The sequence below is a fragment of the Nansenia antarctica genome, assembly GCF_963989245.1.
Source record: "Nansenia antarctica genome assembly, chromosome: 2".
Classification (NCBI taxonomy): domain Eukaryota; kingdom Metazoa; phylum Chordata; class Actinopteri; order Argentiniformes; family Microstomatidae; genus Nansenia; species Nansenia antarctica.
In genome coordinates this window covers 63,263,844-63,334,524 of record NC_137675.1, presented here as the reverse complement: position 1 = coordinate 63,334,524, position 70,681 = coordinate 63,263,844, and the positions used below count along the sequence as shown (strand labels likewise).

The following is a 70,681-nucleotide window of genomic DNA, read 5'->3' as shown; positions in this document are numbered from 1 at the left end:
AGATGGTGGGTATAAACAAACTCCATAGTTGCTGATTCAGAGGAGAGGCCAGGCCAGTGTTCTAACCTCCTCTGTGCCTGGCTGCCTGCATCCAAATCTGTCATTAAAGGGAGCAGCTATGGGACCCTGCTAATCTGGGTGTAGGAGATGATCCACAGTAAACACTGCCATGCCCTTTGTTTTGGACACAGCCATTACCAATGAAGGCCAAAAGCTTCCTACATACACCATGGTACCTTCTGCATTGGATGCAAATAAAAGCAGACAGTGATGATGATATATGGTGAGTGGTGTTGGTAAGTGATAGATACCTGTCAGGATATTAACCTGTCCCCCTAACAGTGTGTGTGTGTGTGTGTGTGTGTGTGTGTGTGTGTGTGTGTGTGTGTGTGTGTGTGTGTGTGTGTGTGTGTGTGTGTGTGTAGGGATTACATCTGCTTGCTGATGGCATTAGCTGGGCTCACTCCTCCCCTGCCATGTTTGGAGGAGAGACAGAGCTTAAGCCGACCCTAATGAGACCAGCTCATTATACCGCCAAGCTCTCTCTATTTCTGTCCAAACGGTTTGTGATCATCTCCAGGGAAGCCACATGTTCATGCCACTGGACACACACACACACACACTCACACACACACACACACACACACACACACACACACACACCTGGCTAGGAAGCAGTATCCTTTACGAAGGCCACCCCCTGACAGAGTACCGTAGCCTTATCACCCAATGAGCAAGAAACCCTTATATTCAACACATCAACAACACAGTAAACAACATCCAGTAGATGTCACATTAAGAAACAGAACCTCAAAACTGACCAAAATGATTACACGGATCAAATCACCTACCACAGATAGAAAGATAGAAAGATACAAATTAAGAAAAGTAGAAATGAATGTAAAGCAGCCAGAGCATAAAATGTCTACAAACTAATTTCTCTGTCTGTTATTCCAACAGACACAACATTTGAGCAGGTCACACTTCATATGACAACAAACACAGCAGAAGTGGCCCGCCAGACATGGCACCATCAATCATCTGTTGACAATATCCACATAAATAAATCCTTCTGCTACTCCTCACTCTTACCTGGGGGGGTGTCCTTCACTCTCGGACAAAGGAACGCCTGGAAACTGGACACGCACAGTTCACCGACTGTCCCCATGCTTCCAATCTTGAGAGAATCCGTGTGTGAAAGTGACTTGTTGTGAGTGTGGGCGCTGAGTGACTCTCTCCTCCGTAAGTGTGATTCAGACGGAGGTGGAGAAAGGAAAAAGTCAAGGCCAGTCTGCCTATCCACAGTGAGCCACTCCGCTCCTTGTATGTCTCAGCCTGACGTCCATAGAATAATTCCTCCTTGGGTCCTGGAGTGTGTCAATGTGCTTCAAGTAATCCCCACTCCTTTTCCCGTGCCCTCTCTCTGGTTCTTTGTTTCTATCTGTCTCTCTTTGCAGATTTCAGTTTCCACAGGCTTCTCATTACTATGTGGAACTCCTTAGCGCTCTCTCCCTCTTCCCCTTTTGTGCTCTCTCTTCCACCCCTAGTCTGTGACTGCCTCTTACTCTTTTCTCTCATCCCTCCTCTCTCTCTCTCCCTCTCTTGCACTCCCCTGTTACTTTGCACAGTAACTCTAACTGTAAGATATTCTTAGCCCAAACAGATTGCACGTACACACACACTTTCCCAGCCCAGGCTGTATGTAAGAACACAGATTAACATACCATATGAACAAATTCTGTCTCACTCTTTGCAAACTTCACTGAAATCGGTCTCACTGCATCTAAGCAGTGCTCTATGAGAGTTTGGGGTTTTGTTTTGTTTATTTTGTTTATTATTCCCCATTAGTTAATGCGATGACATCAGCTAGTATTCCTGGGGTCCGACACAAAAATCACATTTGAACAATTAGCAACAATTAGCAACATTATATACATACAGACAATTATCAACATTATATACATACAGACAATGTATACAATTATAAACATATACTGTGTATATATATATACATTACAAATATCCATAAGAAAAAAAAGAAAAGAAAAAAAGAAATACAGCAATCAGCAAACAAGATGAATCTGTTGTTTTATAAATTTTTTCACAGCTTTGGTGTAATGCATTTACTGTGTGTACCAATCAAGATTTCATAGTTGCTTGGCAACAGGTTGGCGAAATGATTTGTTCCTGGGTGAGAGTCTGTGAATCATTTGTTTAGGTTATTGTCTTCTTCTCCTCTCCTATATTACAGCTATACTGTACACAATCACACACTTGGGGCTGTGTTTCATAGTGCTAACCCAGCACACGAACATGCACACACACACGCACACACACACACACACACACACACACACACACACACACACACACACACACACACACACACACACACACACGTAACAGGATGTTAACGACATCGCCATTAAGATTTTGTTTTGGTATTTATATATTTAATGTTTTAATATTTAATTTTCATTTCCCCTTGCGGCCCGAAGAAAAACAAAATTTCCACGCCATTTCAGCAATCAATACTAAACTGTCACTCTGGCTCCTCCATCTATCAATCACACGCCCAGTGTCCATCACTCTTTATCTGCAGCACCCATTACTGTGTCAATCATTCCACATGAGTCCCTCCCTCTCTGCCAATCAAGCAGTAAGGACAGCAGTGTGACTGGGCACAGCAACAATTAGTGATGCCATTCCGGTAGGTGTGGGGGTGGAGGGTAGCATCCTTCACCACAGTGATGCCCAGTGCTGCGCCAAGGAGGGGGGGCTGGCCCCAAGCACAAGCTGCATAGTCAGGCCTCCAGAGCCCAAACTGCTGCAGCTGCATGTCACGCAGCGGAACAAGCCCGTCACGAGAGGGACAGTCTAACTCTGTCAGGTCAGCAGAAATGCTCAGCAGCTTCTGCTTCTGCTTTGTTTTTTAATATGCACTTATTTTGGGGGGTTTGTTTAATATTGCATCTCTGAATGAAAATGCACAGTCCACAAATCACGGTGCAACTGCAAGGCAACGCGCGTGCCAGCATGGTTACAATGTAAGTATCATGCAGGTTCGTCAGGGACGGACAGCTGTTCTTACTTTTGCTGATCATGTCACATGTTCATGGGACAAGCTAGAAGAGCCGGTTCATGTTAGTTCACTATAGTTTGGGCAGTCGCACGCTGCCCATTTGTTTCCCATCACCACCCCAGCTTCCACCTACAGGGAGCTTGAATTTCATGTTTCTCCCTGCTTTTGTTCAGTTCAGTTATTTGTTCTCAATGTAGTCTTGCATAGTCATAGTGATATCTAAATCACCTTGTTCTCTCGCCTCCTTTGGGGGTCTGGAGAAGTTTAGATGGAGCGAATGTGTTCCTATGATATTACATACCTGGGCTCCATCTTAGAGGCAAATCTTTCCGGAGATAAAATGGCAGCAAAAGTAATCAAAAAAGTGAACCATAGAACTAGATTCTTGTACAGGATATCCTCACTTGTCAGTAAAAACACACTGAGGACCCTATCAGGAGCTCTCATTCAATGTCACTTCGACTATGCCGTAACATCATGGTACTATAGAACCACAAAGGCCCATAAAACAAGACTCCAGACAGCCCAAAATAAACTGGTTAGGCTTCTGCTAGGCCTCAACCCTAGGACACATCTAACCGCTGCTCATTTTTTGAGCCTTGATTGGCTACGAGTAGTTGACAGAGTGCAGCAGCTTGCACTGGGCCTGGTCTTCAAGATACGCTACACCACAAAGACACCCAAGTACCTGTCAACATACTTCCAAAAAGTGAACAACGTCCACACATACAACACCAGAGGAAGCTCCACGAACCACGTTCAACCGCGTTGCACCACAAACAAGGGGTTAAACTCGTTTGCAAACTATGCAGTAAAAATGTGGAACGCCCTTCCTATAATCTTAAAGGAGTGCAAAACACTGCCCACCTTCAAAACCACTCTCAAAAAACATTTACAGGAGGCTGCAATCCGTAACTGGACCCTCTAAATCAAAAATCAGATTAAAAGACCCGAACTACCCACTGTACATACTTTGTGTTTTGTCCCCCGCCCCCACCTGTGGTGTATGTCCCCACCTGTCCTACCCGCTGTACATACCTTATGTTTTGTTGTATTGTTCTTCCCATGATGGATGTATTTTTATCTTGTAGATAGTAATAGTTATTTGTCTGTATTATCTTGTAGATAGTACTAGTTTGTTTTGTCTGTCTTACATGTAACAATGAATTGAGAATCAAGGACCCCAATTGAAATAAGCCAGTGGCTTTCTTGGGTTTTTATCCTGTTAGTTGACCTTGTATGTAATATGTACTTGCATGTACCTACTTCTGCAAATCTTCTAATAAAGTTTTCAATCAATCAATCAATCAATTCGCAATTTCATTGGAAGTAACATCTCAAGAAACCTTCCCCCACATGCCCGTAGAATGGTTGCCTGTTTTTATGTGCGTTATCTTTTCCGACCAGGTAGGACTATTTTGCAGAGAGTTGTTGCCTATGCTAGCTTGCAACATTGTAGAGAATGGAAAAACTGAATTCTGTTTTTTTGTAGCTCTGGCCAAGCAAGATATTTTATTGGTTTCACGAAAGGTGTTTGATTGGTTTGTTCAAAGCGTCACTCATTTCATAGGTTTCCATTCCAATCCAGGTTGGATTTCCCTGGCTTTCCAAAATAAGAAAACCTGGTCTCAACAAGGCATTGGAACATTAATGACCCATTGATGGCTATAAGTGGACTGTCTTGGAGCAGTGAGGAATGTACCACAACATTACAAAAATGTACAAACAACCCCATTATTCAAATGGTTATCTTGTCTGGGTATTTTTAGTAATGATAACACTATCAAGGACCAACACTCATGGTTCATTTGGAACTAGAAAATCTATTAATTCCCACATGTCAAAGTGATGAATGGAGGAGAGCAGAGCACAGTGAGCACAAAGTTGATTGATTATAATAATACAGCTGATTGTCTGATAAGACAAAACCTCCATCACACATCTAAGTCTTATGTATTGTGTATTGTGAGTGGATTCTTTCGTCCACACACATCTTTATCCACCACACAATCTACAGTGCATGTAGCAGACAGAGTGTTAAAGAAATGGAACCCTGCTCCATGGGACCTGGGGGTAAGAACTGAGCACTGCTCACAATATTCTCACATTATACTCCAAATGCAGCCTCGTTCATGCTCTTACAAAATAGAGTTGGAAATAGGGAAGAGCCAACTGCATCTGTAGCTTAGGCCAATACCAAAAACATGGGACTCTTCTTGCTAGAGAGAATAGTTTATAAGCTTATAACTTCCATAGTTGAATAACACTGTCTCTATTCAGATATTTCTCAATCTAACAAAGTAACTACTGTCTGAATGTTATGTACGATGTAACAATGCAGTATTTTTCTCATCTTTAATGGGAATGTATTGATGTGCAAAATATGGCACAAGTCTGCCACCTCATGGACATGACAAGCAACAAGTTCCCATTTGTTTATCTAACGCAGCCTCTCCATTACAGGACTTTTCCCTCCATGAGGGGGCTGGGGCCTTTATGTGCACGCTGGATTCATTCACACAGATTATTCCAGAATGACAAGTCTGACGTCCGACGTGTTTAGGTACCATCAGGTCAATGAAATGCTCAGTCAAATATGACAGCAGCTTGCACTGGGCCTGGTCTTCAAGATACGCTACACCACAAAGACACCCAAGTACCTGTCAACATACTTCCAAAAAGTGAACAACGTCCACACATACAACACCAGAGGAAGCTCCACGAACCACGTTCAACCGCGTTGCACCACAAACAAGGGGTTAAACTCGTTTGCAAACTATGCAGTAAAAATGTGGAACGCCCTTCCTATAATCTTAAAGGAGTGAAAAACACTGCCCACCTTCAAAACCACTCTCAAAAAACATTTACAGGAGGCTGCAATCCGTAACTGGACCCTCTAAATCAAAAATCAGATTAAAAGACCCGAACTACCCACTGTACATACTTTGTGTTTTGTCCCCCGCCCCCACCTGTGGTGTATGTCCCCACCTGTCCTACCACCTGTGGTGTATGTCCCCACCTGTCCTACCCGCTGTACATACCTTATGTTTTGTTGTATTGTTCTTCCCATGATGGATGTGTGTTTATCTTGTAGATAGTAATAGTTATTTGTCTGTATTATCTTGTAGATAGTACTAGCTTTTTTGTCTGTCTTACATGTAACGATGAATTGAGAATCAAGGACCCCAATTGAAATAAGCCAGTGGCTTTCTTGGGTTTTTATCCTGTTAGTTGACCTTGTATGTAATATGTACTTTCATGTACCTACTTCTGCAAATCTTCTAATAAAGTTTTCAATCAATCAATCAATTTTCAAAACAGACACTGATTGAGACCGCACCAAAGCCCCATGCATTCTCCAATCAGATATCATCATCTTCTACAGAACCTTTAAAACATACCAGCATATATATATATATATATATATATATGTGTGTCTGAACTGCATACATTCAAACATTAGATGTAAAGTGAGTGATTCTACAGGATGATTTCCCTCAGCTGGATTGATGGCGTACAGTGTACCTTGCTCTGTGTTGGTGGGACTCCCACACATCAGCCTGCTGTAGCATCCCCCCCCCCCTCCCTCCCTCCCATGACTAACCACAGTTGCAGTGAGAGATCTCTGTACTGATATTCTGAGCACCAGCAGAGGCTTGCTAGATGGAGGAGAATAGGCTACCTTAGAATAACTATGGAACTGAATGTCAGGGAGGGCAGCAAGTAGAACAGTTTATGCCTGATCTTGTCTCTTATGGCTCAGAGATCAGTTTAGTTAACATAGTTGATGGCGAGATGTGTCTTAGGGAGAAGTGGAAAGAAAAGAAGACAAGGTTTTGTTCACATCCGTTCAGATGCTAAACATTGTTTTCTTCTCTCTCTCATTTTCAGCTTTTTTTGATCTCTCAGGTCGCTCAGACTGTGTGTCTTAACCACACTATGTGGCGAGGCGTTCTGCAGGGATTTATTGGTGGCTGGTTTCAAGATTTTTTGTCTCAGTGTGTTTTGCATGCAAAGGAAGCAGAGCTCAAACAGTGCTAGCTAGAAAGGCTTGTCTTATCAGACGTTTACAGAGTAAGCTCACACAGCCTGAGTTGAGAGAACAACCACATGTCGATCACTCCGTCTATCAGGAGGAGCCATCTGTCAGGAGACCAGGCCAAGGACAGACACAGGCCTGCCGCCGTGCTGCTATAACCACGTCAACCACACTGACACACACCTGTAATCACAACTGTCAATCCAACCACCGTATTTCCCCAGAGCTTGCACTTTCAGAACAGAGCATTGAGAGGTTTTTAATTTAACATATTTCCATTGCTTTTCACATGAAATTTAGACGAGACATTGGTATTAACTTTACATTACATTACATTACATTTTAGGCATTTAGCAGACACCTTTATCCAAAGCAACAAATGCATTTCAATCATCTATCCATCAGTCATAGCAAGACATCTATGCTAGGGCCAGGGGCCATTGGCAGTCATAATGCTACAAGAACGAAACATCTAAAGATTTTATTTTATTTTATTATTATTTAGTATTTTTTTTATTTACAGTAGAGAAACTGTACAGGGAAAGGATGAAGAGATCTTAGGAGGGACAGTTAAGGTGTAGCCTGAAGAGATGTCAGTCTACGGCAGGTAGGTAGTGTCTCTGGAGTCCTGACAGCAGAGGGAAGCTCGTTCCACCAGTGGGGCGCCAAGACAGTGAAAAGCTGTGACTGAGTAGCGGTTATAGTTAACTCAATAAAACTACACAGCTAAAGAAATTGTAACACTCCAATCCATAAAAAAGTTAGGTGCAACAAAGGGGAATGACACAGGAAAGAAGTATTGAACACGCTAATTGAAATGTATTTAATACTTGGTGGAGAAGCCTTTGTTTCCAATGACAGCTTCCTGTACAAAAAAACTAATCTCTCACAGTGATCAGGTGGGATTTTGGCCCATTCTTCAACACAGTCTTTAAATCTTGAAGATTCCAAGGGGCCCGCTGATTAATCTTGATCTTCAGTTCCTTCCACAAATGTTCTATTGGATGTAAGTCTGGTGATTGACTAGGCCAGTCCAACACCTTTATTTTCTTCCTCTTGAACCAATTGAGTCTCCTTTTCTTCCGGGGTGATCGCGAATGGAGACCGTGGCGGTGGAGGGCATTGCCTATTGTTTGTTTTCTTTGTGACAACTGTACCCGCTGCTTCCGGGTCTGTCTGGAGATCTGCTTGAGTGCTCCTTGACTCTTGGGCTACTCTTCTGACTAACTTTCTGAATGCCCGGTCATGAATCTTGCGAGGAGCTCCTGTGTGTGGTCGGTTGATGGTCGAGTGATGTTCCTTCCACTTCTTTAGTTGTTTAGTTTTCTTGACTTAATACTAATGGAGGGGTTTAAATTTCATGAGAATAGCTGCCAACATTGTTGATGTGTTGAATACCTATTTCCCCCACTGTAAAACAAAGGGTGCTCACTCTGCAGTTACACATTAAAGGTAACACAAGGTTGTCTGGAAATGAAGGCTAGATTAAGCAACCAAAGCATGCCAAAGAGAGTGAGCTAGCTATGGGTGATAGTGGTACCTAGCAACATCTCCACTGTAGAGTATGGAGATACAGGCCAGGGGTAGAGTCTCAGAGGGCCAACTGGCCAAGCAGACTGAAAAATATTATCTGATAAAAATCCTGGCTCATATCTACATTGACTAATAACATAAAACAAAACTGGGAGGTCTGTGACAGTCAGCAGAATGTCCTTTCTCTCTCTCTCTCTCTCTCTCTCTCTCTCTCTCTCTCTCTCTCTCTCTCTCTCTCTCTCTCTCTCTCTCTCTCTCTCTCTCTCTCTCTCTCTCTCTCTCTCTCTCTCTCACACACACACACACACACCACACAAGGACATGCATAAGGGGGGGGGTGAAAGGTGGTAAAAACCATGCCCTCCTGGATGTTTGTTCCCCTCCACGTTGTGCCCTTTGGGAAAAAGGACCTGCCCTTCATCCTTCATTAAGTCTGTGCACATCCTTGCACACACACACAAAGAACAAACACACACACACACACACACACACACACACACACACACACACACACACACTATTCTCGAAAGTGGACAGATTAATTTGATCCTCTCTCGAGGTTTAAATGATGCCTTGCACACAGGGAGAGGATGGTATGACTTCTTGTAACTCGTATCCATGACCCAGACCAAGGTTTTATTGGAGGAATGTCAGATCATCATTAAGTTCCTCTCTCTGTTTCATCACACATCAGCTTATTACATAAGATAATAGGTTCCACAAAAAACCATGCTGCCACAGAACTTAAACTCAAACTGTGAAATATTGACTATGTCTTGTTAGCAGACCATCTCAACTTCTCTAACCCCCTTATGTATGATGTGACCATCTTGTAGACATGCATGACTTCCATGAAACAGAACAGCAGATAATATCTGGCAATGAGGCCATTTCTGCCGGGTCTATTTTGAGATGCATTAGGCACTCAGCAAGCTAAGTGATAAATAATTGATATATAAAACCTCCATAATAATCAGGAGCAGTTGGGCTAGGGCCTATATAATGTCATTATTAAGGATGATGACTATCTAGTAATGCCATATAGACGTTCCTGTAGGCTATAAGTCAAAGCATGTAGGGCCTCTTTCTTTATAGTATCTGGTGCCTGCAATATCTGAGTCTGACTGGCTTGAAAAGCTATAAACAATAGATAGTTACTGAAGAATCTCATTCGAAGACCACAAAGAGCATATGTTTATATGATATAAACATGCTCTTTGTGGTCTTCGAATGAGATTCTTCGAAGACCACAGCAGAGTCTTCGATGAGATTCTTCAGTAAATATCTATTGCTTTGGGAAAACATGGTAATGCATGGTTCGTGCATTACTCTGCTATGTAAAATGGTGAGATTTCCTCATTCCTGGCACTGTGGGGGTCTGGCACATGTTCAATTATTCAGCATGTAGTTATTTCCATAGGCTATCCCATGAATTCCTCTGAGACTACCTGTTAATCAGGTAAGAACATAACTTCCGCCAATGCATCTTCACATAGCCCAACTTCACACATCACAAATTGTTAAGACACCATGCAATACCGAAGCTTCACTATGGAGTCTTGAGGCGCAATATTCATTTAAAATGTCATTTTTTTTAAAATGACTGTTTAAAACAGTATAACAAGCCCTTGTAGATATATGTTATGTTATGCATTTCGAGTTAACCCTTTGATGTAAAAATGACCCACCGTAATTCTCCCCATCCATGTTAGTGATGCTGCTGCAGGCTTTCCTCTCCGAAGCTCCCGCTGCTGCACCCGGGTATCTTCTGCTCCACGTCCACCCACGCCTGGCCGGGATGGATGCCTGGATGGATTACTCTACTCTGTATCTCCCCAACTATGCTCTCTCTTCTCCTACCACTGAAACAAAGGTTGTCCAGTCGTAAGCTATTCGGGCTGGGCTTTTTGAACACATCCAGTCCATTCACTCTGTGACAGCGAGGTTCATCGTGGCCCCTCCTTTCAGAGGTGATGTCACGCGCTATAACTTCATTTTTTGTCAGCTCGTTCGTGCGCTACATTATAATTTATTTAACTGTTCCCACGAATCGGGCAAGTCGTTAGATACATTTGTATTCTCGTTGCATGATGTTTGTTAATGTTAGTAACTGAATGCCTTATTTCAAAATGGTAAAAGGAGATTTCCGTGACTTCCAAAAAAGCTGTGCTATTGAAAAACCTATGACACGACTGCTTCATAAAATAAAACCAGTAATAGAAAAACCAAGTGTACGACAATGTATGTAACAAAATAAATCAGTCAAAAATACTTTATACTCTATTCAAGAAATACAAGGGCCAATAAGGCAACACCAAGACAAATGTATTTTCACAAAAGTCACAACTTTATTGCACCTGTATAGCTAATTATGTCATCTTTTTGTCATCAACATTGGTCAGAAAAGGCGGTGCAAAATATAGAACCATCAATTCAAATATGATGTGGATCATTCACACAAATTCTGGTGTCAGCTTCCTTGAGAACAGAACATGTCCTAAGTTAATTTAATTGAGAACAGAACATGTCCTAAGTTAATTTCACAGTCAACATCAACACATTCTATGAAACTTGGAACTGTTGACCCCTTTCTTATACTGTATGACACTACAGTAACAGAGCAAAGGTATCACATGAAAGACAACATTTCTCTCATACACACATGAACGAACAAACATCTATCTGCAGATAAATTCTTAAGTTACAATCCACCAACTCTTAAACAACAGATTTCATATCTGTATTAATAGCACATTAAAGATTTGTGAAGATTCTTTAAATGATAACGTTATCAATTATTACCTATACTTTTTAAGCCGAATCAAGGCAACATCTCTAGAATGGAAGTAAATGGCTGGATAGTTTGTTACAAGGATGATGGGGAGCACAGGAAGCACAAGGTGGACTGTACAATATTCTACACAGGGAAAGCATTTTGTTTAAGGACTAACATTTGTATACATCATCTGTGCCCTGGTAAGTGTCCCCCCCCTCCCCCCCAATATACTTTTATAAAACTGTTTCTTAGTGATAGAAATGTATGTGGCGCGTGAAGTGGAATTGAGTATATGGATAGTTGGGACATGAGCTGGGAGTTGAGATATAGGAATAGGTTGTTACAGAGGTTGGGTTGGAAGATGACTGGTTTCCTGAGGCACACCCCAGATCTAGGTGACCAGTTTGACTGTCAGAGAATTGCATAGAGTTCAGATTGGGACAAAGATCAAGTACTAGCATATACCGTCATCCTCATTAACGCAATGCCTCTGGTATGTAACCCTTTATCTGGGCAAAATGAACACATGAAGAACAATGTAAATGTAAATGTAAGAACAGAACTGTTCCTATTAAGGCCTGCAATTCATCAAGACCAGAACTAACACGAAGAACAGCAACAGGAAAAACTCCACAGTGGCATTGCTGAACATATATGATATGACTGATCAAGACTAGGGACCAAGGATGTGAGCTTATGAATAACAAGCAGATGAGAAGTGAGATGAGTGGTAGATGTGTAGCTGCACTAGAGGCCGACTGTAGTTGTCCAAGATAAAGATTCTCTGACTTTAAAATGTTTACATTTAAACACCCCCACACTTACTGGCACTCGATCATAATACTCTTAGCTAACAGAATATAACTATTTAGCAGGAGTGGGTAAGAATAAGTGGATTAGAAGGCAGGTGAAACAATGATTGTGTCCAATGCATTTCTCCACTCGACACAAAAATGGCATAGGGAGAGGTTGTCTTGTATAGCTGGCTGATGTTGAGCTGTTTACAATTAATAATCTGACATTGATGTGGTTGAGTAACAATGCATTTGTAATCTTTAAAACATTATCCTCATTCTAAACTTCAATTACATTAAAAAAAAAAAAATCCTTATATAAAACAACCAATTAGAACATAAAATTGAAATAACTTTGTACTTAGATGTCAACTGTGTACTTAGCCATGCATGCAATTATGGTCAATTTGGGAAAGGTCAATAGTGTCTTTCATGCTTAAAAGGAAATTAAAAACAGTGTGAATGTGTCAGCAGGTGATATGGGTCTTGAGTTTTGCAAAAACTTAAAATCAAAAAATTATAAAATCAAACCTAACGTAAAAACGGAGGTGTAGAAAGTAGAGTCTTGTGATGTCTGGTACAGTATGTTTAAGTCTTTGTGGCATGTTAACGACTAAGCGTGAGATGTTCACAACTAAGTCCTCAGGCCCTCTGAGTCATCGCCTCACTCTCCAGCAGAGCAGCACAGTATATAGGAGCTCTCCCTAAAGGTTTCTATACATTAAGATGGGCACGGGGGTATACATTATAGAAAATCTCACCTCACCCTTTCACACAGATATATGCTATGGTGCACATCATATCATTTGATACAAGCTCAAATCCCAGAACCATCACCTAGAGTAATCATGTAAAATGTTCAAACATAAGAATTCATAACACACGGTGTCATGACATACCATAAATGGAAGCGCATCCTCACAGTAGTTGGATAATATGCAGTGAGCAGCCTGAGCCATTTTACCGTGGTGATATTCTCATACCAATCTCAAGAGACTGAAAACGATCAACTTTCCCCACCTTCTCATGAAAAGAACATTTCATGGTGGGCTGTTCAAAGAACTGCAAGAACTGACTTGAGTAGCTAATTCAACCGTGAAGAGACGAGCACATATCAGAGAATAATTCACACTGAGATAAGTTTGCCCTCTGGTCATGTCTCTCCTATTTCCATTAGGGTATGAATTGAACACAACAACAAAAAAAGGGTAACAAATTCAAGTTGTGTGCGTATCTCGACTCTCAAGCTCCGTCAGATTGTGGACCCACCCTGGCCCTCAGTGGCGGTATCCAAAATTCTTCTTTCCCCCTGGGGTGACAGACCACATGCTCCGCCTGTCCTGGATCTTCTGGAAGATATTGCCACTCTTTCGCTTCTCTCTTTTGTACTTTTTCATTTTTTTCACCTGTTTAACAAATCATACACACAGGGAGGCAATGGTAAGAATTTGTCAATTGCTGATGGCGTTCGGAAAATGTATTGCTACTGTTACGATATCCTTTTAATAATATGACACCAGCCCGTGGATGTACAAGTTAATAGTCACCTTTCCACTGTCAAAGTCCTCGTCCCACTCATCGATCACGGTGTCATATTTGGCACAACGAGCGTCCTCAATGGCATCTCTACTGATGGCAGAGGCCTCTCCCTCCCAGCTAAGGACTGGACACAAACAAGCACAATCGTTACACCCAGTGGTGTAGTCTAGTTTTTTCTAGTGGGTATACTGTGATTTTGCCCTGCCAGTCAGAGCGACACCTGTCCCGTAGCGACACCCCATAAGCACCACCACACTCACTTATGCATACAGTATGCATCTACACCGGTGTTTGCTGCCTTGGGGGGGGGGTGGCATGGACTGTACTTGTACATCAAGCTGCCTCACGCTACAGAAACAGGAGATAGGCTCCTGCCCCCTAAGGGCCGTTAGGTTCTCAAGGCTACTTATGTGGTCTTGACCACATGTCCACCTTCTCACCTGGTTCTTGCTGTCTCTCTGGTGTGCCGAGACCATCCTGCCGAGACCATCCTGCTCTCTCTCATTCTCTCTCTCTCTATCCTCCTCTCTCCCTTTTTTGGTTGCTGTCAACCAAAAGGCAAATCAACAACCAGAGTATTTATAATTGAATAAGAGTATACAATATATACATACATTGAATTGAATATATATATACATTGAATTCATATCAAATCATAACATCATTCTAATTGAATATTGGGTTGCTGTGGGCAACTGTGCTGTGCTGTGCTGTGCTGTGCTGTGCTGTGCAGTGCTGTGGGCACTGTCTTTACTTACTCTCACCTGTAAGAAAATTTTTGTTTGTCCAACAAATGATATGTCCTACAAAAAACAGACATTTCCAATGAGTGAGGGTTTGTTCCAATGCTTCAATCCACTGTCCATGTACTGTAAATATACCATTATGGTATTACCATAAAGCCCAATTCTAGCAGAATAAGAAAGATTGTATATCTAAAATAATAAAGTGCATCCAGTTAGCTCTTTAGCTGGCATGTGTGCAGCAGACTAGCTCATCTAATCACCTCTGAGCTAGCCAGCTAGCTAGCGTACTAGTTCTTTGACACTATTATTCAGTTTAGTTTATTATATCGAGGACAATCCAAATACATGAACCATATAAAATACAGTAAAAAAGGCAGCCTAGTCGGCTAATTTTCAGCTGAAGTCCCCGGCCAGTTGCAACATGGCATCCTGAAAAGTAATTAGTCATTAGTAAGTCATTAGTTAAAATAAAACATTTAAATATTCTAAGAATTCACACCATGAAACTATAATCAGACACTTTCTAGTCACAATAATAACGACTAATTTGAACCAACTTTCTCTGTCAGAACACAGTAATTATATTTGCTAACGTTTCAACTTGCTTACTTTCTTCTGCAGAGCTTTCACCTAGCAAAAACTCTCGCGTCGCACGCGCACAAAACAAAACCAAAACCATTCTCCAGCGCGGCACGAAGCGAAGTGTGGAGGTAGGTCTGGCCCGCCCACACTAATCACCTCTGAGCTAGCCAGCTAGCTAGCGTACTAGTTCTTTGACACTATTATTCAGTTTAGTTTATTATATCGAGGACAATCCAAATACATGAACCATATAAAATACAGTAAAAAAGGCAGCCTAGTCGGCTAATTTTCAGCTGAAGTCCCCGGCCAGTTGCAACATGGCATCCTGAAAAGTAATTAGTCATTAGTAAGTCATTAGTTAAAATAAAACATTTAAATATTCTAAGAATTCACACCATGAAACTATAATCAGACACTTTCTAGTCACAATAATAACGACTAATTTGAACCAACTTTCTCTGTCAGAACACAGTAATTATATTTGCTAACGTTTCAACTTGCTTACTTTCTTCTGCAGAGCTTTCACCCAGCAAAAACTCTCTCGCGTCACACGCGCACAAAACAAAACCAAAACCATTCTCCAGCGCGGCACGAAGCGAAGTGTGGAGGTAGGTCTGGCCCGCCCACCCCAAGGCAATTGTAGGGGAAATACTGAGAGCATTCTGAACGACTGGTTATGCGATAACAAACATGTCAGAAAGTTCGAAGTAAGTGCTTCGTAACACAGACGGGGTGAATTTTATGAATAAAAGTGTGAAAGTTCTGTCACAAAACGCTGTTACGTATCCTCGCGCATTTTTAAGTGGGTATACGCAAATCCTTGGCCTTTCCTAGTGGTTATACGGCGTAGTCCTGCGTATCACGTAGACTACACCACTGGTTACACCAAATAACACAGCTGGAGATGGGGAGAGTACAACTAGACCTAGGTTTTTCGCTCACAGAATTAGCATACCGTAAATCCTCTAATCTTTTTTGAGCCACAGAGAGCACCAGGCCTTTGTTGAAGGCAGGCTTATATTAGAGGGAGGCCTTTATTTCTTAAAATTAAACTCTCATGGACAATCCCTTAATTTCCTGACTTTCATTGCAAAACATGACCCGGCCTGTATTTGTTTGTGTTGACCATGCCCAGCCATAAGAGACCGGCCTTTAATGGAATAGAGGTCACTATTAGAGGATTTACGGTACGGTACCCTCAAGCAATATTGACCAGGTCAGAATATCAACGTTTACGTTTTACAAGGTTCTATATTTGACCTCTGTTCTCACCATGGGTTCCATAGGCCTTGTCTGCAGAGTTCTTCAGGAGCTCCTCGACTACATCCGCACTCCACTTGCCATCCCATGCCATTGGCGCAAGGCGGGGAGCATCTCCAGACCCATCCTCTACAGCTGCAGGGGCCTGACACCGCTTGTAACCATCCTTAACTTGACTGTCCCATACAATCACAGTAGCTGGAGTGGGGGGAGAGTTAGGTGCAATGATACTAGTGCAGACACACAGAAGCAAAACATGGAACACAATTATTAATAAAAAAAAAGGTTAGAGCCTAATTAATTGACATTGCCCACAGGCAATTGCGAGTTCTGACACCACCTTGGGTAGAAGTTTATGAAAGTTTTGACAAATAGTTCTGCAAAAAAAATTTGGATGAGACTGCAGATTCTGTGTTGGCATGGCAACAGACCTCACTGCAGCGTTTCCCTCCGTTGTTTTGGGGGGAGTGGGTGAGGACTGAGGAGGGTGTGTAAGTACCTGTGCTGTCTCTGTCCGCCTTGTCTGTTTCCACAATGCCCTTTTTAGGGAATGGCTCAGACGCTCCAGTGTCGATGTTCTTGTTGTCTGGGCAACGCCTGCTCTCTTCCCACAGTTTCACCTCTTCTTTTCGCCTCCTTTTTTCCTTCTTTGACTTAGCAAAAACTGACAATTCCCTATTGTCGTTTTCCACAGCTGTGTCCTTCATCCCAGAACCGCTGTGTGAGAAAGGCATTTATGATTAGTCACTTTATTTTGTACACTTTATCACTAGTACACTTTATCAAATCTCACAATTTGTTTTTATTAGTCGACAGACAAAAGGGTCAGGGTTTTTTGCTGAGGTCTTAAGAATAACACAAATGCAATGAAAGCAACAGAATCAGACAGAAAATGGAAGAGGAAAGAATCGTACACAGAACGAGCTACATTTCAGCTAACCTTTCGAAAACAGACCATGTTGACGTTGCTTCTTCCAGTCCCCCCTCAAGTTTCCTTTTTTCCCTCTTCTTCCTCTTCTTCTTCTTCATCACAGTGTCTGTAACCTGCTCTCCCTGACTCGAGGCAGACTGGCACTGCGTTGGCACCACCTGATGCTTCTCTGGCAGCAGCACAGATTGAGATGTTGCATGTACTGGCACGGGCTCGGGCCACGCTGTGGGCACTGTCAGGGGCTGCTGTTGTTTTGGCTGCTCCAGGGCTGCCTTGGCAGGGGGGGTTAGACTCCAGGTTCCTCCTTGACACCAATCCTCCTCCTGGGGTGGGGACTCCAGGTGAGACTGTACACTCTCCCTCCTGTTCTCTGACACAATTCCATCCTCCCTCTTTCTCTTTTTTTTCTTCCTCTTCTTCTCGCTGGCAGGTTCAACTTGTTTTGGCTCAGCGGGGATGTCAGCGATGACGGTCGGCTCTGGCTCCCTTTCCATCTCAGAATGACGGCGCTTTTTCTTCTTCTTTCTCTTCAGGGAAGTGGTTGTATCCTCCGGGGTCTGGGCCGAGGTGGGGGTCTTGTTAGGTCTTGGGGTCTTTGGAGAGTGGGTCTGATGCCCATTGACTTGTAGAGAGAGGGCAAAATTTGGTTTCTGCAAAATGGAGAGAGGGGACTGTTTCTGGGGACTCTGTTTAGATGGGGTGCCTGAGTGGACATGGGCTGCAGGTGGTGATTGCAGTTTAGGCGAATGGAATGGACCAGCCCTGAGAGGAGAGCAGCAGGAAATAGTTAACACAAGAGACGACATTCAATTCTAGTAAAAAAACATGAGCACGGTGTGTGTGAAAGTCTGCCTTTCAAGGTGTGGGGCAGGGCCTGCTAGTCATACCTGTGACTGTGGGTGAGTGAGGCAGAGGTGAGAGGGTGAAGTCGAGCTGGATAAGTGTGGTCACTGGACGGATGGCGTGGCAGGGGGCACGAAACATCAGTGCTGCTCGGAATCCGGCTGCGACTGGCCTGCAGTTATTGACATAAATAAAAACTTGGTGGTCTAAAAAAAATTGCCATGACCATGACAAAAAGGAGGGATCAAATAAGGAGGGAATCATTGAAAGACAGATGGAGAAAAAATGAAGGGAAGAGAACAAAGGAGGAGAGGGTATGGCAGAGAAGAATTAGAAATGGTTAGAAGGAAAGAATTGAAACTGAAACAAAAGAAAGACAAAGAAACTCTAAAGGACACTAATGTGGTTGGTTAGAAAGGAGCACAGGGACAAAGGCACAATGTGCTTAGAAGCTCTAACTGTGCCGTCTCAAACAATAGACTATGACGCCTACTTGACAACTCTTCTATCAACGGCTATCAAATGGTACTTTTTCAGACTTCGGGGCAGGAGTGAAGGGAAGGCAGCAGGCAATCAGAAAACACTTCTAACACCAAGACAGGTTGAAGCAGCTTTATTACTGCTGGAGACTAGCCTATGAGTGAGGCTCCCATGACCGCTCCTCCGTAGTTGGCTCACCTTCTTGGCCGACAGGGCCAGTTTCTTAGCGGGTGGGGGTGACATGGTGCTGGTGGGCTCAGTCGTGATGTTGTTGAGGGCCGGGGGTTTTAGTTTGACCGTCTTCTGCTCCTCTGTGCCCACGCGCTCCACACTCTTGGCTGGGGAGGCCATCCCATTGGAACCATTCCTGGGGGGCGTGGGAACCTCTCCAACAGGTGCACTTTTAGGACCAATGGAATCCTGCGTGACATACGTTTTTTCATAAATCACATGATCTACAGAATGAATGAATGAATGGTCTTTATTGTCATTGATATAGTACAGGTACCAAACAACGAAATTTGGGAGGGGGGGCTCCCCTGGTGCTAGAAAAAAAAAAAAACTAAAAACAAGAAGGGAAAAGAGCTGGTTTACATAAATAAAGGCTATGTACACTATCCACTATACTATACTATACAAATAAAACACTGTGCTGTACTCTATGCTATGCTATACCTATTCTAACATTTCCTATTCTCTGAACCTTATGTACCAACTAGGGTTGTCATATTGCACATACAGAGGTGAGAGGGTGTTGAGCTGGATAATTGTGGTCACCGGACGGATGGCGTGGCAGGGGGCACGAAGCATCAGTGCTGCTCGGACTCCGGCTGCGACTGGCCTGCAGTTATTGACATAAATAAAAACTTGGTGGTCTAATGACTCCAGTTTAAGAGGATCGCTTATTAGATTAGATTGTGGCACTGTGAAGGATTAACCTTCAAAAGGGGAACAAGTAGGTTTTGAATGAGGAATACCAACATCTTGAAGAAAGATGAAGGGTGTTGAGTGTGGGAGAGAGTGTGGGTCAGCGGTTTCTGACCAGCCAGTACCTTGGAGTCCGAGGTGTCGGCTGAGGACAAGTCTGACAGGGACTTGAGTGAGGTAGATGCTGCCAGGCCCCTGCCCTCGTTCCCATACCTCTTGTCTCCCTCTGACCTGGCCATGCTGTTGGAGGGGGCCGGTGTGCTGCTGCGTGCCTGGGTCTGGGGAGACGGCTTCTTCAGCTTCTTAAAGGGCTCCTCGATCAGTGTGGGCCCGCCTGGCAGCTTAGGAGGGCCGTGAGTGGACGAGGTCCCGTTAGACAGCTTGGGCTGCTGGCTACTGAATCCATTCCTTGACACGGGCACGCCTAAGCCGCCGTCCATAGACTGGATCTTACGCAGCTGAGATGCGTCTAGCTTCTGCACAAAGAGGACACAAAGCCAAGATGAGAACATCATTAGGTGATCGAGGTTTCAGTAAAAGGCAGAACTGCATACATTCAGTGTTTCCTCTATATGCATTTATTCGTGGCGGGCCGCCACCAAAGAATTTCCTCCGCCACCATTGCCACAATGTTGCAATTAACCTCGTCGTTTGTGTTCGCACTGCAATCGAGACTGAATCTCTCAACAGGCGCGCGGCGCGAGGCGACGCGCTTTCAAAACTGGCTGCGTTCGTAAATTCACTCAGGAAATCCGATCAGCACTCGTGGAATGCCTCTCGTCCAATCAAATGACTCGGTTTCTCTATGACGTCGGGCCCAGTGTGCGCTCCAGCGCTCTCAGAGCGACTTTACGAACTCAACCTTACACTCATCTAGCTAGTTAGCTTAGCAGTCGTAGCTCAATGGAGTGAGAAGCAGAGTTGTTGCCTTGTTGAAAACATATTCAGACTCCCCAGCTGTTCTACACGAGTTTGACATGCAGCTGTATCATGCGGTGGTAGTACTAAACCCTCGTTGTGTATTGTTTGTTTTGCCGTGGAAATGAAACATTTATGTGTCTTACAACAACTCATGTGCGTGTAAAAAGCCGGTAAACAGATTTCTCTCTTCGCCCGTCGCCGGTGCCTTTAATCCCGTATCCTAATCGAAAATGCAACATCATCAGCGACGACTGTGGGTTATTGCATTTACTGCTGTTCTCTGGTTCATGTTCTTATACCAGTGCTCAGTATAGAGTATTTTAAATGAACATTCGTAATGTAGTCTAGTCTCTGATGTTCATGGTCAACTAAATCAGGCTATTTTGTGAAACAAATAATGTTCCCGAGCAGCCTCGCATCTAACGCTAGCTTCGAACTATTGATAGCATAAACATTGGTAAATGTCACAAACGACACAGTATTGGCAGGGGGAAAGAAGGGGAGTCGAATTTTTATTGACAACGGATTTCCATGCTGGAAAAACATGCAGCTAAAATTCAGGGAACATTTGGACAATAAGACACAACGGAGCTGTGGTCGCGTGGTCTAATTACAGGGCAATATGCTCGGTGCAAAAATAATCTATTGCCTCTCAAATCATCACGAACAGAACGGCGGAGGTACGGGTAAGCAGGTCTAATGTTGGTGTCATCAAAGGTAAGAGTTGGTTTTCTTTAACTCAACTGATAGCATTACCTTGCTGTTGGTTGTTTACCGAATGCTCCATCTGACTGTCACACTGTGATTTTACTTGTGTAAACAGTTAATAAGTAACGTTAGCCGGTTTTGTGCGTGTACTCTCATGTAGGCCTACTTCAGTGGTGTAGTCTAGTGTTTTCTAGTGGGTATACTGTGATTTTTCCCTCCCAGCCTCATATCGTTCATAAAAATACATCTGCGCTCCCTGTCTAACGTTATATCTAACATTACATGTTATAAGGTTATAAGGCTGATCTGTGCATGACAGTGCTGCATTTTGACATATTTCATGTCGCATCTCCCCCCGTTTGATGGTATATGATGCTATAGTCAGTCCCAATGGTCCAGAAGTCAAGTGCTTCGTAACACAGACGGGGTGAATTTTATGAATGAAAGTGAAAGTTCTGTCACAAAACGCCGTTACGTATCCTCACACATGTTTAAGTGGGTATTGCGTGGGTAAAGTGAAATTACGTCTTTGTTTTGAGCGCGCGTGCGCGTTTTATGAGGACACCGCCCGCCCGCCATGTGAAAAATCCTGGAGGAAACACTGATACATTGCAAGGCAACGTTTGTTTCCAAGTCATACCGTATGTTTCCAAACATTCTGTTAAGTTTGCACCTCACACGATGGATCTTTCCGCCATCATGTCCCATACCTTGGTGACCTGCGGGGAGGAGAGGGGCCCATTCAGATTGGTCTTCCTCAGCAGCTCAGTCCCGTTGTTCTTCCCAGAATGCATCTGCTTGGTGATTTGCCCATCCGTGTTCTTCTTGGTCTCAGGGATCCTAACAGACAAAGAGTTGGATGGTTAATATGGACGCCAGGCATCAAAAACATCAAATCATCACTGGGACCTACAGTGCATATTTCTTACCTCAGGTAGAAAAGGACATAGGCTTGCTGATTGAGGACGACTTTGATGTTACTGCAATGGGCCATCGAGTCGTTCATCTGGTACCACTGCCCGTTACTGGCCTATTGAGACAAAGGAAACAAAAATAGCTTTTCAAAATAAAGTTCAAGGCCATACTGCATCACAGAATGTAGAAAAACCTTCTGACTCTCAAAGGAAAAATCCCCATTTTTCCCATCTGGAGTTTTTCAAATGGCTAATAATTGTTTATTGATGTTCAAATCACTAAATGGCCTAGCGCCTGAATATATGCTTTTAAAGTATGCTCCCTCTAGATCCCTAAGGTCCTCTGGCACTGGTCTCTTAGTTGTTCCCTGGGTGAGGACTTGCCTCTGGAACAGCCTGCCAGAGCTGAGGGCGTCACAATCTGTAAACACCTTTAAAAGATCTTAAAACATACCTTTTTAGCTTAGCATTCTTTTAGTTATTTTTTATTGTATTGATATAATTGTAATGGTTGTTTACTTTCACTGTATTGTGTATTATAATTGTATTGTCGTATTTCCATTTTACTGTTAAGCACCTTGTATTACATGTTTGCTCGAAAGACGCTATATAAATAAAGTATGATGTGGCCTGGGGTGGTCCAGTGGTCTAGCACCGCGGTCTACAGTGCACACATATGCCCATGTCGGCATGGGTTCGAATCCGACCCATGCCCTGCTGACATACCCTCTCTCCCTTCTTCTCCTTACTTACCTGTCTGTCTCCACTACATCTGTCCAATAATATGAAAAAAATATGAGTGGGACTGCCCCACTCAGAAAAAAATACTTTATAAAAATATAAAGTACGATGAAGAGACAAAATAATTGAGAAACATTTACCAGAGGGCTGTTCCACGTACGTTGATTAGTATATTCGCGATTAAAAGGAAAGCCTCGTTCAGGCAACTCTCGATTGGGATTCAAGCCTCAAGTGATTCCTCGAATGAGAATCAGGCTTGTGTCATCGATGTTCACACAAGTCCGGTTTGGAAATTCTCGATTTGGGCGCGCGCCCGCAGGTAGAAGGAGCCCAAAGCAAATGTTATCCTAAACTCAGTTTCAAGTGAAGCAAATGTTTTACTGAGAACACCCCCTAAGATGTAAAAAAGTGCAATACTACCGCAATTAACAAGGGGAGGGAAATGGTTTGGCAAGAAATTGCTAACAGATTAAATGCGTAGGTCACACTAGCTACTTATTGTTTTATGTTCATTTTGTAATAAATGAACATTCACTACTGTGGTGATCTCAGCAGCAGGCTGTAAATTATCAGATCACTAGGATGGCAGAGTGGTATCAGCCGCTGCCATCAGTGCATAGTCTTATTTTTAATACACTTTTTACTGCAGTTCGTTGTCTGATGCTTGTACTCTGCAATAAATTGAATCTAAGCTAAAAAAAACTATGTTTAAAATGATGGTGTAGGTTAATTTATTAGAGAACTGACAATGGTGTTTTAAGCCTTTCTGACTACCGTAGTAAATGATGTTCTTCTAGCATTGTAACTGGACCCTGGATTTGGCATAGATTATTATTTCTTATGATTGCTGATGGATAGATGATTCACTTACTTAGACAGATGTATTTATTGTAAATCGATTTGCATGAAGGCGTCTGTTAAATGTCAAGAAAATAAACATTAAATTAAAATCAACCCCTCTCACCTGAGGCAAGGATCGAACCTTCTGATTGCAAGCTGGCTGCCTTAACCCCTCTGCCAAACAGACTGCCCTGCTATTTCAGATGCAAGCTGATACCTATCTTTTTACACCATTTTATATATCTCTCTCACTATGAAGCTATCTATCAAAGTATCAAATTATCTACAGTATCTCGTAAAAGGTGGGAACTAATATTTCCAAAAAGACACTTGACGGGAACTGTCGTTCGGGATTTAGTTTCCGCCTGTGAGACATTTTTGACACACTTCTTACTTAAACCAGGCCGTAAACCTGGTCGCTACCAGGTTTGTTCTGACGGATTGCAGCGAATTATATGTGCCACATTCATGGAACGGAACTCAAGCTGCAATTATCGCAAATTATCAAAACTAGTCTAGCTTAGCTCTAATCGCGCTTCGAGGAACAGGCCCCAGAACCAAATTCTAGTTAATCAGAAAACAAAACATAGAAGAAACTGTACACCTACACTACTCTTATATTAACTATTTAAAAATCCTGATGTGGAACATTTATGGGGATTGGACGAGAAGTAAGTTCAAACTATATTTTGACAAAACCACTTCATCTCTCTAAATCAAAATCTTTACCTTAACATAGCAGTAGTAATGGCCAGCGTGACAGCTATAGCCAGTATGCACCAGAACAGCATAGAGGCCATACATGACAGGGTCTCCTGTGTTTTGAGACATGTAGGGGCGAATGTTCAGGAACTCTGGATAACCAACATCCTGAAAAATAACACAGAAATAGAGATAAGTTGGAGTGACACAACAGTGTTTTGAAACAACAATGGTGTTACGTTCTGAATGATTTACCTTGGTTATTTTCCCTCCACTGAAGTTGGCAAACCTCTTGAGAGACACAGTCAGCACATTTGATGGCCGATGAACTGTGAACCGCTTGGTTGCCGGCACTTTTTTCTTACACCTGATAAAAATAAATAAATAAATAAAGAGGGTATGGACGATTTATAATGCAATTTCTTCCACTGAGGGGGTCCAAAGATACATCAACATTTGTGTAGATTAGAAAAGAAAATACTACCATAACACTAATTAGCAGCTCATTAATTTGCTTGCATTCTTATGTGTTGGTGTGTGTTTAACTATCAATATGCAGCACTTACTTGGCACACATGTAAGCATTCTCTCCACTCAAAACATCAGGTTTCACAAACAGTTCCAGAGCACGGACGATGTTTGCGGCTTGCTGAGGGACACAGACAGGAGGCAACTCAGCATGTGTGGAATCAAACAAATCAATCAGTTCAATCATATGAGAAAATGTGCAGAAGACCCATTCATTTTTTACATAGAAAAATAAGAGATTCTCTCCCATTCATTGACTTACTCGAATCTCAACAGCAATGTCCAGGTATGGGTCATATGTGTCTGACACAGTTTTGCAAATAGAACACTTGACTGAAAGAGATGAAGAGTACATTATAAATCCAACCTAAAGGCAATATATACATTTGATATGTGGAATAGTTCATGTAGCAGAATGTACCTCGTGACCTGAGGTAACCTCCAAAGATCTGGTGGACTAGTGTGGTGGCCTGTGTCTGTCTGTCTAACCTAAAAGCAAAAGAAATATAGAGAATGAGGACACATTTAGACACATTCAGAACATGTCTGAAGCTTTCCAACACCTACACTCATTGAAATCCATAGAAGCTTACTTGGGGTAACCATTTAGACAGGCTTTCTGCATGGCATCAATGGTGTAGCGCAAAAATTCATGGGCATCCTCCTGGCTCCCAAAACGAAAATGCCTGGCAATTTCTGCAAGAGCAAAAAGATGGTTCCACATTACATCATGGCCAGTATCGGATAAAACCCAAATGATACCCAACCCTAATGATCAATGAGAGGGTCAAAGAGTCTGCATGGACAAGAGAAACTATGAAAACAGAAAAGGGAGAAAGTGTATCGCATAGTTAGCGCTTCAAGGTAGAAGCTTTAAAGTAGAAGCAACCATCTGTGTATTGTGGACTGTATGAATTGTTCACGTTTCTGTGGTTTTGTGCTAATGCTGCTACTCCGAGCCCGCAGTCACAAGGAGACTAGAGGGCATTGGAGAGGAAGGGAGGGATGGCTAGAGAGGGGGAGGGGAAGACATAAGGGGGAAGAGGGTATTGCAGCAATACATAAAGGAGGAGGGAGAGAGGTGAGGAGAGGGAGAGGTGGACACAACCAAAAGAGGGGGAAGGAGTGTTGCTCTCGTGAGGCTAGAGCGCAGTGCCTCTGTGACTCAGGGTGAGCTCACACCAACATCACTGCAGCCTTGCAGGTTCACTAATACACTGCAGTCTCAAGCTGCTGTCCCTGTGACACTTCCGATCAGTGTTACGCCATCACCAATCTGACATCACAACTCCAGAAGACTCCAGCACAATGAACTATGAAGCCAATTTACTTATCGTAGTGCCAGTAAATAGCAAGCAAAGAAAGTGCATGATAGCCAATTTCATCAACTTAGGAGCACCGCTAACATTGTATGCTGGAAACTGAAAACAAGATACAGTTATTTGGTCATCATGGTCTCACCATGCCAATGTATCATGAACGTTTGAGGCCAACAAAGTTGTAGCAAACATTGTTGGAGGTGAAAAATACACTTGGCATGCAAGGCAACATAATATTCTGTTCTTACTTTTCAGGTCTCTGATGAAGGAGACGGGCTTGATGGCATTGCCTGTGTTAGCAAAGGCTTGGATGATATGGTTCTGCATTATACAAATCATACAGAAACCTGACTGGTGACCTGAAACAGAGACAAAACGGAGCAAGATATGTTAACATATCGCAAGGGAGGTCAAAAGCCCGGAAATCAAAAAGGCTGTAATACTGTCAATATGTCATTAAAAAAGCAAGGTAAGTGTGAAGCACACTACTCACAGGCACGGCTGTGCTCCTTTGAGAGTAGGTAGTTGGCCAGTGGTGGAGTGTAGGTGAGACACTGCACCGTGGAGTTGAGGAAGCAGGTGTTGCCCAGGTTGTGGAGGCCGGCTCCCACCCTGTACACGCGATCCCATCTCATGGAGAGCCTGTTCCCAGGAAATAGCATCTTCTGTGGGGCAGGAATCCCATCACTCTGGCCCACACCCACATTTTCAGAGACTGTAGGAGGATTGGTCAATTAGAGAAATTGCATTGATAAGTCATTATTGTTAATTGAGGTCAAGCACAACCGGATCATTCAGCCCAGTAACAAAATACAGAAAAACATAACACTGAATATTTATAAAACGTAAAAATGTTAAGGTTTAGGAAATAAGTCAATCACTCTTTATAATACAGGATTTTGTACGAGTACATTCTCAGGTCAAGTGCCATACCTTGCCTCTTGATCTGGGCGGGCTCTATAGCCCTCTGTCCTGAGGCCCCCTCTGACCGGGGGTTGAGGATCACATACTTGGTCTTGAGGCTCTCTAGCTGGTAAGAGAAGCCCTTGCTGGCAGGCTCAAATTCTATCTTCTGCAGTAGGACCTTCTTGGCGGAGGAGGCTAGCAGTTTATTGAGGTCTCCCTCGTCACCGGCGTCCTTACGGCCAGGCTTCAGGGCCTCCTTGAGCTTGTCCACTATTGGCATTGTTTGATCATCACTATGGATAGGGCACAGGGGATCATGTCAGTTTGATTGCTGTAATATACTTCTCATGGTTAAATCATAATGTGCACGCCATAAAACAAACCTTTGCCGCCTATTTTTTTTACCTAGTAGGGGCCTGCCTATCAATAAAGGTCAGGGTTAGAATTTCCATAACAGCTTGAACATTAGGGAGCACTGCTTTGTTTTCAAGTTTTATTGTTACATCATATTACACAAGTGTAAGAGTAAAACTCTTACGCTTCGGTTCCTAACATTGCAGCACAAGACAATAAGGCAAGATAAGTCAAGATAAAATAGAGTGACAATAATACAAGACATAAGTGAGACTTTTGGACAGATGACAAGTTGTGATCCTCTGTTGAAGTTGCCAACCATGATGAGCGGCCTCTGGGTGCTTGTTTTCCATGTTGCTAACTGTAACTGTTGGTTCCCGTCTTATCTCTGTGCGTCCACTACAGTGCAGCTTGGGAGCTCCATCAGTGCCAAGCAGTGAATTGAATTGAATGCCAGTGAGTCCTGAACCTGCTACCCTGTCAACAACACCTCTGTGCTTTGGAGAGACTTGAAGTGAGCATATCGTAAGAGGACTGAGTGCATCAAAAGAGCTAGGTTGGGACTTGGCAGCTGTCCCTGCAGTTATGTAAGACAGTGTAGGCAGCAGGCAGGCATAATGTGCAAGTGTGTGTAGACCCATGTGTGTGTGTGTGTGTGTGTGTGCACAGAGCGCGAGGCGTGGACACAGCTGCTGTATCTAGCAGGTCAGATTTTCATGTTCCATCTTTGACTGCAACAATCTTGTCGCCTCCATAGCATGCCATTGTGACAACCAATGAAGCTCTGTCACAGTCATGTTGGTTCATGTCCTCAAAAAGCCCTTTGTTCACTACTAGCCTTGTATTCTACTGTTTGGTTCGTTAAGTGCACTGTATAAATTATACAATTCAAGTAAAGTCAATTGACTTAATTTGGCCTGTAAAACGATTCTCAAAAAAAAAAAAATGGGTGATGGTGCATATTATCATTCTTTGTATGTAGAATACTGCCCCTTTAACTACAGCCCCTTCAATAAAAAGGCCATCTCTGAGCAGATAACAGAGTGCACGTTTCTACAACCACCGTCTGCATGTGTCAGCCGTTTGGGGAGTGAATGGCTTCTGACGTGTCATTTCCGGTGCAAGTGCAATGTGTTGGCAGACAGTGTTCAATGAGAAATGATGACTGTGGTTTGAGTAATCATTCAATGTTTCTCTATCTACTTCTATTTCAATGCTATGGAGCAAATCATTTAAAAGGATGCAGACAGACATATGATTACATTTGACTTTAATACAATTCTCTCTATTGTGCAGTGTACAATATAATAATGTTGGATTTATAAACTCCAAATAAACAGAAAGCCTCTGAAGTTGAAACAGATACAAACTTGCGAAGCAATATTATGGTCCTGTCAAACACTGATCATTGTTAATCATCCTTATCATACTCCCAGAGGGGAGAAGGGATGAAAACCTAAAGACCACAACCAACAAGATGGCACCAATTAGGACTGCAACAATAATTTGAAACTATGAAAATGTATCAATTAGGCCTAGGAATTTTCATAATTTACTCTTCACTTTTAGCATGCGTTACCATGATCAGTCATAGGATAATCTCTGCGTTTTAGGATAAAGAATATCATGTCCCAACACCCAAAATGTAAGCTAGTATGTGACACCCAATCTATGTAAGTATTACAGGGATACTGAGAAGAACAAACATATTGCTTAGGGCATATTTATAGATATGAAACATAATCTCAATGTAGCCTAGTATTTATCATTATAATGGGTATTCCAATCAACTGAGCCACTTAAGTGCGATTCTGTAAAATCTTTCAACATTTGTAACTAGCCTTTTTGTGAAAGTCAGGATTCTATAGAATGTTAAATATTTTTTTCCCCAGAATACTCGCCAACAATTACAAATAAGGCTAGTTGCAACTCTAGTTCCAATTAATCTCTGACAGTGTGCATACACAAACATTTTGGATTGAGAGCGGGAGCATCGGAGTCTTAATCATCAGAGCGGGCAGTGATGTAGTGAAGGGGGGGGGGGGGCACATGCATCGCATGCACAAGGACAGAGTAACCTTCATGTGCTGATACTGATACAATTAAGACCGGCACAGCCTCTAGGGAGATGGCACAGCTGACAATGCAATGATGTAACCAGTGGACCAGGTAGGGATATCAGTTCATTCACCAGTGCATGAGAGTCCAATAGGGGTGCTGTTTTATCAAGCTAAAAGCTTCAACCATACAGGCGTAACCTACATTCCACATATTGTAGTGTAGGGGTTCAATGTGCACCTAAAAAAAAGAGCTCTTTTGATACCTCGTTTTCAAAAGCCATCAACACAAAACAGATCTGCATTTTGTAGGCATGTCAGATTTTTGTCATAAAACTACAATCACAAAACAAATACCTGGCTGTTAATTAGGCAAAATGCATTATGGACACTTAACCAATAGAATTGCAAGTAAACATTTAAAAAGTACTTGCCAAGGAAAATTTAGGATTGTACGGTTGTATCTAAGCAGGGGCATTACCACTACAGCAACTAGCCTATCCGCTTGTTAAGTCGTGACGTGTTTCCGGGTCCCAACGTTGGCTGAGGCGCTGTCTTCGAAATGCCGAAATAATAATAATAATTAATTATATTTATATAGCGCTTTTCCGAGGCTCAAATACCCTGACAATATGGAGAAAACGGGAAAGTATTGTGTCCCTTGTTGAATGAATAGATCCGAGTCTAAAAAACGATTAAACTGTCATTCTACCGCTGTAGTTCAGAGGTACTCTGGTGCGGAGAATTTCCGGTTAGGATCCAGAAATGGCTAAACGTCACTTGTGACGTCAGACTTAACAAACGGATAACAGGGCTGATACATAAGGTGAATGAAAGAATTAGCTATGTATCCTAGGCCATTATTCCAGGACACACCTGCACAGCAGTAGGACTAAAGTTGATTCAGTGCGAGTATCAATAAAGAGAAAATAAAGCATGTCCCCTAGGGGTAAATGTTAACTACGTAACCATATAGCTTACCAGTAAACTACACACAATTCCCACCTGGCGTGCTTGTCTTGACTAAAAGGTAACATTTTATTTGACTGACTGTGGCTACCAGTTACAAGACCTCGCCTTTATAGGAGGAATCTATACGCATTAATTAGCTTTCCTGCACTAGACTAGAAAAGGGACATAAGTCGGATCCCTCAACATGGCACTTATGCCCCAAAGTGAGACGGTCTGCCATACAGTCATGCATCAAGGTTTAGGAGAACATTTTCATTACGGATTTTTTTTTTTACCTCAGGCTTGCTAGCTAGCAGAAACCAAATGGTAGGAATAAGTGCGCCAAATGTTAGTAATAAGTGCGCCAAATGTTAGGAATAAGTGTGGCTAAAGCTAGTGGTTATATTCTAGTACCGTAGTAGTAATTCATGAAAAGCACTGGCTGTGAGGCGGTCTTCAGTGTTTACCTCAAGTAATAATTCCTTTTTGTATAACTATTTGTAGACGTGTAGAGAAACAACAAAAACTGAATACGTATAGCGAATCTATCATTTTGTGATATCACACGATAATAGCTAAGGAAAATGTCACAACACAATGTGTAAATGGATGCTAAATAGTGTACGGTATATTGAAATATTGAGTATCGATAGCCGGCTAACATTACCTCAGCTAACTAGGCAATAGTGTCAAGACTCCGTACAGAGAGACAACTTTACAAAGAAGTGTAGCAAGCAAGGCAATATTATAACTAGCTGACAAGCCGAATGTTCTCGGGCTATCTAGTTAAAACCTTAACATTGCAGGCTGTCTGTCCCACGCGGTGAAAGCAGTCGAGAGGCTGCATGCGTGACACTCGAGTTACCTCAGGCTTGCTAGCTAGCAGAAACCAAATGTTAGGAATAAGTGCGCCAAATGTTAGGAATAAGTGTGGCGCTCTATAAATCATTATTCCCGCTCTATTCTTTACAATTTCGTTGTCAACGCGTGGCAACATAACTATATCCACTTCGTTAAAAGTATAGCTTATCGTTGACATATTTACCCAGCTAGCTAACGTGCTAGCTAACGTGCTAGCTAACGTGCTAGCTAACGTGGCGAAAGCGAACCATCTGAGTACTGCAATGTGGTTAGCTAGCTAGCTACTTTTTTTTTTACCAACTCCACCCTGAAAATGTGGCAGACTTCGTTTCTTTACTATAAAACAGAGACATGGCTCGATGGGCCAAGCATTCTCATATACTTAGCTAGTCTTTTCAGACACTCACCTTTCGTTCAATCATCCAAAAACGGGACCTATTTGCGATATAGACACCTTCTGCATGGCTACCGTTCCTTCATCTTCTTACATTCTTTCGTTCCCCCATGCTGCATTATGAGAGGGCGTGGTCAAAGACGACTGACAGAGCAGAAAAGCCAATCAAAACGCACGTTAGTAGGAGACGAGTCATTCACTACATCACGCAGAGCCAATCAGTAGCCAAACTAGTGTACTGCTGCCAGGGGGTGATGTTGACTATTTGTATGATTGTAATATCAAGAGCTTTAAATTCGCCTGGGTGTTTTTGAAGCTCAAAATGATTTGCACTGGCTAGCGCAGTGATCACATTATGACTATATCTGCAATAATAATAATAATAATAATAATAATAATAATAACAATAATAATAATAATATACATCGCATCGTTGCATCGTCGTAGAAAGCAAGGCGTGACTTCGTAAATTAAAACATTTCAACACATTTACAGTTTATGGATTAGGCTACTATGAATTGTAGCTCGAAATAGAATCATACCAAGTTAAATGGAAATCAATGTGCATGTGACAGCTTTTTTATATGCGATCGGTAGCCGCATTTAATGTCCAATGCTACTCCATAGGAGGGCGCTCTGTAATCAAATACGGTCTGCTCAGGAAGTTATTCCATCAACGTCGCTTAAAGGAAAATCCAGGCTTATTTTGGATTGATCTCGCGAGATTTATAAAACACCCAGCCATATTTTGATAAATCTCGCGGGATTTAGCAAAAATAAGCCTGGATTTTCCTTTAGCAACGTTGATGGAATACCCCCCTGAGCTGCCCCATATTGCCTGCCAACAAGAAAGAGTACTATCACACATAGCTTTTGGCAATTGGAAGGGGAATTCAGGAATAGATAAACAACTGTCAACATATGTCAAAAACCTTCTGCTGCACATTGGACAAGTAAACAACAACATTTGAAGTATTTCTAAACTTTTATTTGTTATTACTCAATTATTTGTCCATTCATGTTCTGAATGTATGCCTATCAAACAATTTGAATGATACAAGGAATCATTATGCATGCACAAATCTTGTTTCTTTACACAAAAGTCTCATGTGGATCCAGCACGAGACATTTACTCAATCTTGTTCTACTTTTCCACTAATATAACATATAAACAGAATGAATAGGCTCTTAGGCCTACAGGAGAATTAACCTTTTAACATGGATCAAGTTATATGATATGTATTACTGTCTTGTAGGCAACAAAATAATGCTTGCAATTATAGTAGCACTACAAATATTTTGCTTAGCTTGAAGGTCTACTGGAGTCATGCTACAGTTGCCTAATTGTAGGTCTTGTATGTACTGTATAGGATAGTCCATAAAGTAGGCCACACATAACAAACAAAAGTCCTCAGTGTGTCCTTCATTTACAGTAGAAAAGGACAACGTCCCTTGAGCTGTAGTAAAGGGAACAACAATATCAATTGAAATCAGAAATTATATATTTTTAATATAAATTAAACAAAATTGCATGTAGTCTAGGCAAAATAACTGGTAGATATGTATTTCACTTTTAAATAGTTTTCTACAGAGGTTTTACCATTGGAGGCTAATCATCAATTGAGTTACATCAAATGTGATTATGGTGTTGCCTACATTGTTTTTGAGTGTGTGTAGCAAGTGAGTGGAAAACTGCCAAAACATTCCCTACCTCCTAACTAATTGATAACATTCTGATGATGGCATTACATAATGAACATCTTTGCCATTTATAAAATAGTGAAAAGAAAATGTTCTTACACTGAGGCTATACAAATAAAGAATACAACACAATCAAAGCACAAATTATACTTACATCACAACTAAAATGGTACAAAAAAACATACAAAACAAAAATGGGGGATTCAATCCCCCTGTTTGACATTCGTCAATATAGAAAAATGTGTCTGCTGCAGCAACTGTGTTCAAAGTGCATAACTACATCTATCCAAGATAATGAGTTAAAAGCTATTATGAATACATGACTAAAGAAACATACAAAATGTATAACAAAAGCATATGAGAGGGACTGTACAGTGTGGCTTTTGCAGTGTAGTCATATGAACATAGCACTGTGTGGACCATAACAGTCAGGTTTGCCATCTCTGTTGCAGAATGGGTTTCAAAGGGTTTGGTTCATTGTAAAACAACAGATAAGCCTGTAAATATCATCATACGTGAGATGAAGCAGATATAGTAAATACGACACAGTGACTTTGGCCAGTGTGGCACTTTTTGCAATACCACTCCTGCCTAGCTAGTACATTAAAATATTAATCCCATCAAAGAACGTACACCAAAAATAATATTAGCAGATGCATAAAGCAATCAAGAAAAATTCTATTTTTTTTAATTTGGTTGTTGACATTACAACATTGAAGCACTGGTTTCAAAACGAAACGAGAGGCTTTAGGATGTCATTTAGCAGGAATATTCATCTATTTGGAACACAACCACATTACATAACAACACTTTATATCACCCTTTTGGGTTTAAACAACACCTTTGGTTCATGTTAAAACACTAGTGAAAAATCAATGGCACAAGAGAAATACTTGAAGAGCTAAATTTGATTTGTATTTTCTTTTTATTTCACTTGTACAAGAAGTGACCAGTAAGCGCTATTGGGGAGGTCAGAAAGTGCAGTTTTCATAGGGATTGTTGCTCTTACACTGACTATTTCCTGCAACAAGTCACTTCTCCATGTTACATCATAACTTGAACAGTCAATACGTGGCCTTATGGCCTTGGTGTTATGAATTAACATGTATAGATTAATTAATCATACTTTTTGGATTTGTAGCTTTGTTTATTTCATTCAATTGCAGGCATCTTTAGTCACGCTGAACAGTAGATGGCTTGTAGAGTTAGGGATCTTCGATATCCAGAAACTCCTTCTTGGGTGGTGCAGCCCCCCTGTACCATGCACAGGAACTATCACTTCTCTTGATGCAGGCAAAGTGCTTGGCCTGGGGTCCACTGATGCTCTTTTCAATCACCCAGTCTGTCCACAGACACTCTTGCGGGGTACTGATCGTACATGGGATGGAGGTGCAGCGAATGATCTGTGGGTTGGAGCAGCGAGAGAGACCAAGATCACAGACTTACCCTATTACTTCTGTAGGTTCATGTGTTTGCTAAGCCTACAAGATCATTCTACTCTCTTAAATCAAGCATGGTGTGTGTGTACATAATGTGACGGCAGCTGGTGGAAGGGTGAACAAGTCGGCAACCGACCAAACATTCAGACTTTTATTCTGAAAAATGTAAATAAATGTCAACGTTGTTGAAAATCAATGACATACTTGCTAGTCAACTAAGACAGCTTGTTTTGTGAGCCTGCTAATAATGTAAAGTAGTGTTATAGTTAACTAGGTAGTAGTGGGTATTACTCACCGAATCCATTGCAATATAGCGAATGTACCAGTAACTAGCGAATGTGTAATTGATTCTCAACAACGTTGACATTTATTGACATTTTTCAGAATAAAAGTCCAAACAATATTATTGGTTGACGACTTGTTCCCCCTTTCATCAGCTGCCATCACAGACAGTATGTTGAATACAATCGCTCCCTTACCTTGCAACCACAGCCCATCTCGTAGCGCTGAGTCAAGCTCTTTTTCTGCGTGAGACTCATGGCCTCCCATGAATCGATGAAGTCACAAAGTGTTACATGCATTGTTCCATCACTCTCCAGTTTGCCTGCGGTGAGAGGGGAGGTATTTGGGTCAATTTGTCACAAAGAAAACATGCAAGGGGCACTGAAACGTATGAATTACTTTACACATATGAGGATTTCCTGTACATGCCTAGCCAATAACTGTGCAAGCATTTCTCAGCTGTGCAATTTAAACAGTGCTGCCAATGGGATTCTTGGATAATGTAGTCAGAACCGCACCTGTGAAGAGATACTCCTTCTTGCCATTGGTCTCCAAAGTCACTCCACAAACAGCTGAAGAGGGTGCAGTGAAGATGGCATCAATATCCCGGTCAGGACCTTTGAACATCTAGAAAAAGAAGGAGAGAAAGACAAAGATCTATCAAGCATACATATCCACATACTGTTTTAAACCTCACTGACCACCACACTCAGAAATCAACATCAGATGGTTCACAGACTAGAATATTTCAGTGTCAGAACAACCACTTGATAAAAATCTGTGACACCGTACCTTAACCTGTTTGATGTCGTACTTGATCCGCTTGATTGGGTTACCATAGATGTCATTGCCAGAGATTACCTCTTTCCCTGCAACCACTTTAGCCCTGATCACTAGAAGAGAAAACAAAAGACATGGATTACTGCACTGCAATAACCTAGTACAAAGGACCCATAGTAACAGTGTACTGATTTGTGAGCCATACTAAACTGTAGGTAAGATATGTAGGATCAGTCAATAATAATTGCAGTGTAAAATCCCTCTAATTTAAGACTGAAGTCAAAATGATGTTATGGGCTATATTTTCTCCAAAACAGAGCTATTTTGTTTTCTCTTGATCTTAGCTTTGGTGTGTCTGCATCAACCTCTGGGCCCTGCCTACGTTTAACACGCCTGGTTTAGCTGTGGCGTCCTGGGTCTGCAGATTTTGCAGGTGCCAGGTGCTAGGAAGACACATCAGTGTTTCATCAGCTGCGATCAGAGAGAGGAATGTGCGCCGCCTGCTCCAAGGCTTCAGAGCCAACACGGGAGGAAGCCAGTCAGCAAGTCAGCAGTCTTTGAAAAACTGAACCAGAATGCCCCCTCGGCCCCAGGCTCCTCCGCCTGAGCCCTCCGCCCTCCGTCTGCCTGTCTGGGTAGAGGTGCTGACATGAACACCAACCTCTCACTCTCTCCCCCTATTCTTTTCTCCTCACTTTCTGCTTCAGTCTGATTCAGGATATTTGAGAGGGTTTGGATGAAACGCATGAAAAAATTGGAGTGGAAAAATACTATCATTGCCAAACAGATGAGCTTCCTCCATAATGATGTTACTGTAAGTACTGCCTACCCAGCCACAATCTATTATCATTAGGACTCATACTGTACACCACAGACAGCAGTAGTACTGTTGCTTGAGATTGCCTACATTGTGCATATTTGACACCCTCATCTAAATAAACTACATTATCATAGAGTTGTACACATACCTGTTACAATCTACCTTTTAATATTCATCTTTCAAAACATTATTGCACCATTATCTAGAAACAGAAAGTGCATTCAAGCCCTAATTTCAAACAGATGTTTACTTTTAGTTTCAGTCCTCCAATTTCCCACGGTGGCAAATGCCGAGTCTTATAGCTGCTAATTCATCAAATAAGTCTTTTGAGGCATTTTATTTTGACTAAGGCATGAAGCTGTGAACCATATGCGCTCTAATTCGATTACAATACAGGCCGAGAACATCTCCTTTTAAGGTTTTAAAAAGTCAACCGATGTCAGAGGGAGGAACAAAAAAAAAGAGTGAAAAAGAAAGAGGGAGAGAGAGAGTGTGTATGGTGGGAATGGTGAGGGTGATGGAGTGATATAGAATAGTGATGTACAATATCTGCATTCTGCAGGCAGGGAAACTGAGTTAAGGAGTGACAGGAATAGCAATCATGCTGCAGTAGTGGCACCATTTCATGTGTTTAGAAGGAGATGGGCCAGCAAAGCAATACCATCTGCTAGCACAAACATACTGAGAGAGAGGAGAGAGAGAGAGAGAGAGAGAGAGAGAGAGAGAGAGAGAGAGAGAGAGAGAGAGAGAGCGAAAGAGAGAGAGGGAGAACTAGGATTGGCTTCATGGCCAGGAAAAAGTGCTAAACTCTCTTAAAGCGCCTGCCCCAACCAGGCTGCATGCTTTTCCGTGTGCATCAGAGCCTCCATACAGACGCTCCCCAGACTGGAGCACAGAGCACCTTTTCTCTAGGCCACACACCCTGGACGCCAAAGATACCCTGGGGATCCTAGACTGCACTGAGTGATCCTTTACAATAATCAAGTAACACACACAAACACAGTCTTTTCCACACACTGTGCCACTCTGAGACACACAGAGCTTGTGTTTACTTTAAGGCTCCAGGTATGAACAGGGAAAGGGTGAAATGAAGGGAAGCCCTCCAACTCCTCCAGTTACAGGGGGATTGGTGGTAATCCTGCTTCCCTGAGTGTGCAGAATCAGAATCATCGCAGGGCAGGAACCAGGCACACACCACGTCTCCCCTTCTATAGTAAAGTAGGTCAGGTGAAATGTTCCACATGCAAGAGGATATGGACTCCTGCTGCGTCACATGGAATGCTGGACAGTGCTTTCGATCTGGGGTGATGGCTAACGCTATTCTTGAAAACAAGGGTTGGGGGTCCATGTCATTTTGCTGCCTCCAAGTCATATTTCCAATTTGGTATTACTCAAACTCAACACAAATCAAACCAACCAAGAATGAACAACAGAACTTTACACTTTTCCACTAAGGATCCCCCTCAGCAGGAGAAATACAATTTCACCTCATGTTTTATCTGTAACTATCAATCATATTCATTCCACTAGAGCTGCTGGGACAGTAGAGCTGCTATTGCAGGTTTTGCAGTAAAGGCTGGTGTAATGGGTCCCATGGGGCCTGTTGAGGCTGTATGGGGTTGACATACTCCAGTGTAATTGGATCGGAGATGTGATGCATGTTCCACGCTCTGCTCACATTGGCATTGTGCCACAGGACTGCTCACAGGGGCGTCAACAACACCACTCTCTGGAATCAATGTAAGGTCAATGATCATAAGATGACCTCATAGTGCCAAGGCTTCTAAAAATGTGTTTTTTTTCTTTATGCAACAGATAAGTGTTGTTCTTTAATCCCTCTGGAAAATCAGATGGATGTATTTAATTTTTTCTATTATAAAAAATCAGCGTGTGTGTTATAGAGTAAAACAGTGGTTCCAAGGCTTCTTTCCAGGGAAAGCTAAATGACTCATCCTATGACTTTCCCAGACTATACAGTAACAACTTAAACTGAATGATCAACTGAATGATTATGACTAACTTAAAACGTGTGTGTGTGTGTGTGTGTGTGTGTGTGTGTGTGTGTGTGTGTGTGTGTGTGTGTGTGTGTGTGTGTGTGTGTGTGTGTGTGTGCGTGTGCGTGTGTGTCCTTAACCCCACTGACTTCATGAAAGCGAGTTAAACTTGAATGAGGAACTTACACTCTGTCCCAAGATAAAATCATCATAGGAAATGATGAAATGTTTACTGGAAACAGTTGACCAAAGGCTATGAAATAGACTTGTTTCTATTAAGGCTGGATTGGCTGGTAGGCTGGAACAAGATCAGGAATGGTCTGGGAACTGCATGAACATTATAATTTTCCAGTTCCACAAACAATAAACAGACTAGTTTGGCTAGCTTGCTTGCGAGAATACCTTTGAGACAATACGCAGATGGGAAAAATGCATATGCATATCATGTAATTGCAGGGGACTAGGAGCTCTTTCCACACAGCACAGGACCCTCTGCCTTAACTAGACCTGGTCTGCCCAGAGGGTCAAAAGCTGGAAATGTAATCCTGTGCAGTAGAATAACTATAAGTCAACCAGTCCACGCAATAAATAGACATCAGATTCAAGCCAGAGTTCAAGGGAGCTGTTGTCAAAGCCGGTGCCAGTTCCGTTTGGGCCAAAAAGGATGATCTGGTTTGAATGTCTCATGTGTTTACACAGCTTGCAGGGCTGTCTTGAGACCGGAAACCAGGGTTTAGTCAACCTACTTCCGAGCTCCCTAAAGGTTTACATTCCTTTTCCAAAGCTCTCCAGGTACACACCCCTCCAACTAAGCATTACGAAGCAAACGGCGAATGCATGACGAGCATAACATATGACCGGCATACCAGAGTGGCCACCAGAGTGCCTGAGGGAGGGTTTTCAATTTATGAGGAAATAATGACAGACGTATGTATGTACGTAATAATACAGATGTATTTGCTTCTGTGCAATCCCTTCTCCCCAAAAAATATTCTAGATATGATTGACATAATATGCCAAGTGACAGTGTGTGTGACTCTAACACCTGGAACTGACTGCACACGCCTGTGTCCATCTGCTCCCCACAGATTGGACCACATCGATAATAGGCAGCAGGTTCAGAGTGTGTCATTCAAGTCACCTTGGGCCAGAAGGTTCCAGATAGCATCTCAAGAGTTTTGAAATGGGACAGGAGGAGAAAAGGGAACAGCACCAGACTATAAATCGAATGAGGTCACCTCGAAAACAGGCCACAGATTTACAGGACGTGTATGTTTATATGTACAAGAAGAAAACCTACCCATTGAGCCTGTTAATAGCATTGAGGAAAATAGGCCTGGATGAATACATTGTGCTTAAATCATTCCAGAGGCTATCAGTTTACGCAATTTAATTAGAAAATCTGCTGTTTATGCCAAGGAGTTTCAAAAGGGATGGGTTTCAAATGCTAAGTCACGCCATTTGACATGATTGCAGTGCCAACTAGTCTCAAAGGCATTGTTGTGCAATATAAATCTTAACTGTCCACATACTAAAACCTGTTCTGACAAAGGATAATTCAATCCGCCGCAGATCAGTGAGGGGTGTGAAAATAAAAGGAAATCAACTAAATGAAATTAGAAAAATATTGTGGACCTTTTCAGACTTTGTCAATGAAATAGTAAAAGTACATGAAGAACTGTTGAGTTGTGCTTTTAAACGTAATACCTCTACAGATATCTCTGAAACAGGATGGTGTGGTTTCTTCAAGCTCTGGTGCCATGGAAACATATGCCAGAGAAGAACTTCAGAATAAGTAAACTGCTGTATATACCACAAGCTCAGCCAACTTACAACTGGGAAATAGTCCCTCAACAAACCCCTATTTAGCAACACAAGCCAGTCACTGTTGAGATTCTCGTTAGCATAAGTTTGCATGTGAAGACAAGAAACAGGCAGTGGTCTTTAGGTCCACTAGTCCTAGGTCCTAGTCCAATAAGAGGAAAAACATATTCACAAGGTCATAGAAAAGAGACAATTTGAATCATTGCTTCTTAAATCAGCCCTCAAAACCCATCTGCTCACCAAGGCCTTTGGCCCCTAGTCACTGTTTCTGTTTTGTTTTGTCTGTTTTCTGTTTTGTCTGTCTGACCATTTCCTGGAGAATTGTAAAGCGTCCTTGGGTTTTATGAAAGGCGCTATATAAATTTTATAGTTATTATTAATAATTATAATTACAAGTTATTGTTATTATTATTATTATTATTATTAACTGCCAGAATTCCCTGTTTATTTTAAGTAAACATATTGTCATTAGTGACCTGTCCTGACTGGATCTTTGACAGTACTGACCTCACCCCTAAAGACAAATGTTTCCTAGATGGGTTGAGGCCTGAACAGCACCATCAGGATGACCCATTGAGTGTTTGTCAAGATAGCATTCTGGTTCTCATGAGAGCAATTTACCCAAAAGGCCAATAAGTTACTTTTCAATATGTGCATAAATTCAGATTGACATCAGGATTAACTAAACTGAGGGCATATATTGGTCCAAAACCACCATGAAACTTCGATACATAGGCCAGTTCCTCATAGTGTACTTAACACAACTATGCTGAGTAGATTTTACACAGATGTGATGGCAACATACCAACATTTCAACAGCATTCGTAATTATGTGCATTTGAGCATATGGCTCTTCATGCAATGCAATCGCCTTTAATTAATGATAATAATAAAAAGTAATAAAATAATAAAAAGTGAAAGAAAATGTGTCTGTGAGCTTGTAGGTCATAAAGGATCAGGCACAGGAAATAGAAAAAGTAAAACAGGATGTAGAGTTTGACTGATGGGTGGAGAAGGGAGAGAGAGAGAGAGAGAGAGAGAGAGAGAGAGAGAGAGAGAGAGAGAGAGAGAGAGAGAGGGGGGGAGAGAGAGAGAGAGAGAGGGGGGGGGAGAGAGAGAGAGAGAGAGAGAGAAAGATTATGTTACAGAACAGTGGCAGAAAGGTGAGACACTGGCCCTATGCAGTAATTTGATGATTGTTTTCTATCAAGGTTTGAGCATGAATGGAATTTGTAGCACTGAATAATTCATAAACAATTATTCATTTTGATAGGATTGGAAATGACAGAGAGAGAGAGAGACATAGGAGAGAAATCCCATATTTGTTCAAAGTCAGTCTCAAATCCTCCCTTCACCCTTCTCAATAACGCTCTTTTGGAAATAAAGTAGGATAGCCATCTATAAATAACTATAGCCTACAAGATCAGTGTTTGTAATGTTTGCTTTATGAGTTGAATACTGTACCACAACGTTATAACAACGTTACAGAGTTATGTGAAAACATAAACTTTTCAATTCGGTATCAATGGACTACTATGACAGCTTTTATGATTATTACCTGTAGCCTATTCACCTGTGGGCCAAAATATGAAATAATCACATGACATGTTTATGTAAATGTCTGGACGTGTAAACATAATTACGTTTCCAGCCGAATCACACATATATATTAATAACGTTTTGCGTTTTTCTAACAGCATGTGTAGGAAAGATGAGAAGTCATAATGTGATCTAATGCAGACTTACCGACGTCTGCATTGCAAAAAGCCTGTTGAGGATGCGCAGGGGAACAACTGCAAGCTTCTGCTATTTCTTCGACCCGCCAAAGGAACAGAAAGACCAGAGTGATGAAGCAACTGCTAACCGTCCAAGTCATTTTTGAACAGAATTATTCTATTGTCGGCTGTGTGGGGGGAGAAAATCGATCACCAATGTGGTGAAACGTGGATGACAAAATGTTGAGTCCACGACAGGCTGAAAACAGAAACACAAGAGATGTCTTCAGTCCCAATGTTTTCAGAATCCTGCAGAAGAGTCGAATGGGTCAGTGAATGTGAAGAAGACCACGGTTAGGTAAGAAATGCCAACTACATCAGAGCATGCCCATATCCCTCCGAGACTGTTCCCAGACAGACACCTCCTTGAAATCTGTTTCCCCTTCGATGTGAACAGCCGCGTTTTATTGCTGGATGTTCGAGCTCCTCCCCCTAGCCTCGGCTAGTGCATTGTAGGTGGTGAACCTCTAGTGACAGTGAAGTTTATTTCCATCATACTGTATAGGTTACAACATTAATTTTGTCTAGAGAAACATAATGGCACTGAGTCACCACTACTTCCTCAGAATATATGGTATCATATTTCCTGGCAACATACCTTGAAATTGCCCTTGTGAAATATGTCAGTAATACTTTACATAGAGGATACTCTCGTATAGTGTTCATAGGGCATAAGGCTTGTTATGAGAATGTATGACTGCACTGTGATGTCTTGTATCTTCTCATAATGATCCTGAGCTTCTTTTTTATTTTATTTTATTGTCAGTAGACAGACATAACATTATGATAATACTATGTACTACATTATTAAGGCATTTCTCAGTCAGAGCATTTTGGACCAACCCTGGTTCACTGATCTCTGTACTGTACTTTACATTATTTTAAAATACTTTGTATCCTTCAACATCTCATGGTAGGACAGTTAGGTTTAGTAAGTGCAGTTTTGGCCTATGCCAGCACAATTGCAGTAGCTAATAGGAAAATAGTAAAAACAGAGACAAGACACCACAGCACACATGGATTGCATGAAATATGAGGGGAGAGAGAGAGAGAGAGAGAGAGAGAGAGAAAGAAAGAGAGAGAGAGAGAGTGAGAAAGAGAGAGAGTGAGTGAGAAAGAGAGAAAGAAATGGAGGCATAGTGGGAGGAGGGGTGACATCATCCCATTAAACTTAATAGATTCAATCTGGTCGCAATTCCCCTAACGTAAGCTACCCAAACCCTGCTCCCTTCAGAGCTCCCGTCCTGCTGAAAGAAACATTATGCTATAGTCAGATTCTTCCGACATTTCTCATCCCCAACCCAGGCACAAAAACTGACGGTTCCTTTGTTGGAAACTTTACCACTGCAACACCACCTCAGGAAGCTGAGGAACTTGCAGTTTGGTTTTGTGGCCTCCAGTGTTGTTTCTGGCTTAGGGGGAGAGATCACTGAGAGTGCATGGTGTGGGTAATGAAGGGTAATAGTGAATAATGAAGAAGACAGTGTAGAATGAATCGTATCTGCTGTGGTCGAGCCCGCTCACATCTCTGACATCATGTTTGGCTGCTGTCCGCAGGTCCTCTGGGTTCTCCAGTAAATATTTCCACTCTTTTCCACAGTTTAGCATTTTTGCTTGGTTGCTTTTCCACAGGTCTGTTCTACCCAATGTCCATATAAAAAGAGAGGGAGAAGGGGACATGGAGGGAGAGGGAGAGAAGGGACAGCTTCCTCTCCCTAACTCATATCATAGCAGTCACCATAGCAGTCACCATAGCTTCATTGTAAGAAATTAACATTGCGCTTCGGTCATTCAGAGCAATGTTTAACAAAGGATTTCTGCTTTAACCACTAATACGTCAATTTTGTTTACAGAAGTTTCCAAATGTACAGACAAACCATCATGATTCATACAAACCCTGTTGGTTTTTGATGTTTATCACAGTGATTCACTTAAATAAAGGTCATCTAATGTTTGTGGATGGCTTATTATCTGAAAAATAAATGGGAAGCTTGACTGGAATCATGGGCATTGAGAATACTAGTACCCAGGGAGTAGGGGGGACTACTGTTTAGACTCTGGGCTTAGGGGGAGAGTGGCAACTGAAGACATGAAAGGAAGTGACACATCCGAGATCAAATGGGTAGAAATATGCTTTCGTCTCCATTCCACTGTGGTGCCAAAGCCACCGGGGAACAGCAGACGTCTCTATTTCTGGGCAAAGCCTACCGCCCCCTGTCAAAACAGCCAGCTTCCTTAGCACTGTGATGCTTACTGATGTGGTAGGACCAGATCAGAGCAGAGCTTGGTCCTGGGTGGTGGGTCGTATCCAGCTCCTGGCTACTGCATCCTCTAGTTTGGCTCCAGGACTTTGATATTTAATTGAGTGGAGATTTTATGCTAAATATTTCTCACCTCTTATGGGAAAGAATTTCAGGAATCCTGTAGAAGATTGGTAGTCTTTACTTGCAAGGTTATAGAATACAGTAGTTGAGAGCAAATAAACAAGCAAACAAACAAACAAAACCACACAATATGAGATGGCCACATGTTCTCCTCTCTCTACTACTAGTCCCATATTGTTAATACTGAGGCTCCTTTTCACAGTACCAAATGTGTCTTCTGCAATGAGCCAATTTGTAGCTAGTGAATCAATTAACCTGGAGGCCTTGATGAAGAAATGCTAAACCTTGCTGTGGTTCACAGTACAGAAGATCCATATGTAGCTTCACTTGTTGCTCTGCATACTGCAAGTCTCCCCTGACTCCAACAGGCGTTTATTCACCATTTTAGGTTTGTCTGCATTGTTGTATTAACATACGGTTTTCATTTGTCCAATGAGAATTTGTCAAAGTGCAATGTAAGCAGCCCCCTGTGGACACAGCACACTGCAAACATCCAGGGGCTGGGGAATGGTCGAACCTCCCTAGCCCAAATTACAGACTTGCATGGACAGGAATACTCTCAAAGGAAGTGCCCAGCGAGACAGAAAAAGAGGGTCTCATTGTGGGAACTGGTGGGTGCCATGGCAGTGACCAACATCCTCTGTTCCCCCACTAGCATATGGGGGGAATGGGCTCAGTGGTGACCTGACCACCACCCCGACCTCCACCTTTCACTCCCCCCTGGCCTCTCACTCCTTCACAGAGCTCTTGTGTAATCCTCCTTTAATTTGATCCCAGCCGCAGCCCACTGGACAATTCCCATGGTCTTCCATTCATCAGCAAAGCTATTCATATCTTACTGGTGATACCCTGAAACAGTGGATCTGTGTTAGTGGTTTCCTGTTCGGGGACAACAAGGAGGAGTGAAACATCTGTGGTAAGGTATGAATATCTTTCGCATGTCTTTAAAACATACTATTGTGGCCTGAAAAAGCCCCATCTCATCCCATCGGAGATGTGCGTCAAGTGGACCACACTGCCTACACTGTGGCTGAATGTTCATGAGTCATCATCTACAGTAGTTAATGGAGACTGTTGCATTGGTAATGTCGTAGGTGTGATTTAACAACATATCGACTCATAGGTACACTGAGCTTACTCACCCAGTGTAACTTTTACTTTTACGAAATGGAACTTTACTCCCAGACGTATTTCAACACAGTCATTTCCCCTGCCGACCCAGGATATGACAAAGAAAAGTATTTTCAGGAAGAACTAATTCTTTCAAGAGAGGAAAACTACTTGAAATTACAGAAAATGAGAGAGTGATGTTGTGCAAGTGTGAGCATGATGCACTGTCTCATCAGTGAGAATTTCAAAGGTATGTGGCCTCACAAATCAGACAATGGATGGTACACCACACGGCTGTGAACCTTTGTCAGAGAGACAAAATGTGTGACATTGCTCATAGAAAATATAGCGCAACTGTGAAGGACTTTGCATGTCCTGACCAAACAACAACGTACAGTACTGTATGTCAGATGTTGGTATACTCATGTTATAATGATAATCCCTTCTCTATTCCCACATACCATTAATTCACCCTTCCTAGACTAAACAATCACATTGAACCTGTGTTAAGGATAAGTTGGGTTTAGATAAGTAATAATTAAGAGTATCTCTTAACTCATCTTCTTGTATATACAGTACACCCCCAGACAAACCCACCACTCAAGAGTATGACTCACCCTGAATTGTACATGGATATACTATTGAGCAAGACATGAAGACGTGCTAGATTGCCAAATAAAGACAATGACATAAAGGAAAAACGTATGCAGATACAGTGACTGATTGCAACTGGAAGATTCCTGTTTTTTTTTTGTCTGATAATTCTGTCCTCCCAGAGCTCAAGGTCTTAGAGAGGTCAGTGGATTGACGGAAAAATACTGAATTCCTCTTTCACACTCCAAACTGTGTTCGTGCCATTCTAAGGTAGGACCCCCTCTTGTGGTGGAATAACACACCGAGAGAGACAGAGTAAAGAGCTAGCCCAGCCCGGAGACAGTACACCATAAGAGACAAGATGAGACACATGCATTGTGATGGCTGTGAATAGCATGTCATAGGCTCTCTGACCAAATGTAGCATAAATAAATAAGACTGTCTAGGATTTTTTTTTTATTGCGCATTCCAGTATATCAATACCTTTATTTGAGTGCAAGCATGTATTTTAATCATTTTCTAAGAACAGTGATCATTCTATTTATGGTTTATAAGCAAGTCAATCACACATATCCAAAACTACATTACTATACATTCAAACTATTATCTAATACAAATGTAAGCTATTGATAGAAATGCAGGATTATTTGATTGGGGAAGCATGTTGGCAGCCTCATGGCATCTTGGACAGCATAACTACTGTAGATCAGATGTACTCTGGACGAACGACAAAGAGGTAGCTCTGTGATCCAGGGCAAGGGTAGGCCACCTGGCTGGTGTTAGTAGTAGGAACTTCAGCTAGGTTGTCCTTGAAGTCCAGGATGTGAAATACGTACTTGCCCTCACATGTTAGGAGCAGCCGGTTGCTAAAACGAATACTAGCATTTTGGTACTGGGCTAAACTGGTTACCGGGGAAAGCCTGGCAGCAGGGATAGAATTACACCTGAGGCCGTAGTTGGAACAATCTTGTTGGTTCAGAAACACATTTGCTGACCAGGAGATCCTGTTGGTCTGGAAGACCACAGTATTGTGGGCAGGTGTGTTGAATGTTACTGACGGGCTCCTCCTTTGGGAGTAGCCACGCTGACGCCTATTGTAATCATAAATGTCCTGGTTGTAATGGCTTGCTTGGGATGGCATGTTGGTTGAGTTGATGGTGAAGCTCCATGGTTCAGTTGTGTAGATCCTGGGTTGGTAATCATACCCTTCACCCTCGCTGCGTGTATGCATTTTCAGAGTGCCAAAGGGCAAGGCATTAAACTGGAAGCCCCGCAGCATGTTGATGCGGTACAACTCCTCATGGCTCGAGTAGAGCTCAGAGGTGAATTGCAGCTCATAGAGTTTTTCAGCAGAGATCATTGGGAAGCGGATGTGGCCTAGTAGGGCAGCCTGGCTCTCTAAGCTGATGTTGCCCCTCTCTGTGATCAAGCTCTCCAGTGCCTGCAGGAGGAAGGCCTCATCAGGAACCACCAGGTCCGAGCGTGGCAGGAGGGCCATCAGGGTGTCCAGGGGGAGGTTACTCCAGGCAGGGGAGCTCGTCAGAGCCTCACAGTTCCAGGCCAGGTACTGGAGACAGTTTTCCTGGAGGAGCAGGTCCTTGGTGTCGACAGAGTATTGGTACATGGAGACCTGGGTGTTGAAGGTGCTGTCCTCTGGGAGAAGCACTGTGAAGAGCCTGCCTGTGTCCTGCATCAGCTGCCTCACCCCAAACTCAGAGGCCAGCTGGTGGAGGCACTGGGCAGAGGAGATGGTCACATCGGCCTTGCGTGTGTAGAGGTACCTAGAGAGCCAGAGCAACAAAGCATTACAGGTGAGGTTGTTTCCCTTATGGGCTTTTCAAACTGCAACGATATTTGTTATCATGAGAGAGAAGTGAGTAAGAAATGGTTATGATGGCAGTATTGGACAAAAGAGCACTAGTGAGGGTCACAGTACCTGATGAAGTTGGTGACATAGGATTGGCAGCTCTGCTTCACTTCTATAGACAGACTGCTGGAGCTGTTGCTGATATTGAAAAGTGGAAAGAGGGTGAGGACCAGTCTGTGTGTGCAGATGGTGCTTTCCTCCATCTCCAGCTGCCCATCCTTGTTTTTGTTACCCGTGGAGCTCCTGACCAGGATGTTGAAGTCACAGCTTTCACCACTGTCAAACAGTTCCCCCAGTTCCTCAGACAGGCCTAGACTGTGGTCCAGGGAATGTGCTATATCACTGCTCACATCTGTACCCACATCTGCAGGGAGATGACACGGGATAAGGAGTGCACATGAGTCATAGCACAAGGATGCAGGGGTGAGAAAGAGCAGTGACGTGGACATCATTGTAAAATGATCATGAAAGTTTTACTGTAACTCCACTACAAGCACAGCTGGGACCATGCTTAGTGTTATTGTATACGGTCTAGTCTGAAAATGAGGTCAAGTTAAAGTCTAGTTTAGGATGTGTGGTACAAAGAGTCCTTAGACAGGGTCTCCAGATACAAAGTGAACTGTTACCTGTCTCACAAACAACTCCTGCATCCTCCTTGTGAGAACAGTCGGTTAAGGCCCAGTCTTTAAAGGAACATCTAGAAAGGGACTTCTCGGTTCCCATGCAATCCATGTCGTCCAGCCAGATTGGTCCAGATCCTTGAACACAAAATTAGGACAACTGCATGATACAACTATTGGCAGTAAAGTTAGTGCCTCATATTTAAGTGTTAATCAAAGTGATGGAATAGAATAACAGTAACCATGATTAGGTGTTTCTACTATTCCTGATAGCATCAAATCATTGAAAAAAAAAAAAAAAAAAAACTGTCTGTTTCTACTGCCACCTGGTGGCTGACTCAAGTAGGATGAGGTCATGTGACATAAGTATAGCTACTCACCATCTCCATAAGTCCCTCCTAGTGTTGCAGATTTTGCGCCAGGGAACTGCAGCTGACGACACACCACCTGAGCCTCTGTCAGGTCCCAGCCATCATCGCAGATTGTCCCCCATTTTCCGTCATGGTAGACCTCCACACGCCCCTCTGAGACCAGCCGGCCCCCCACCAGTCTCACCGCCCCCTCCTGAGGCCCCTCATCTAGAACCCTTTCTATGAACCCAGAGAGGGTGAACCTTTTGACCTGTTAACATTTGAACCTTGCTAAAACAAACAAAGTAGTTGAGAGAATAGCTACACAGCATGAATGTTTACTTCAGTTAATGTTTGGACATTATTTAATAATGCCTGATTCATATGAAAACCGACTCTAAGAACATACAGCAAAAATCATGTCATTGTCCTTCTAACCTTGTCATAAAAAAAACCGAATGTTTATCTCTTGAAGTTGAAAGTGTGCTATACGATCAAGGGAATAATACAGTAGATCAACTGTTCTGTGCCATTGTGTGACTCACTGAATAGATCCCATCTGATTCCAATGGATCCATGGACATGGAGGAGCAGCAGCAGCCACAGAGAGGAAGTGATTCCACACATCAGCATTTCCACTAGTCAGCTTGTCACACTGACAGACACACAATGGAAAAAAGGGGAACTGAAATAGGATATTTTCACCATACCTACATTTAAACCCAAATATTGTTTTTAGTCTGTAACAGTATTCACAGTTATCAACATTTATTTTAATTCATCCAGCTCATTTTCAACAATTTGGAAGAGAACAAATAGGGAACGATGGATTCTCATGTATTTCCCAACAAACTGAACATGTATAACAATGCCTGAAGAAGGTCTATGACCAGCACTCGAAATAAAAACAGTCAAAATCATCCCCCTTCTACAACTGCCATCCCCCCTTTCCATCCCTTATGTCATTTTATCAATGATCGTGGTATTACCGCTATTTCAACATTTCGTTTTGCGCATGCAAATACCACGATCAATACTACTGTGGGCGAGGGGGCACTGTTTTTACCAAGTCACTGACACCTGATTTATTTTTACAACTTGAGTACTGTCTATGACCGAAAGCTCGCCCAATAAACTACGTTTTTTTGCACACATTTGACTGTGCGGATAGTTTTTTTGCATTCTATTACAGGATATAATCAGATAAAAAGTGGCATAATTTCACATATTCTACACATGTCGTCTTACAGCAGTGATAACAATGATAGTAGGCTAATTGAAATAAAGTAATAAAAAAAAAACTATTAATGTCAAATGTATGCATCCGATTGATAGCCTACTCTCAATACTCTCCTATCGCTATTTGCAGCACGTTCCTCAAAACTATAGTTAATATGTCATCATCCTTTCGTAGAATACATATTTTGTGACCCTATTCTGATTCTCAAAGGTCTTACCTCTTGGGGTCTTGATGTCTGTATGTGTGCGTGTGTGTGTTGTCGTTCTATTAAAGCTGCGGAAAAAACCGCCAAGGACAAAACGAAAGTGAAAAGTGGATTGGCTCATTTCTCTCTGGCCTAATACTACACCGTAGGTTTCGTTTTGCAAAAAATAAAACAAAGAAAAGAGACACAACTTCACCAAGAAAGACTTTACTCAAAAACAACCAGTAAAACAAAACCATAGTTATGAGGTAACATGAGAATCAGATGTTGTTTTGTATTCCTTTAAATAATGTAGTTTGGAGAAAAGCCAAGTATTTCATGATTTCACATAAATAAAAGGAAAGAAAACGGTGTCATTGAACAAAACAACATTTCTGGATTGTACAGTATGTGCATATAAGTAAACACAATTTTAAAAATCACAGTCTGATTAGTTCATTACTTTTACATTCATTATTACAAAGTCAACAGTACTTTGAAGACCAATATTGGCCTGGGTAGAAAGAAAGGCATGTTATATATGTTCTGGGTAGTGTAGTCAGCTCCCATTTACTGTTCAAGGATTAATTGTCTCAGCCCTACTGTAAGTCCTTCTGATCTCCAAGTCACAGCAAAGAGACTGATGGCCTGGGATCCACTGATGAGCTGCATTTTGTCATCAAAGAGTCAGTAAACAAGCAGCTAGCCACTGTATACTGTCCATATTGCTGAGTCCCCGAGAGCATTTTTGCTTTATCAGAGTATATCCTCCACTGTTTCTTCTAAGCCTAAATGAATTCCAGCCCCTCATACTTTACGTCCCCTATCTTGGTTTCGGGTAAGAGGAATCGGCCGTCCAGTGTGAAGGCCATGATGTACGTGGCGACCTTTCCAGCATCCTCCTCCGACTTGAGCGCCAGGATGATTTGGTCATCTGTATTAGGGACAAACTTGAAGGAGGAGAAGCCGTGGGTGGGGTCATGCGGACCCACCCGGCTCACGGTGATGTCCTTAAAGTCAGACGAGGAGCTGAGTACCAGGTTGCTAGCACGGCGCTCATCTGCCGTCTCTTCGTAGCGTTCTGAGCTAGCGCGGCGTGGGAGAAAGAACCAGCGCTGCAGGGTCTCGCTCCATGCGGCAGACTCATGGATAAGGTAACCTAAGGACAGAGGGGAGGGAAACAGGTTTGGAGAGGCATAAATAGCAGGTAACATGTGGAGGAAGGAAGAAAAAAGATATACCGTAGGGTGAGCAATCTTCCATGTGAAATACATACAGCAGTGAACATGGCAAAAGAGTTAGACTCATGTCCTGTCTGTGCAGCCCTGCATCCCTCACCTGGAGGTTGGATCCCAGCTGCAGACCTCAGGAAGTTGTACTTGGGGACCCAGTTCTGGTGCTGCACATCCCCCTGGTGGCCCACCACTTTCACCCACTCTGGGTTGTTGTTGACAAACTCCCCTGCAGTGGTGGTCCACTCCTTCCCCAGGCCTCCCACGTAGAGATGCTCATCCTTCACAGCTAGCCACTCTGCCTTGAACCCTGAGAGTGGAAGAGAACGAACGGCCACAGTCACTGTTTAGAACAACTGTAGCTATAGTCATCACTCGAGTATCACAACTGTTTAAATCTCCAAATCTACCTGGTCTTACAGTGACAGGATGAACATGCTTCACTGACCTTTGGAGACAGAGCCATCTCCGTCAGGCAGGATGACCCAGGGCACCGCTTTGCTACCATCGATGTGGTAGACCACCCCTGTGCGGTCATCCACGCTGTAGAGTTTTCCGTTGAACACCACCAGCTCCGAGAGCTCCATGCCCCGGCCCTTTTCTGCCAGGTGGCTCTCCAGCAGCACCCTGTCCTGGTCCCACTCCACCGACACCTTGTCCCCGCTCCCAGACACCAGGAGGTGGCCCCGCCGCATGTAGCTGAACCACGTCAGCTTCTTCTCGCTGCGAGATGCCGTGTCCAGGTCGGCGATGACCCCGATGCGGTAACGCATGCCCTGTGGCGTGCTCTCGGGGGCACTGAGGGGGTATGTGTAGTTGTAACGGCTCCCCTCACCCACTCCGCTGTAGCTGGTCTTCCGGCCACGGGGGCTGTTGTACTGGGAGTGCAGGCCTGGGTTAAGGCGCAGGTAAAGCAAGAGGACTAGAGTCAGGGCCACTGCCATTGCCACAATGGCCTTCCACTTGAGGCGGAAACGGGGATCGGTGGGGTTGGTCATGAAGGCCCACATTGGGACTTCTCCGACAGAGCTACGCATAGGGTTCATAGGATCATTCTGGTCCAGATGGGTGTAGCCTGGGGTAGCAGGCATGGGGGAGGAAGTATTGGACGGACCTGGGAAGTAAGAGAGAGAGGGATATCTGATAATGGGGGATAGGTTTAGCACCTTAGCAATATAGGCTACAAAATATCAATTTTGAAACACATAACACTACATGCAATCACATGTAATATAACATTCAGATCACACCATACCATGACACATTTATGAATGGATTATTATACACTAATTCACGAGTTAGATAACAATATAGTACCTACAAAGATTTCATAGATCACAACTATACATATACCTACAATGCTTGTCCATGAGTATTTAAATATCAATGCAAATGATTTTACAATTGTGCATGGCCAACCTGTTCAACCACCTCACCCTGTTTTCCCTACAGGAGACTTAGGGCCGGTTTCACATACCATGCTGGACTAAATCACACTTTCAATATAAAATCTCCATTGAAGATGCTTTTTAGTCTAAATTAGGTTTAAGCCTTGTCTGTGAAATCAGCCCTTAGTCTAGCAGGTCCAACTCTCTTATCTGTGTAGCCTAATATTTCACATCAGACTAAAGTATGAACACACCAGCTTAATTCTGACATTTCTAGCATGACAATATATAGGATGTATGAGCCCACATATTCTCCTAAAGACGTTTCTCTTAAGTCACCTCTCTGTCCAGATAGCAGACCACAGAAAACAGATCTCAGATCCTGAAGAGAGCATCTGTGCGAGGCTGCAAGCATATGCCCGATTCAATTCTCTATGAAGCAAGAATACGTCTAAGGTGAGCCCAACAGTTGGCCACAGGTGTGCAGTGTTGACGTGGAGGCTGGGAGTGGCCCTTTCATGGACGTAGAAAGGGGAAGTGTACAATATGAACAGGCAGAGCAGGAAAGGTAGCAGGCACAGAATATGTGCCTCAGCAAACCTATAGAGTCTATAGGGTCTTTCAGACAGCCTAGCTTTATAACTAAGCCCTAATTCAAAATAATGTTGCTTAACTAAAATTATGTAAACAGGCAAATCAGAAACTAGATAAGAAATATCAGTGGTAGTAGGCCATGTACAGTATTCAGAAAGTATGAATATTCAGACCTCTTAACTTTTTCGATATTTTGTTGTGTTATAGATTCAATTTAAAATGGATTAAATTAATTTTCTGACATCAATCCACACACAATACCCCATAATGACAAAATGAAAACATGTTTTAGAATGTTTGCAAATTTATTAAAATGTAAATACAGAAATACCTTGTGTACAAGTATTCAAACCCTTTATTATGACACTCTTAAATGGGGTATTGTGTGTAGACTTTTCTTCTTCTTCTTCTTCTTCTTCTTATTATTATTATTATTATTATTATTATCAATTTTAAATTGAGTCTATAACACAACAAAATGTGGGAAAATGTAGCCTAAGTGTTCTGAATACTTTCCGAAGCCACTGTATGTTTGAAAAAGGTAGGTCTATACCATTTACATATCATGCGCACACTCAACAAAATGTTGGTGACATCTTAGTCTGTTTCCACAAGGCCTAATTTCTCTAAAATGAGCAGCCCCCATCTGCTGAAAGCCTCTTTCATAACAGGGGCCCCCTAGTGAAACAGGCCTCCATTATGGCACCATAGGGCCGCTCTGTAGTTGACTGAACTCTCTAAAAGACAACAGCTGTGCAAACTACATAACAAAAACACATTGTAATCTGTGCACTCATACAAGGTCAGTGCCTGAACAGTCCAATGCTGTAGCCTCAAACACACTGCATCAACATAGGAGTAATGCAGCCTAACAGTAAAGGAACACTACACTACATTGGAACTAAAAAGATAGCATGCCACGCCATCTACCAGTTCTTCTCCCAATCGTATCTCACAAGAGAAACCTACTGTACAATAAAGATGATCTACAGGATCTAGGTTCTGCAGTCACTGAAACAAAGGAACTGTGCATATTGAATTACCCTTTCGCCTCTTCCTGCTCGAGCGCTGATCGACTGCCATCCCAGTTCACACTCAGTTTACACTCCTTTTCTCTGAGCACTGACTTAAGTTCTGAGCTGTGAACTCCTTTCCAGTTGAAAGATTTGCCATGCAACAGTGACTAAGGGCTATAACAAGCGGTGAACTTTACCTACACTTGGAGGATTACATTGTTTAACCATTGCAAGCAAGTGCAAAAGGGCGGACTTTCAAATCTATACAATACGGCTATCTACCTTTCACTCATATAGGCCCCTCCGAAATAACTCCCACTTACCATGACTAAACAGAGATATGCTTATGTTGACTTTACCTAACATGCACAGACGTGAAATGTCAAAGGTAGCTGCAATACGAACAAGTCTGCAGTAAACTTGTTGTCCCACAAGGACAATAAGTGTAATCAGTCTCTATAGCAAGACATCATTCACCCAAGTTGTCAAAATTGTCCCAGTGGTGTCTGTGATATCTTGTGTGACATACAAACATAGGAATGGACGGAGACCATTTCATAGTCCCCTGAGTCCCCTCCCAGAATTCTTTGTGGGGGACGACAATCCCATTTCACTATGGCAACTCCAAACCCAAGCACAAATACAGTAGGTAGGTGTGTCTATGACGCTATTGCTGTCAACCTGTTCACATATCTGCTAGTAAGTGGAGGAGGAGCACTGAGGTTGCATGAATAGGAAGGAGACATGCTTATTACTGTAAGCATAATGTATGGTCTTATAGTAGAGAGAAAGTTACCAATTTCCCAGGGCATTTCATACATCCAAACATTAATTTCTCTATAATAACGTTGACAGCTGGAATGCAATAATCCAGCACTACAATCTATTACAAAAAAATGGTCTAATCAGTTTCAATGATTCAATGTATTCTAAATCAGTTGGATCAACCTGACGTGGATAGAGAGAAATGGTTAACCATCGGGTCATTCCTCGAAGTCTGTTGGCACATGTTTGCACAAAACAGCACCTGGAGAAATGGTCTTCAAAGACTAATAACGGACTACACTGCCATTAAGGTACAGGCAAACAGAGCAGTTTACTGATCGCTAGAGGGCAGGGAGCAGCAAAAGCATGGGAATTTTGACAACTTGAGTCTGCGTCTAGGGCCTAGATCTAGATGTCAGATAGGCATATCGTTTACTGCCATAGGCCTATGATTCACAATGCAGACACTAGTTCTCCCCCAAACAGACTGATAAGATAATTGACACTAACACACAGCTCGCCTCGTGACACTTACTGATAGGGCCCATACATACTGATGCAACTTGGTCATCCTCCTTAAGACTTTTTTTTTTTTTTTGCAGTGTGAGCTCTGATGATGTTCGCAGAAAACTATATCTAAAATCTGACTGACAGTTACAACATTTGACAGGTAGAACGTTTGAGCAACAACACTCGTTAGCAAACCAAATGGAGCCCATATTGAATCTCGAATGCACAGAGTCAACTCAAGTAGCAAAGATGATGATGATGATGATGATGATGATGGGTGATGAACATGAAATCATGCACACCTCCCTATAGATACTAGACCACATCACTTGAAGGCACAGCTCATTTTCCCGGTGGTCAAGACATAATGTAGGCTACTAGCGGTATACTCACAAGCGATGGGACAATAAATGACAATCCGGTTGTTTTATTGGAGAGGACATCGCTACAATGTTGCCACTTCTCCCATCAGAGAAACGGAGAAACCATACTTCCTCGATGACGAAGGAGTCCCGCCCAGTCAGCGCACACTACGTCGGACGATGACTTTTCAAAATAAGAGCCCCGGCGTTATATTTCTTGTACAGAATAGATGTATGAATGAATGAATGGTCTTTATTGTCATTGCTATAGTACAGGTACCAAACAACGACATTTGGGAGGGGGGGCTCCCCTGGTGCTAGGAAAAAAAACGAAAAACAAGAAGGGAAAAGATCTGGTTTACATAAATAAAGGCTATGTACACTATCCACTATACTATACTATACAAATAAAACACTGTGCTGTACTCTATGCTATGCTATACCTATTCTAACATTTCCTATCTCTGAACCTTATGTACCCGAGGGTTGTCATACTGCAATATTATCATATTGTATAGATATTCCACTAAGAAATAAATAGTAAATAGTAGGCTACCAAATGTATTATTCAGCCATAGCTCCATACTAAATCCAGCTTTAATGTCTAAACAATAAATGTCTCAATGTTACCGGGTGAAATCACATCTCTAGAATATAACCAAATAAGACTTTGATATAAAGTACATTGACCTACAACACAAATCGTTTTTTTCATAAAGAGACACTTAATCCTATTTCTCGGTCTAAACAGTCAACGTTTTTCTAAATGAAACCAGTGTGGAAATCGTATCCTTGAGAATGTCTACTAACAGAATCTGAAGTCATTGACCGTGTTTCATTTGAAACGCCAAACATAACAGGCAGTGCGGTGCATCTGTGCAGTCTCAAATTGGACAATTCTGACAGCACGTCTTGAACCTATGGCAGTGACAAGTTGACAACAGTAGTATATAAACATCTGATACGTTATCAGATAGAACGTCCAATTCCATTTGAATAACCACCACATAAAAAAAACCATCAACTGAACATAATGTGCATTTAAAGTGCATTGCACGATGAAAGCACTTGATGCTTCATGCAGTCGGTGAAGAGCAGCTGCGGCCGGTATCGAAAGGCAGATCAGCAACTGCTCCAAACCGATGTTCACAAACACTCTCTTTCCTATCAGAAAAGCTTCACAGCAATAGCAGCTGATTGGGGGTCAAAGGTGATGTGGGGTAGTGCATTGGCCTAAAAAAGTGAATGTTGTCTCATCATACTGTATATCAAGGAACTACAGGCGGGCAAGGGCCGAATTTCCCCATTGATATGATGATTGATCATATTTTCTGAAACTCAACTGGCCATGAAAGCTAATCATGTGAATTTGTCATTACATTTACTGCTCTGAGGTAGCCTACACAGTCTTTACACAGTCAATTAATTGCTATACTGTACATTCTCTAAACTTCCTATAGAAGGCCTAGGGTACCGTAAGTTCAGAATTCATAGATTTAAGTGTTAAATATGAGATCAGACCACCGGATGTGTGACAATGTGAACAAAAGAGAGATACATATAATCACTATTACCATAATAACAATGTATTGCCTTATTAAACAGTAGGCTAAATAATTTAACATCATTCCCACTGGCAAAGTATGTATTCAAAGACAAGATATTATGATTCAGAGAAATTTAACTTTAAAGACAACTTCAAAATCCTTATAAGGCTCAAGTGCACTGCCTTATTCAATATTGCACAGCATTTTCAATAACCATGACAGATTCCCAAAGTGACTGACATTATATCTGTCCATACATTTTGCTAATCTGTTGTTTGTTGTACACACAAGCACCTTTCTGTGCAATCACTGTTCAAATATTTGCCATAGGAACACTCCCTAAGGAAAATGTGCATGCAGTTGAGGATTCAGAAATAAATTGAAATTCAATTCAAAAACAGAAAAAGTCTTTATTTGGCAAAGATCTGGTGGTATGATAAAGCACTTTGTGCAACAAATTACAAAACTGCCAATATAAACTCCAGACTAAGAGATTGAGTATGAAAGTGATATGATATAACTTCTACAGAGAGGATGTGCATAACATGGCAAAGTTCTAAAAGACCACCTCTACAGCTGCACTATCGATCTTGTAGTTTTTGTGTGTTATGAAAGTGATTGTCATGTTTGCAGGACTGACAATTTTGCATATGATATGATAATTCTGTATGAGATTTACAAATCAGCAACCTTTTAATGCAAATGATCTGTATGATCATATTTCTAATTGTTCACAATACACGTGTATGGCCAGTGAGAATTACAGATGTTTGGAATAGATTGTCAGAGGTAGGAGAAAGACAGAATAAGGGAGAGGGCTATTCTAGTACAAAACAAATACGCACCCTCATTTACCAAATATATACACTCATTTGCAATTGAAAAAACATTAACATTCTGAACTGTCTCAACAATCTTAAATTATGGTATTTGGAATTATGGAAGCATGTACAGTATTGCATAAATACAATCTGGTGCCTAACAGACATAAGCATGTGTCATCCAGTGCACAAAAAGCATGTTTCAGTGGTTGTTTTTAAGGTATTAATTTACAGTAGTTGTCTGGGTATAATTTCTACCCAATATTGATCCAAATAAAGTATGGCTCTACAGAAGAAAAAAAATCCCATATAATCAATTAGGCTATTTAGCAAAAAAACATTTCGGTTTGAGGAAATGGCAATAAGTTCAGAATGACTGTCGATAACATCATTCTTCAAGTAATCAAAAGGTATTTCATATGCACTGAAAAGCATACCAATTAGTGAAGTACAATTCAAAAATACAGTTTGACCATTTTAACCTCTCAATATAAACAGTAACTAATGTGAAGTCATCCTGAACAAACTTCTCTGCTGTGAACATGACAAAGTTATCTTTAAAGTATTCTCAACACTGAGCTGTATGTCACCCCAAATTATCGGCAACGCAAAGCATTTTCCCTAGCAACAGAATATGTGCCCTAACCAAAACTTGTTATTAGTTCTTTAAAGTGAACATGTGTTTTAGTATGACTGTATTCAATGTGGATCAATAATAACTTTACAAGAAATAGAATAATAACATGTAGCAAATTGATAGCACTGAGATTCATCTCTTTCCAGGTGAATGTCAATGCTTTGCAAAAATAGATATTCTGAGTTTACCAGATGCTGCAAATCCATTCACAACCAAACTAGAATATTAATTCAGATTCACTGCATAAAGTAACAGAACCCCTTTCAATATGCAAGCGCAACACAAGCTATAACTTAAATAGTTACAAGAAATAAAGAAAGAGTGGAGTGCAGAGACCAGTCCAAATAGCTGAGGCACCATTGGCAACTTTTAAAAATATTTCCCCCAATCTGCTTCATGTGTGAGGATCCCTGTCCCTCAGTAGTTAGGGGGTTGATATTCTCCTGGACGCTCTTGATTGGAAGTGAAAGGGGACTGCTGGTAGCCCTCAGGGCCACTATTAGGGTAAGGGGGATAGGTGGGTGGGTAAGGAGAGCTGTGGTCATTGGCTGGGTCTGTGTAACCCTGGTCAAAGTCACTCACTCCTTGGCGGTATCTTCTATAAGCAAACTGAGTCAGTAGAGCCTGTGAGAGAGGAGGAATACACGTTCAGATAACATTAAAGTGAGTGAACAGGTTAGATTAGATTCAACGTTATTGTCATTGCAGAGTACAAGCATTAGACAATGAAATGCAGTGAATTTCAGCCTATAGTTCTAAAGTAGAGCTCATGAACATGTCTTGTAGTCTTTGTGTCTGTGCGGAGACCAAGCACTGGTGTGGTGCGTGGTGTGATGGTGCATTCGAAAATGTATTTTTATAGTTCCTCTCGTTAGTTGTTCTTTAATTGATATACAGTACGTGTACTTTCCTAAGTTCAATGCTTACCAATTCTATAGCAGTCTACCTTTGGTTGTCATTAGTGTATTCAAATCAGATCCCTAAGTGACGCTGTCTGGGGTGGGCAAAATCACATCCATGCAAAACAAGCTGTAGCCTAATTTGAGGCACACTTTTCAAACTGCTGTCATACGAAGGGACGGTCACCATACTCTTCACACAATTTCACAGTGTTACTTCAACCTAACCTTCAACCCAAATACCATGTAAAATACTGGAACTCAGGGTGTAGACTACATGGACAGACAGACAGTCACAAAGATCCCATTGTATCTCTTTGACAAAAAACCTTTAGAAACTCTAAGTTAAGGTATTTCAATTGAGTGCGAATGTACAGTCAAACCTCTTCACTATTTTTGTCCAATATGATGCTACATATGAGAGAGAGAGAGACTCACCCAGGTGATTATGGAGAAGAAGGAGAAGGCAATTACACCTCGAGCAGCGTCAGGATCGCCTACTACTGTAGTGGTGTGTGACCACTGATTGGCCAAGACACAGAAGCAGATGAACCACAGAAATGTCCACACAGCTGCCATGGACAGAGAAAGGACCATAAAGAGAAAAGATAATTTACAAAATCATAATAAGACCAAAATATTCTGTACTGGGTTCCAAGCTACATATTTCAGCATTCAATTCATGCAAAAACATGACTATTACCTGAAAATACCAAATCACCAGTGACGATGTACTTCCTCTCTTTGGCATTGCTGATCTGAGGGAAGTATGCATCGAGCGTGATGAAGACAACGCATGCCAGAAAGGCCAGAACTCCAATGCCCACTCCATAGCTGCAGGCACTGTCATTCTCATTGAACATGCACTTGGTGTCTCGCTGACTAGCTGGGTTGACATAGCCCTCTGCTGTGATAGTAGCAAAAACCACTATGGAAAAGATCTGAAATTACCAAAACACATTTTAGCATAAAAACGTTAAGATATGATTATAAGCAACAGACAGGTTCTATGTATAACAGGGTGTTCGGCAGCCTCTTGTATAAGATGATTCACATGATTCAAATGACATGAGGTTACGCCCCCTCCCCCATCAGCTCAGACACACGCATGTACAAACTTCAGCCAAAAAGCAAAAGGTTAGGCCTTCTCAGTTTCCATGAGATGCACAAACATAAATATATAACAAAAATATTGCCTCATTGGCCTGATTCAGGGAAATGTAGCCTACTAGTTCAGGCCACTTTGCATCATCTGCATCGGTGTTGCTGTAATTAGACCCAAATTATTTCTGTTCACAAGAGAGGGCCTCAATGTACTTTTCTTCCAGTTAATCATCTACCCTACCAGGAGGGACCTCACACTTATATGACAACGGGAATCTGTATCTATACTAGGCCTAAGGAACACATCATGTGGGAGAGTCTGGGTGTGTATGCCATTTCAGGGCAGGTCACATGAGTGTCTCAAACCAACAGATACCGTATCTATGGGTAATCTGGAGTTCCATTGCACACGTTCCCCAATACACCGCTTCACAGTCGATCCATATGGATCCATCTCTTGACACTAAAATGCATAGCATGAACAATACAGACCAATGCAATTACAGTACCTTCAGCAAAATGTACTGAGTGGAATGGAATGGACATGATCTGAACAGCTACGCTTTAGGGTTAGCTAGGAACATTGCTAAACGTGGAATTAAAAGTGGAAACAAATCTGTCCGACCTGTAAGTTAGTTTCTAACCAAAAAATGTTGTTGGACAGGAACACTTCGCCGCACAGACTGAAGGTAAGATAATATCATGTTATTGCCAAGTTTCGATACTAGAATGACTGGCTAAATAAAAAGAGAACCGTTGATGGGGGGTGACGTGGGTCAAGTTTCAACTTCATCAGAATAAACAAACAAACAAACCTCAACAACCACGTCAACCATAAAAAGAGTCAGCTGACAGGAGGTAGAAAAGGATCTATGTAACTAGCTAGCAGAACTTTGTCCAACAGGTGGCTTGGTGTTCTCTCTGCTAGTCACGAGAAAAAGATGCCCGCTAAACTAACCGAATCACTCCATTTGACCAGCGACCAGCTAAACGGCGACTTAATAAGCCTGACAGTTCTACCTTGTTGTCTTGCTGTGTGGATGTATAATTCAGCAGGCCGTTACGGGGAATTCTAGAAAGCAATGGCTAACATAAGTGATATTAAAACGATACGTTTCAAACTAGCAGTTTAGCACGGTTAGCAGCAAATCACTCACCCAGCTCAAGAAGCGGACTATGGTTTGAGGTTGTTTAATACAGCTGATCAAATCGAAAGCACCCCCAGACAGTGAGGCCCCATAGGCACCAGTTTCCATTGTTGCTGCTACTTCAGATGATCAGAGCTTTTTGAGAGTGCGACTAAATACCCTACTAGCTAACTGGGGCAGGTCAGCTCTCTCTTGACAGAAGTTCTCGCTGTTTTCACTCCCGTTTCCTGAAAACTTTTAAGCACCGCCCCCCGACTGTCTGTGTTGCTCTCGAGGCCCTTGTGAAGTAGTCTAACCAGCTGATTGATTGTCATCCCCTCTTTTTTCACAATTGATCAAATGAAACAACTCTCACATTTTGATCACAGTGTAGCACAATCTCACAATTGATCAAAGGATACTTCTCTCTCTCTCTCTCTCTCTCGCTCTCTCGCTCTCTCTCTCCCCCCTCTTTAGTTCCCAACTGTGCTGTGCAATGGTCTGCCTCTTTGCCTTCTTATCAACTCCTTCATTTGCACATGCTAGGAGCACAATAGGGTCATCTTTTTTTTATCAGCTCCATGTAGTTTGCTTATCCTCTGAGTAAAATGTAGCTACCTGCTGAATTCCAGTGGGCTAGATGTGTAACTCAAATGTGCCCAGTCTAAAAACAACCCTCATCTGGCTAAGTTGGTCAAAACAGAGGCCAGTGAAGTATTTGCAGGATTTCACAGCAGCTCGGTTCGAGCTCACTGTGGGCTCCACAGAACCCAGCAGGCCATGCTGCAAGACTATACTGGCCAGGAATGTCCAAAGACAAACAAAATATAGGTGTTAACATGCTGTATAGCTCATTCTGAAATCAGTGAATGTAATGTTTTCACACCTCAAACATGGTGATGATGTATCCATGTCATATTTTGTTCAGTAACATGCCTCAATCCAAAATAAATGAAGAAAGAATGTGTTGCCTGTATTCTTGTATTTTTCTATTTCTATATTAATTATTTCATAACATGTATTGATGGTGCGGAGAATTGTGCAGGGATAGTCAAATTGCATAGAAAAAGATCAGGTAGGCTATGGCTCAAAGTATCTCAATGTAATGGGTCACTCCAAAATCAAAATGTCAAACAATTTCAGACCTCAAAAGTGTCCATTGGGGTGACCCACACAATTTGCTGTGTTGATGTAGGCTACTGTTGGTACAGTATAGGTTTCAACCCCCAAATAATAATAATGTAGTTGCATAATCTATTAAAGTAGCCTACAGAGTTGGATGCAAATATGCCCATGAGATCTGTCTTGAACACATTCACACCCGTGTCGTCTGTCCACTGTGATAACCTGTTTGAATGTGGTTTCTGATATTCTAAGCAGGGTTCGAGTTATGTGGGAGCATAAGGAAGGTCTGAGCTCCCATGAAAGCAGTAAAATCATACATCTGTGGGGGTCGCTAATAATACATTACCACAACCATTATTTGATAAAAAATGTCAATGTAATGAGTATTATTTATATTTATTTATATGATAAATATTCTAAAATAAACACGTTTTCCAAAAGAACTACGTGCACCAGCATTAATCTCCTGTGAATGACGGTATGCCTTTGACTGCCTGCACTTTACCACCAAGACACTATGGGGCGCAGTAGAATATTGTGCAACAGCAGAATATGATCGTTGAGAGCTTGCGAACGTGATTATTGAGAAGAAAACATTCAGTAGCTAGCTATCATGCCGCCCCAAAAAAGGCCACTGCTGCCGACCGAGTCGACAAGCCTGGAAAGTTTCGGGTTTTCAACCAAGAAACCAAACTTGAATTCAGCTGCACCTGTTATGACACCCAACGTTGAAACTGTTGAAATAGCAGAGCTCAAACAAAAGAAAGTAGCAGAACTCACCTCCAGTATGTATAAGGAGACAGCTAGTTCGTTCAGGGCAGCCTATACTGTCGCTAAAGAAAGGATGCCTTATACAAAACTGAATCCAATTATGAAACTTAATGAGATGAATGGCGTGACAGTTGGCCCCTGCTCACCGATCCGATCATTCATGTGCCCAGATTGTAGAGCACATTGCACAAGAGATGAAACAAATTCATTTCTAATGTCAAATCACTTGATTCCCGTAGTAGCATAACATTAGATGAAAGCACAATTCATGGACGAGCATACATGATTATTTATGTCAGGTGCGATGTCACTGGAAATGGAGATGTGGACAATGTGTCGTGCTAACAGGGAAAGTGAATGGACTGTATAGCAAAAACAACAAAATTATTGGCCGAGATACCTGTAACTATCGCTTATAGCTGTTGTTTCATGTGGTGAAATGAGTAGCCTATGGCTAATTAAAACTTGTAAGTCCCATCGCTGTGTGGGCATGATTCGCGTGCGTGCATGAGAACATTTGGCACTGTTATTTTGGAGACCCCCACAAAGCTCAGCTTATAACTCGAACCCTGCATAGCCTTTATTTATGTAAACCAGCTCTTTTCCCTTCTTGTTTTTAGTTTTTTTTTCCTAGCACCAGGGGAGCCCCCCCTCCCAAATTTCGTTGTATGGTACCTGTACTATATCAATGACAATATGTCTTTTCAATGGGGCCTCCCTAGTTTGGGCAATGAAAACATAAATAATAAAAACAGGATGCAAGAACAACCACAAACCACATCTGAATAATGTCAAAGTTTAATCATAGCTTAAACATTGTTTCAAATGACAAAAGTAAAAATTATTGAAAATTGACTGAGGTTAAAACAGATTTAAAAAATGTCGGTTTTGGTATCACATTAAAACAAGTGAGTGATAAAAATGAGATAAAAAGTAGCTGCCAGTCCAGTTAAAAAGACAAATTATGTCCTGGTACCAGTTTTTTTTACTGAAATAGTTGTTTTTAAATTTTGTTTAAAATGTTTGTTTTTACCTATTATATTTGTGGTGCGAAATTGTGTGTTTTTAAAATTGAAATAGCTGTTTTTATATTGTTTAAAATGTGTTGTTTTTTTACCTATTGTACTTGTAAAGCACTTTGACGTAAAGTGCTATATAAATAAAGTTATTATTATTATTAATTACAAGATTAATGATTCAGAACAAAAAGGATCTGATGTAAAAGTGATCAAATAAATAGAATAAATGTATACAGTATCTAAGATATTATTTAAATGACATACAATTGGCATTGTAAACATGTCTTTAAAAAGTAGCAACAGCAAACTGGCTTATTCAGAGAATCTCTTGAGTCTGAGAAGCAAAACGGAGAACTTTAGCCATCCTGTTTAATTATGGTCAAGATTGTTGCTTACATGCCGCTTCGACCAACAAGTTCAGATCTAAAAGTAAAGTAAAGTAAAATGACAGGATTAGGATTTCAGAATTTTTGCCATATCTTTAATCAAATGTTATAGGTTGGCTTAATTCACAATGTATTGTGGATGGATTGTCTTACCTGGAGATTTAGCTTGCTGTCTGCTGCTTTTGGTCTCCTGGGACAAACTGATGCAGGGCATTGTTGACCTCTACATCCACGGCCTCTGCGTCCTTCACCTTGGTGCTGCTGAATTTATGAAAAAATTACATAATCCAATCTTGTTAATTTCAACCACAGAGTTCATGAAGACAACTGGTAATCATACTGTACATGACAAGTATATAGATTATATTTGCTTTCTTTGTGAACTGTAGCTGAATTATTTTTAACTTGACCATTCCCATTAAGAACTACAGTGTATTATTTTCTAACTAGACATGACAGGTTTCACAGCACTAACCTTCTGAGAGGCATTGATAGGGTGCTCCTCCATTTTCACTGGCAAACCACACATCCACGATTCCCAGCCACGTGGGATTGGGGTCTGATATATAATATACACAGAACCTGTAGAAACATTGAGAGATCAACAGTATTTATTTATTTTTGCATTAAACATACAAACTGGGTGGTTCTGGTTCACACTAAGAATGTTCTTTGTAGTGTAAGACAGCTATTGATTTACTTGAATAATTGTTTATTACATACTTGGGAACTGGTATGATTAACAATGTACCTCTTCTGTTATTGTTTAGTTTTCTACTATTACATGGGACATAACCTCCCCCACGGATACTAGTTGTGGTTGTTATGCCCTGTTGTGTACATGTCTCTGTGAAATTCAATAAAAAAATATTAACCACAAAAAAAATGTACCTCTTTTCTCTATTTTAGGCCTACCACCATTTGCGGTCGGCAGTCGGGGAAAGCGATTAGGTGGCCGACAGTTCACCTCTAACCCAGCTTTCATCTTGGCCTTGTTAGCCTTGGCCTTGGCTAACTTGGCCTTGCTCTTCAGATAGACCAGGAGTTCAGGACCAACATACACAGAACCTGTAGAAACATTGAGAGATCAACAGTATTTATTTATTTTTGCATTAAACATACAAACTGGGTGGTTCTGGTTCACACTAAGAATGTTCTTTGTAGTGTAAGACAGCTATTGATTTACTTGAATAATTGTTTATTACATACTTGGGAACTGGTATGATTAACAATGTACCTCTTCTGTTATTGTTTAGTTTTCTACTATTACATGGGACATAACCTCCCCCACGGATACTAGTTGTGGTTGTTATGCCCTGTTGTGTACATGTCTCTGTGAAATTCAATAAAAAAATATTAACAAAAATGTACCTCTTTTCTCTACTTTAGGCCTACCACCATTTGCGGTCCGCAGTCGGGGAAAGCGATTAGGTGGCCGACAGTTCACCTCTAACCCAGCTTTCATCTTGGCCTTGTTACTGCTGGTCAGCCTCTTCAGATTGACCAGGAGTTCAGGACGGTCCTGTCTGAAGTGCGGGTTGTGGAAGTGATGGAGGATCCCGCTGGTGGGAGACCTGCCAGTGGCACCATCCTCCTGTTTGTCTGGGTCGACCACGACCTTCTTGAACCCGTACAGGTTCAGCTGGCGGACGAAGCTGGTGAATTTAAACGTTTTGAACACGTCCACGTGTTGAAGACGTCCATCAAACCGCCTCATCTGGGGGGACAGCAGCTCAGCCTCAAACAGCTGCTGGTCTATGATCACACCTTCCCCAGAGGCGTCCCAGCGGATAGACGGGTTCTTGGGGTTGATGACCAGACTCCACATCTTCGCGGGGAAGTTGTTGGGGTTTATGGGGATGGTCCCCATAAAATAGTGTGGGTTCATATTTTATATATTCTCATATAATCTGTTGAGAAACACAAAAATAGTGGACAGAAGTTCACTATAAGACATGAAATCAGAATGCCTAATGTAATGACGTGTATTCTGGAAATGTTGGACATTAACCAATGTTAACCTTATGTAGTTTCTTTTGAAAGTATTTCACTCCGGCCGGGGAGAGAACGGACTATTCTGACTACAACAAATCCGCTAGCGATTAAGCTAACAGTTTATCACTCGAGTGGTGAAGATGTTCTGGCGATACTTATCGTTAGGAAACTAACTAACTAACCAGCCGATTTATACGACGATATCTGTATTGTATTGCCGTGTTTGTATTCATTTAATTACAATTACCCATACAATTACCCATTTAATTACAAGTTCAATACACCATACCGTTATTCTCTGACCGGGGCTCCGTGTCGTGTCTCAGAATACCGTTGGAGTTTGAATTCCAGAGACCGTCTGAGCTCGAGACCATCACCATGACCACCACCTTGACCAATAATAATAATTAATAATAATAATAATAATAATTTAATTTTAATAAGAATAATTTTGCCATTTAGCAGACGCTTTTAATCCAAAGCGATTTACAATTACGAATTACAGGGACGTTCCCCCTGGAGTAACTGAGGGCAAAGTGCCTTACTCAAGGGCTAAACACTAGTAGTGGTGTGGCTTCAGGCGGGATTTGAACTCCCAACCTTCCGATCACAAGTCCAACTCACTATCCACTAGACCACCACTAATTTTCGCGGCTCGGGCGAAGAAATTGGCTAATTCAAACCATCTAACATCCAATCTAATCCAATTGGCTAAATCCAATTTAGGCAGTTTAAGATTTTTTTTTTTTTTTTTAGAAATGCAGAAATTCACATATGCTATGATTATTCATTATTGCTTTTTGATTGATATCTCCTATAAATAACGACCTCTTGGGTAACAGGCTACCTGTAAAGACCATTCATTCATACTCGAGGACCGTGTCTGTGCGTGCGTGCGTGCGTGCGTGTGTCACTATCCATCATCTCTCCAAACCCCACTAGATGGCAGCAGTGTCACACATTTCATTTTCCTGAATGAAAACACACATGCCAAAATGGAAAAACAAAACAATTGATTTGTCCCAACTAAGGAGTGCGTTTCAATTGAAAGAATACGCTCAGTGACTGACTTGATATAGGCTTTATTTTAAGCAAGTGATAGACATATCAAGCTTCAATCATAGGGCTACATGGTAATTGATTTTTTGCAAGGATTTACAATGAAGCAATCTATCGTACACTTGCAATTGAGACTCGTCGGAATTTTTAGTTGTGGAGATGATTATTTTTATGAAAATATAGTAATGACCTGTGCTCTAATTGTATCTTATCAGAGCAGAATTTCAACTTCCCCACAGGAATTGGTAGGCTATTTCCTGTTACTATGCTGTGTCTCTCGCCGACTGTTGACCAAGAAGTTGTTGATCTAAACTGGCACAGTGCCTGTGATAAGGGCCTTTGGGAGAAGTAGACTACACACCATTGCTGTGTGGGAGGCTAGAAGGAAAGCGTAGCCTTTTTCTCGCAGACAGATCGGTGGGACATTCAGGGAAGTTTCATATCTAATGTTTCATGGATTAAGAGTTGTTAGAACCCGCTCATTAAAAACACCTGGTATTTTCTCTTTCACATGAACTGGGGGACATGATGGCTGAGATGCCTAGACTGTGACACCACCTGTGACAGATACAGACACGTGTGGACACGCAGATACAGAGGACCAACCAGGAGGATGGCACACACTGTTACCTTCAATCTGAACCCTTGTCAAATGGATCCTGAGTATGAGTAAGTAGCTCTTCCCTCCTCTCTGTATTGACCAATGTTTTGTATGTGGACCCATGTGATTAGTTGCTCTTTTATTTTTATTTTTTATAGCTAATCATATTGTCTGTGTACTTTATTGCTCCTGTTATGTACAAACTACTGTTGCAGTTTATGCTCAAACTGTTTTCACTTGCTCCCAAACGTACAGTATGGTTACCGTACAACTGTGTTCAGTTCAGCTCTGCTATATGCATAACACATGGTTGTATATCCAGCTAGTTTTCCTCTCTTTTTAGTTGCAAATTCACATACTGCCCTTGTATGCTATTACACACTGTTATTTTATTTCAAGGCCAAGATCGAAGTAGCCTACCCTATCTAAAGTTTCCATTGTTTCAGCTCAAGGTTGTGGTGGCCAAAATACAACATGTTTATTATTGTACATGAAGTGCTGTATCTTATATTAATGTCTTGTGTGCTTCTATTTGACTGATATTGTCATTTAAACCGTATTTATTTTGCACATTGTTTTTGAAGCCTGCTTTGCTCTTTGTCCTCTGTCCTGTTTCATTTGGAAGCAGTGACTTCAGTTGTCTTGGGAACATTCTCTGGAGAACTGGGAAACCATAAGACCTAGGCCTACACTTCATTCATGACTACTATGGGTTTTGTTTTCTATTTAGATATGTACAATGAAGTATAACATTGATTTCTGTCTGCATCTATAGCATGATGTCATGACGTGTCTCTATTGCACAACATTCCCCAGGAACCTTGGAGCTGATGACATGGCTCAGGTCTGTCAGCTCTTCAGGGAGCCAGGACCGGATGTTGAGGGCAAACCTGAAGCCCTGGAAATGGAGGACCTCACAAGGCAAGAAAGAGGTAACTCGAGTGGGCTCTGTTTACGGAGAAACGAATGAGCATGAAATAGCTCTTCAAACATAACATTCGGCAAATGTACAGCACCAGTATGTCTTATTA

At 41.9% G+C, this 70,681-nt stretch overlaps 6 protein-coding genes across 11 annotated transcripts in view; 1 reads left to right on the top strand and 5 right to left on the bottom strand.

Moving 5' to 3' along the window:
* Positions 1 to 11,683: 11,683 nt before the first annotated feature.
* Positions 11,684 to 31,823, bottom strand: usp36 (ubiquitin specific peptidase 36). The gene is made up of 20 exons (XM_080523972.1): positions 31,742 to 31,823; positions 27,139 to 27,404; positions 26,699 to 26,920; positions 26,454 to 26,564; positions 25,480 to 25,582; positions 25,308 to 25,375; positions 25,149 to 25,219; positions 24,925 to 25,007; positions 24,614 to 24,725; positions 24,386 to 24,526; positions 22,091 to 22,191; positions 21,872 to 22,001; positions 19,658 to 20,008; positions 18,804 to 19,025; positions 18,170 to 18,297; positions 17,292 to 18,044; positions 16,851 to 17,068; positions 16,364 to 16,549; positions 13,772 to 13,887; positions 11,684 to 13,630 (listed from the first exon to the last, which is right to left on the bottom strand). Exons 2-20 carry the CDS (start codon positions 27,389 to 27,391, stop codon positions 13,502 to 13,504), a joined length of 3,498 nt encoding a protein of 1,165 aa, XP_080380098.1. The 5' UTR covers positions 27,392 to 27,404; positions 31,742 to 31,823; the 3' UTR covers positions 11,684 to 13,501.
* Positions 31,824 to 33,675: 1,852 nt separating this feature from the next.
* LOC308149670 (metalloproteinase inhibitor 2-like) lies at positions 33,676 to 42,711 on the bottom strand. Of its 2 annotated transcripts, XM_080522563.1 has the most exons (6): positions 42,660 to 42,711; positions 42,315 to 42,542; positions 35,943 to 36,043; positions 35,669 to 35,777; positions 35,348 to 35,472; positions 33,676 to 34,832 (listed from the first exon to the last, which is right to left on the bottom strand). In XM_080522563.1, the coding sequence occupies exons 2-6, from the start codon at positions 42,442 to 42,444 to the stop codon at positions 34,635 to 34,637; spliced, it is 663 nt and encodes a 220-aa protein (XP_080378689.1). In that variant the 5' UTR covers positions 42,445 to 42,542; positions 42,660 to 42,711; the 3' UTR covers positions 33,676 to 34,634. The 2 variants fall into 2 exon arrangements, with proteins under 2 accessions (XP_080378689.1, XP_080378688.1); XM_080522562.1 differs by having other exon boundaries at positions 42,315 to 42,703.
* Positions 42,712 to 46,874: 4,163 nt separating this feature from the next.
* Positions 46,875 to 50,754, bottom strand: LOC308151502 (galectin-3-binding protein A-like). The gene is made up of 6 exons (XM_080524382.1): positions 50,726 to 50,754; positions 49,814 to 49,923; positions 49,299 to 49,508; positions 48,925 to 49,056; positions 48,368 to 48,662; positions 46,875 to 48,212 (listed from the first exon to the last, which is right to left on the bottom strand). The coding sequence occupies exons 2-6, from the start codon at positions 49,899 to 49,901 to the stop codon at positions 47,138 to 47,140; spliced, it is 1,800 nt and encodes a 599-aa protein (XP_080380508.1). The 5' UTR covers positions 49,902 to 49,923; positions 50,726 to 50,754; the 3' UTR covers positions 46,875 to 47,137.
* Positions 50,755 to 50,835: 81 nt separating this feature from the next.
* On the bottom strand, positions 50,836 to 56,684 carry cant1a (calcium activated nucleotidase 1a). Of its 5 annotated transcripts, none has more exons than XM_080524383.1 (5): positions 54,950 to 55,049; positions 53,652 to 53,825; positions 52,373 to 53,038; positions 52,031 to 52,234; positions 50,836 to 51,851 (listed from the first exon to the last, which is right to left on the bottom strand). In XM_080524383.1, the coding sequence occupies exons 2-5, from the start codon at positions 53,725 to 53,727 to the stop codon at positions 51,481 to 51,483; spliced, it is 1,317 nt and encodes a 438-aa protein (XP_080380509.1). In that variant the 5' UTR covers positions 53,728 to 53,825; positions 54,950 to 55,049; the 3' UTR covers positions 50,836 to 51,480. The 5 variants fall into 5 exon arrangements, with proteins under 5 accessions (XP_080380509.1, XP_080380510.1, XP_080380512.1 ...); XM_080524384.1 differs by having other exon boundaries at positions 53,652 to 53,744; positions 54,950 to 55,031; XM_080524386.1 differs by lacking the exons at positions 53,652 to 53,825; positions 54,950 to 55,049 and adding an exon at positions 56,591 to 56,684 and having other exon boundaries at positions 50,838 to 51,851.
* Positions 56,685 to 58,540: 1,856 nt separating this feature from the next.
* On the bottom strand, positions 58,541 to 62,863 carry syngr2a (synaptogyrin 2a). The gene is made up of 4 exons (XM_080550689.1): positions 62,725 to 62,863; positions 61,167 to 61,404; positions 60,902 to 61,035; positions 58,541 to 60,188 (listed from the first exon to the last, which is right to left on the bottom strand). The coding sequence occupies exons 1-4, from the start codon at positions 62,821 to 62,823 to the stop codon at positions 59,982 to 59,984; spliced, it is 678 nt and encodes a 225-aa protein (XP_080406815.1). The 5' UTR covers positions 62,824 to 62,863; the 3' UTR covers positions 58,541 to 59,981.
* A 7,571-nt stretch (positions 62,864 to 70,434) lies between these two features.
* tmc6a (transmembrane channel-like 6a) overlaps positions 70,435 to 70,681 on the top strand; it is a gene marked incomplete at both ends in the record, with an annotated part of 7,368 nt that continues 7,121 nt past the window's right edge. Inside the window, one exon of the mRNA XM_080523251.1 lies at positions 70,435 to 70,582. Coding sequence (XP_080379377.1) covers positions 70,435 to 70,582 — 148 coding nt within the window. The remainder of the gene's footprint in view (positions 70,583 to 70,681) is intronic.

Coding starts and splice junctions, on each gene's coding strand:
- usp36 (XM_080523972.1), bottom strand. CDS start 27,391: ATGCCAATAGTGGACAAGCTCAAGGAGGCCCTGAAGCCTGGCCGTAAG. Junction 25,376..25,479: donor TGTCTAAATGGTTACCCCAA/GTAAGCTTCTAT, acceptor TTTTGCTTTTAG/GTTAGACAGACAGACACAGG. Junction 17,069..17,291: donor ACATGGTCTGTTTTCGAAAG/GTTAGCTGAAAT, acceptor TTTCTCACACAG/CGGTTCTGGGATGAAGGACA.
- LOC308151502 (XM_080524382.1), bottom strand. CDS start 49,901: ATGCTGATGTGTGGAATCACTTCCTCTCTGTGGCTGCTGCTGCTCCTC. Junction 49,057..49,298: donor AGGAGGGACTTATGGAGATG/GTGAGTAGCTAT, acceptor TTTGTGTTCAAG/GATCTGGACCAATCTGGCTG. Junction 48,213..48,367: donor TATGTCACCAACTTCATCAG/GTACTGTGACCC, acceptor CTGGCTCTCTAG/GTACCTCTACACACGCAAGG.
- syngr2a (XM_080550689.1), bottom strand. CDS start 62,823: ATGGAAACTGGTGCCTATGGGGCCTCACTGTCTGGGGGTGCTTTCGAT. Junction 61,405..62,724: donor TAGTCCGCTTCTTGAGCTGG/GTGAGTGATTTG, acceptor TGGTAATTTCAG/ATCTTTTCCATAGTGGTTTT. Junction 61,036..61,166: donor TGGTGATTTGGTATTTTCAG/GTAATAGTCATG, acceptor TGTCCATGGCAG/CTGTGTGGACATTTCTGTGG.
- LOC308149670 (XM_080522563.1), bottom strand. CDS start 42,444: ATGACTTGGACGGTTAGCAGTTGCTTCATCACTCTGGTCTTTCTGTTC. Junction 35,778..35,942: donor ACGACATCAAACAGGTTAAG/GTACGGTGTCAC, acceptor TTCTTTTTCTAG/ATGTTCAAAGGTCCTGACCG. Junction 35,473..35,668: donor GAAGGAGTATCTCTTCACAG/GTGCGGTTCTGA, acceptor CTCTCACCGCAG/GCAAACTGGAGAGTGATGGA.
- cant1a (XM_080524383.1), bottom strand. CDS start 53,727: ATGCTTGCAGCCTCGCACAGATGCTCTCTTCAGGATCTGAGATCTGTT. Junction 52,235..52,372: donor AGATGGCTCTGTCTCCAAAG/GTCAGTGAAGCA, acceptor TTCCACTCTCAG/GGTTCAAGGCAGAGTGGCTA. Junction 51,852..52,030: donor AGCTGGGATCCAACCTCCAG/GTGAGGGATGCA, acceptor CTCTGTCCTTAG/GTTACCTTATCCATGAGTCT.